At 46.3% G+C, this 72,089-nt stretch overlaps 1 pseudogene; it reads right to left on the bottom strand.

The window, feature by feature from the left end:
• Positions 1–16,147: 16,147 nt before the first annotated feature.
• LOC141075617 (uncharacterized) lies at positions 16,148–37,837 on the bottom strand (annotated as a pseudogene).
• Positions 37,838–72,089: the final 34,252 nt, after the last annotated feature.

Raw genomic sequence — 72,089 nt, 5'->3', positions numbered from 1 at the left:
GTCTACCACCACCCAGATACAAGTTTTCCCATCTGATGGCGGCAGGTCTGTAATGAAATCCATGGAGATGTGGGTCCATGGACTCTCAGGGGTGGGCAAGGACTGAAGCCAGCCGGCAGGGCGACTATGGAGGGACTTGGCGCGGGCACAGACTTCACACGCTGAAACATAGTCCTTACAGTCCTTGACCACCGTCGGCCACCAAAAGTTCCTAGTTACCAACCTGGTGGTATTATTAAGACCCGGATGGCCTGCCAGGACAGAGTCGTGCGATTCTTTTAGAACCTGCAGACGAAGGTTAGCCGGAACGAACAATTTTTTGGGGGGCGTAGTGTCAGGAACTTGCTCTGAAGACCTACGGATCTCCTCCAGAAGGTCCAAAGACACTGCTGACACGACGATTCCATTAGCCAATATTGGGACTGGTTCACAGTCCTCGGTCTGTGTGGGGCAGAAACTGCGAGAGAGGGCATCTGCCCTCACATTTTTAGTCCCGGGGCGGAAGGTGATTATAAAATCAAACCTGGAGAAAAACAAGGCCCACCTAGCCTGCCTAGGATTTAGTCTTTTAGCTGACTCTAGGTAGGTTAGGTTTTTGTGGTCTGTAATAACAGTGACCTTGTGTTTGGCACCTTCGAGGAAGTGGCGCCATTCCTCGAAGGCCCATTTGATCGCCAGTAATTCCCGATTACCGACGTCATAGTTTCCCTCCGTGGCAGAGAATTTGCGGGAGAAAAATGCACATGGGCGAAGCTGAGTGAGGGATGCAGTGCCTTGCGAGAGCACTGCTCCCACTCCGACTTCGGAGGCATCTACTTCAACAATAAAGGGGTGGTCCAAGTTTGGTTGAATCAACACCGGGTTGGCCACGAAGCACTCCTTTAGTGTAGAAAAAGCTCGGGTTGCCTCAGGATTCCAATTAGTCACGTCCGCCCCTTTTCGGGTAAGGTCCGTGAGTGGCTTGGCAATCTCAGAGAAACCCCTGATAAACTTGCGGTAATAATTCGCAAATCCCAAAAACCGCTGCAGCGCTTTCAGCGATTTGGGTTGCACCCAATCCTTAATGGGTTGAATCTTGGCAGGGTCCATGCGAAACCCCTTGCCTGAGACCATGTATCCTAAGAACTGTACCTCTTCAGCAAAAAAAACACATTTTTCTAATTTCGCATACAAGGAGTTTTTTCGCAGTCTCTGCAATACCGAACGGACGTGTTGAGCATGTGTCACAGGGTCAGCCGAATAAATCAAAATGTCATCCAGATACACGACGACATACACCCCACAAATGTCCCTGAAAATGTCATTGACAAAGTGTTGAAATACGGTAGGTGCGTTACTGAGTCCGAACGGCATTACAAGGTACTCAAAGTGACCAAGAGGTGTATTAAAGGCCGTTTTCCATTCGTCACCACTTCTTATGCAGACCAGATTATATGCCCCCCGGAGGTCAAGTTTAGTAAACCAGCGGGCTCCCAGTAGCTGATTAAACAGATCAGGAATGAGTGGGAGCGAGTACTGATTTTTTACAGTAATTGCGTTCAGCTCACGATAATCGATGCATAGTCTGAGTCCACCATCTTTTTTTTCTACAAAGAAAAACCCAGCTCCTACAGGTGAGGTGGAAGGTCTAATAAAGCCTTTACGTAGGCTGTCTGCTATGTAGTCATTCATGGCTACACGCTCCGGACCCGAGAGGTTGAATATTCTCCCCTTAGGGAGACGGGCACCAGGGACCAAGTCTATAGGACAGTCGTACTCTCTATGAGGAGATAGTTTCTCAGACTCCACTATGGAGAAGACATCTTCATAATCTCCGAATGCATATGGAATGGAGGGGTTTTTAATTTTAACTTGGTTCACTGACAGTGACATACAGCGATTCTGACACCGTGGACTCCAGCGCACGATATCACCTATGCGCCAGTCAATAATTGGATTATGCTGGTGCAACCATGGCATGCCTAACACAACTGGATCTGATAAATTGTGTATAACAAAAAATGACATTTGTTCGTTATGTAATGTCCCCACTGACATAGAAATTTCGGCAGTAATGAATTCCACGCCTCCCTGGTCTATAGATGTACCATTAATTGTAATAGTTTGAATAGGCGCTTTAAGCTTTAGCAGAGGTACACCCAGACTCTTAGCAAATAAAAAATCCATAAGGTTGCCGGCAGCACCACAATCCACATAAGCCTTTGCACACAGACGTTTCTTAGCAAAAGAAAGGGAAACTGGTAACAACAGTTTGGCCGCTTTTGCGGGCAATACCTGACCCCCAGCGCTGTCCATGGGGCGATGCTCCAGGAATGTGGATTTCCAACAGCCAGCATTTTCTTTGAAGCTTCCAGGCTGCAGCATGCTTGGGCCTGAGAGTAACCTTCCAGGCTGTGCAATGTAACAGGTGTTTGGGCCAGGAATCAGCTCAGTCAGGAGGAAGAAAAAAAAAAAGGTGAGGAAAACTGCTTTTATATGTGTTAAGTATAGACACAAGAGCAGTTTTATTTTTTTGGGGCCGGATATAATGTGACGTCTGCCTGCGGTCTGGACTGCAGCCAGACAGCACCCCGAGAAACACTGATACCCTTTACCCCTATACAGGGATCTGGATTTATAGCAGAGCCCAGGAGGCGCTGTCTGAATAGGAGCAATGACCAGAGCAGGACGGTCGCCAGAAAGGTGTTCCAATACAGGACACAGAGGCAATGATATCCGAGACTAAACCAGTCAGGCAGAAATGGTACAAAAACAGTAGACAGTAGCAGAGTCAGATTCCAGGCCGAAGCCAGAGTCATAAACCAGGAGGGCAGCAGAGGTACAGAATCGTTAGGCAGAAGCAGAGTCAGAATCCAGGCCGAAGTCAGAGTCATAAACCAGGAGGGCAGCAGAAGTACAGAATCGTTAGGCAAAAGCAGAGTCAGAATCCAGGCCGAAGTCAGAGTCATAAACCAGGAGAGTCGCAGAGGTACAGAATCGTTAGGCAGAAGCAGAGTCAGAAGTCCAGGCAAAAGTCAGAGTCAGTCAACAGCAATTCACACAGTAACACGCAGGGGAACCAAGAATATATCCGGCGGCTTGCAAGCCCAGTCCAAAGGTATTTGAGGGATCAGGTCATCCCTCACAGGCTCCCGGGCTGATGATGTCATCAGGACCGCCCCCAGGACCAGACCTGATGACGATGCACCAACCCCTTCATGACTGACAGAGGAGCGGAGTCTGTGTCCACTAGACGCCTGCGCAGAAGCCCTTTCACTGTTGCCACCATTACTCGGGCGCGAGCCACGGCGCCTCACAGTGGCTGAGGGCGGAACAGCAGGCCCTGAATTCGACGATGACATGTCAGTCCGGCGCCTCCTGGTAGCCGAGGCCTGGACAGCAGGCCCCGAGCCCGAGGGCGGCGTGACAGTCCGTCGCCTCCTAGTGGCTGAGGGCGGAACAGCAGACCCCGAGTCTGACGGTGACGTGACACAGAGCCACCAGACTACTACCCCTAATATCCCTCATCATCCCATCAGCCAGAGCCACCGGACTACTACCCCTAATATCCCACATCATCCCATCATTCAGAGCCACCGGACTACTACCCCTAATATCTCACATCATCCCGTCAGCCAGAGCCACCGGACTACTACCCCTAATATCCCACATCATCCCGTCAGCCAGAGCCACCGGACTACTACCCCTAATATCCCTCATCATCCCGTCAGCCAGAGCTACCGGACTACTACCACTAATATCTCTCATCATCCCGTCAGCCAGAGCCACCAGACTACTACCCCTAATATCCCTCATCATCTCGTCAGCCAGAGCCACCGGACTACTACCCCTAATATCCCACATCATCCCGTCAGCCAGAGCCACCGGACTACTCCCACTAATATCCCACATCATCTCGTCAGTCAGAGCCACCGGACTACTACCCCTAATATCCCTCATCATCTCGTCAGCCAGAGCCACCAGACTACTACCCCTAATATCCCTCATCATCTCGTCAGCCAGAGCCACCGGACTACTCCCCCTAATATCCCACATCATCTCGTCAGCCAGAGCCACCGGACTACTCCCCCTAATATCCCTCATCATCCCGTCAGCCAGAGCCACCAGACTACTACCCCTAATATCCCTCATCATCTCGTCAGCCAGAGCCACCGGACTACTCCCCCTAATATCCCACATCATCCCATCAGCCAGAGCCACCGGACTACTCCCACTAATATCCCACATCATCTCGTCAGTCAGAGCCACCGGACTACTACCCCTAATATCCCACATCATCCCGTCAGCCAGAGCCACCGGACTACTACCCCTAATATCCCACATCATCTCATCAGCCAGAGCCACCGGAATACTACCACTAATATCCCACATCATCCCGTCAGCCAGAGCCACCGGACTACTACCCCTAATATCCCACATCATCCCATCAGCCAGAGCCACCAGACTACTACCCCTAATATCCCTCATCATCCCGTCAGCCAGAGCCACCGGACTACTACCACTAATATCCCACATCATCCCATCAGCCAGAGCCACCGGAATACTACCACTAATATCCCACATCATCCCGTCAGCCAGAACCACCGGACTACTACCCCTAATTTTCCACATCATCTCGTCAGCCAGAGCCACCGGACTACTACCACTAATATCCCACATCATCCCGTCAGCCAGAGCCACCAGACTACTACCCCTAATATCCCTCATCATCTCGTCAGCCAGAGCCACCGGACTACTCCCCCTAATATCCCACATCATCCCATCAGCCAGAGCCACCGGACTACTCCCACTAATATCCCACATCATCTCGTCAGTCAGAGCCACCGGACTACTACCCCTAATATCCCACATCATCCCGTCAGCCAGAGCCACCGGACTACTACCCCTAATATCCCACATCATCTCATCAGCCAGAGCCACCGGAATACTACCACTAATATCCCACATCATCCCGTCAGCCAGAGCCACCGGACTACTACCCCTAATATCCCACATCATCCCATCAGCCAGAGCCACCAGACTACTACCCCTAATATCCCTCATCATCCCGTCAGCCAGAGCCACCGGACTACTACCACTAATATCCCACATCATCCCATCAGCCAGAGCCACCGGAATACTACCACTAATATCCCACATCATCCCGTCAGCCAGAACCACCGGACTACTACCCCTAATTTTCCACATCATCTCGTCAGCCAGAGCCACCGGACTACTACCACTAATATCCCACATCATCCCGTCAGCCAGAGCCACCGGACTACTACCCCTAATATCCCACATCACCCCAGCAGCCAGAGCCACCGGATTACTACCCCTAATATCACCCATCATCCCGTCAACCAGAGCCACCGGACTACTACCCCTAATATCCCACATCATCCCGTCAGCCACCGGACTACTACCCCTAATATCCCACATCATCCCGTCAGCCAGAGCCACCGGACTACCCCTAATATCCCACATCATCCCATCAGCCAGAGCCACCGGAATACTACCACTAATATCCCACATCATCCCGTCAGCCAGAGCCACCGGACTACTACCCCTAATATCCCACATCATCCCGTCAGCCAGAGCCACCGGACTACTACCACTAATATCCCACATCATCCCATCAGCCAGAGCCACCGGACTGCTACCACTAATATCCCACATCATCCCATCAGCCAGAGCCACCGGACTACTACCCCTAATATCCCACATCATCTCGTCAGCCAGAGCCACCGGACTACTACCTCTAATATCCCACATCATCCCGTCAGCCAGAGCCACCGGACTACTGCTCCTAATATCCCACATCATCCCATCAGCCAGAGCCACCGGACTACTACCACTAATATCCCACATCATCCCGTCACAGCCACTGGACTACTACCCCTAATATCCCACATCATCTCGTCAGCCAGAGCCACCGGACTACTACCCCTAATATCACCCATCATCCCGTCAACCAGAGCCACCGGACTACTACCCCTAATATCCCACATCATCCCGTCAGCCACCGGACTACTACCCCTAATATCCCACATCATCCCGTCAGCCAGAGCCACCGGACTACTACCCCTAATATCCCACATCATCCCATCAGCCAGAGCCACCGGACTGCTACCACTAATATCCCACATCATCCCGTCAGCCAGAGCCACCGGACTACTACCCCTAATATCCCACATCATCCCGTCAGCCAGAGCCACCGGACTGCTACCACTAATATCCCACATCATCCCATCAGCCAGAGCCACCGGACTACTACCCCTAATATCCCACATCATCTCGTCAGCCAGAGCCACCGGACTACTACCTCTAATATCCCACATCATCCCGTCAGCCAGAGCCACCGGACTACTGCTCCTAATATCCCACATCATCCCATCAGCCAGAGCCACCGGACTACTACCACTAATATCCCACATCATCCCGTCACAGCCACTGGACTACTACCCCTAATATCCCACATCATCCCATCAGCCAGAGCCACCGGACTGCTACCACTAATATCCCACATCATCCCGTCAGCCAGAGCCACCGGACTACTACCCCTAATATCCCACATCATCCCGTCAGCCAGAGCCACCGGACTGCTACCACTAATGTCCCACATCATCCCATCAGCCAGAGCCACCGGACTACTACCCCTAATATCCCACATCATCCCATCAGCCAGAGCCACCGGACTGCTACCACTAATATCCCACATCATCCCATCAGCCAGAGCCACCGGACTACTACCCCTAATATCCCACATCATCTCGTCAGCCAGAGCCACCGGACTACTACCCCTAATATCCCACATCATCCCGTCAGCCAGAGCCACCGGACTACTGCTCCTAATATCCCACATCATCCCATCAGCCAGAGCCACCGGACTACTACCCCTAATATCCCACATCATCCCGTCAGCCAGAGCCACCGGACTACTACCCCTAATATCCCACATCATCCCATCAGCCAGAGCCACCGGACTACTCCCACTAATATCCCACATCATCTCGTCAGTCAGAGCCACCGGACTACTACCCCTAATATCCCACATCATCCCGTCAGCCAGAGCCACCGGACTACTACCCCTAATATCCCACATCATCTCATCAGCCAGAGCCACCGGAATACTACCACTAATATCCCACATCATCCCGTCAGCCAGAGCCACCGGACTACTACCCCTAATATCCCACATCATCCCATCAGCCAGAGCCACCAGACTACTACCCCTAATATCCCTCATCATCCCGTCAGCCAGAGCCACCGGACTACTACCACTAATATCCCACATCATCCCATCAGCCAGAGCCACCGGAATACTACCACTAATATCCCACATCATCCCGTCAGCCAGAACCACCGGACTACTACCCCTAATTTTCCACATCATCTCGTCAGCCAGAGCCACCGGACTACTACCACTAATATCCCACATCATCCCGTCAGCCAGAGCCACCAGACTACTACCCCTAATATCCCTCATCATCTCGTCAGCCAGAGCCACCGGACTACTCCCCCTAATATCCCACATCATCCCATCAGCCAGAGCCACCGGACTACTCCCACTAATATCCCACATCATCTCGTCAGTCAGAGCCACCGGACTACTACCCCTAATATCCCACATCATCCCGTCAGCCAGAGCCACCGGACTACTACCCCTAATATCCCACATCATCTCATCAGCCAGAGCCACCGGAATACTACCACTAATATCCCACATCATCCCGTCAGCCAGAGCCACCGGACTACTACCCCTAATATCCCACATCATCCCATCAGCCAGAGCCACCAGACTACTACCCCTAATATCCCTCATCATCCCGTCAGCCAGAGCCACCGGACTACTACCACTAATATCCCACATCATCCCATCAGCCAGAGCCACCGGAATACTACCACTAATATCCCACATCATCCCGTCAGCCAGAACCACCGGACTACTACCCCTAATTTTCCACATCATCTCGTCAGCCAGAGCCACCGGACTACTACCACTAATATCCCACATCATCCCGTCAGCCAGAGCCACCGGACTACTACCCCTAATATCCCACATCACCCCAGCAGCCAGAGCCACCGGATTACTACCCCTAATATCACCCATCATCCCGTCAACCAGAGCCACCGGACTACTACCCCTAATATCCCACATCATCCCGTCAGCCACCGGACTACTACCCCTAATATCCCACATCATCCCGTCAGCCAGAGCCACCGGACTACCCCTAATATCCCACATCATCCCATCAGCCAGAGCCACCGGAATACTACCACTAATATCCCACATCATCCCGTCAGCCAGAGCCACCGGACTACTACCCCTAATATCCCACATCATCCCGTCAGCCAGAGCCACCGGACTACTACCACTAATATCCCACATCATCCCATCAGCCAGAGCCACCGGACTGCTACCACTAATATCCCACATCATCCCATCAGCCAGAGCCACCGGACTACTACCCCTAATATCCCACATCATCTCGTCAGCCAGAGCCACCGGACTACTACCTCTAATATCCCACATCATCCCGTCAGCCAGAGCCACCGGACTACTGCTCCTAATATCCCACATCATCCCATCAGCCAGAGCCACCGGACTACTACCACTAATATCCCACATCATCCCGTCACAGCCACTGGACTACTACCCCTAATATCCCACATCATCTCGTCAGCCAGAGCCACCGGACTACTACCCCTAATATCACCCATCATCCCGTCAACCAGAGCCACCGGACTACTACCCCTAATATCCCACATCATCCCGTCAGCCACCGGACTACTACCCCTAATATCCCACATCATCCCGTCAGCCAGAGCCACCGGACTACTACCCCTAATATCCCACATCATCCCATCAGCCAGAGCCACCGGACTGCTACCACTAATATCCCACATCATCCCGTCAGCCAGAGCCACCGGACTACTACCCCTAATATCCCACATCATCCCGTCAGCCAGAGCCACCGGACTGCTACCACTAATATCCCACATCATCCCATCAGCCAGAGCCACCGGACTACTACCCCTAATATCCCACATCATCTCGTCAGCCAGAGCCACCGGACTACTACCTCTAATATCCCACATCATCCCGTCAGCCAGAGCCACCGGACTACTGCTCCTAATATCCCACATCATCCCATCAGCCAGAGCCACCGGACTACTACCACTAATATCCCACATCATCCCGTCACAGCCACTGGACTACTACCCCTAATATCCCACATCATCCCATCAGCCAGAGCCACCGGACTGCTACCACTAATATCCCACATCATCCCGTCAGCCAGAGCCACCGGACTACTACCCCTAATATCCCACATCATCCCGTCAGCCAGAGCCACCGGACTGCTACCACTAATGTCCCACATCATCCCATCAGCCAGAGCCACCGGACTACTACCCCTAATATCCCACATCATCCCATCAGCCAGAGCCACCGGACTGCTACCACTAATATCCCACATCATCCCATCAGCCAGAGCCACCGGACTACTACCCCTAATATCCCACATCATCTCGTCAGCCAGAGCCACCGGACTACTACCCCTAATATCCCACATCATCCCGTCAGCCAGAGCCACCGGACTACTGCTCCTAATATCCCACATCATCCCATCAGCCAGAGCCACCGGACTACTACCCCTAATCAGCCAGAGCCACCGGACTACTACCCCTAATATCCCACATCATCCCGTCACAGCCACTGGACTACTACCCCTAATATCCCACATCATCTCGTCAGTCAGAGCCACCGGACTACTACCCCTAATATCCCACATCATCCCATCAGCCAGAGCCACCGGACTGCTACCCCTAATTTCCCACATCATCTCGTCAGCCAGAGCCACCGGACTACTACCCCTAATATCCCACATCATCCCATCAGCCAGAGCCACCGGACTGCTACCACTAATATCCCACATCATCCCGTCAGCCAGAGCCACCGGACTACTACCCCTAATATCCCACATCATCCCGTCAGCCAGAGCCACCGGACTACCCCTAATATCCCACATCATCTCGTCAGTCAGAGCCACCGGACTACTACCCCTAATATCTCACATCATCTCGTCAGCCAGAGCCACCGGACTACTACCCCTAATATCCCACATCATCCCGTCAGCCAGAGCCACCGGACTACCCCTAATATCCCACATCATCTCGTCAGTCAGAGCCACCGGACTACTACCCCTAATATCTCACATCATCTCGTCAGCCAGAGCCACCGGACTACTACCCCTAATATCTCACATCATCTCGTCAGCCTGTGGTCAGAGCCAGAGCTCTGAGTGGTACGATCCTAACTTCCATACTGTGGATCCCTTTAAGAGAGGCCTGGCGTCAGAACCATAGCGCTGAGTGGATTTGCCCTGACTTGCATACTAATGATCCCTTTAATAGAACCCTGGGGTCAGAATCAGAGCGCTGAGGGATTTGCCCTAACTTCCGTACAGGAGATCCCTTTAAGAAAGGCCTGGAGTCAGTACCAAAACGCTGAGTGGATTTGCCCTAACTTCCATACCAATGATCCATGGGAGGGGGGGATTCATTTATGTCATGTGCTCTGTGCTCCTGTGTGGGGGGCAGACAATGGCTGGAGCTTATGTTCCCGTGGATGCTAGATTTCTCCCACCATGTCAGTGTCTGCTGAGGTGTTGTCAAGTGGAAAAACTTGCTGATAGCAACCAATCACAGCTCAGCTTCTTTTTAACAGCTCTGGTGAAATGAAAGATGCTTCGTGATTGGTTGGTGATACACACACACACATAGATATGTTCAGTTTTATATATATAGATAAGATAAATCCATACATAGATATATGTAACCGGATTGTAGATCTATCACTGGATATCCGTGTATAAGGGGAATAGATCCTGTGCACTTATAGATGAATAGTTTATATAATGAGAGGACACAGAGCAAAGGGTATAAATAGTGAGAGAATAAAGAGCTGACAGCGCATTACATCCCTGGAGTACAGATAGGAGATATAAAGTGCAGCCAGTGCTATATGGGATATCCCAGGAATACAGCACAGCCCATATAGTGTAAAGGAGGAACCATCCTAACAAGAGATGGGGATTACAGATCCTACAGGCGACATGCCGGGAGTGTACAGAGAAAGATGGCAGAGTCACCACTATTCCCTCTTACGGGCTGTTAAATATTAATAATCCGTTAATTTCATATAAGACTCAGTTCTGTACATTGCTTTAGCTGACACGACATAGGCTATTTTTGTAAGTTTGGCTCATGGTACAGGACAACTCCATATATACCTGGATCACGTGCTTCAAGAGACGTATATAATTCATGGCTAACTGTAGCGGTCGCTCGTTCCTTCCCTCACCAACATGAGACACAGACGCAAGATGTCATCTCTGCACGGACATAACTGAACAGCTGGTATGTTAATCCAACTCACATCCAGAGAAGCTACGCACTACAGGACACATGTCTTTTCAGAGTTCCAGGAAAGAAGGTGACAAGCTTTTGCTATGAACTAATGGACAATCTCTCTTTCACCTATTTTTATGTTTTTCTGTAATAATCTTTTCTTTGATGGAAGAATCCAAATAAACCTACTACATTTTTATCTGGTAACTAGTCCTAAGTATTTTACAAGAATACGCATTATTTTACACAGATACTGATATTTAACAGTAATTTTGTTGAGGGAACGATAGTCAATACAAGGCCTTAATGACACATCTTTCTTAGCCACGAAAAAAAACCCAGCACCTAAGGGTGAAGAGGATGGTCTAATATGACCCTTCTCCAACGACTCCTTAATATAGGATCGCATAGCCTCGTGCTTGGGTACAGATAAATTGAAGAGCCGACCCTTGGGAAATTTACACCCAGGGCTCAGCTCAATTGCACAGTCATAACTTCTATGAGGAGGCAAAGACGCAGACTCATTCTCACTAAATACATCATAAAAGTCCGCCAAATAGTCAGGAACATCATGCGACTGGGGAGAGGTGGAGAAAACAGGAGCATCACTAAGGGCACACCGACAACCCCAACTCACCACAGACACAGATTTCCAATCCAAAACTGGATTATGGATTTGCAACCAGGGAAACCCCAGAACAATGGTATCATGCAAATTATGCAACACCAAAAATCTGCAATTCTCTTGATGGTCTGGGGCGACACGCATTACCACCTGGGTCCAAAACTGAGGTTTATTCTGCGCCAAAGGAGTAGTATCAATACCCCTCAAAGGGATAGGCGCCCGCAGAGGTGTGTTATGAATGAGTCACCGAAGGAGGAAAAAACAAAAATACAAGCTAAGTCCAGAAAACCAGAGAGGTTGGTAGCTATCGGATTGCAGACCCCTGATCCTATCCACAACAACTAACAGTAGCCGTGGGGGGTTCCTACGATGCCCTAGACCCCTCGATCACAGCCGGAGAACTAAATAGGCCTAAAGAAAGGGGAAATCTAAACTGCCCCAGAGCAGACCCCAAAGCAATAGGCAGCCCCCAACATATAATGACGGTGAAGCAAGATGAAAACACTAACACAGATATAAAGATAGATTGAGCAAACGATGGGGCCCAAGCTAACTAAAAAGGACAGGAAAGAAAAGCTGCTGTCTGCAATCCGTAAAAAACCCTACCAAAAAATGTCCCAACCGTCTGATAGGAAAAACAGGCCCTGAAGTCGCTAGGACTTCAAAAAGACTATTTCAGCCCTCAGGTAAATTCTGAAGACAGAGCAAAGAGACAAACTGATCAGAGACAAAAATCGAACTCGGCACACCCCCGACCGGGGATGGCTGAACTCCAAAAAACAAGGAAAACAAAACTAATAAGTTAAATAGCAGAGCAAAAACTTATCTTTGGGAAGCAGGAATCAGACTGGTCTCCAAGAATCCAGCAGAGAAATCACCAGCGACTTAGAAGGGCGTCGGCTGCCTTATATCCAGTCAGAATTTCCTGTTACCCAGTCATCATCTACCAGATCAGGTGTTTGGTAATCAGCCTCACTACCTTCCTTCACCAGAAGAGGGAGTTCATCAGACATCGACAGTGAAGGGGAAAATGAACTCACAACAGTGGGGCATCCAAAATAACCCCCCTGCGATAAAGTTCTAGGGCAAGATTAGCTTGCTGTATATTTTTGTCACATGGTGCCAGTGGCGGGATAACTAAGATAAGCCCCCACTGTGCCTGTGATAGCCGTGTGCTGGCAGTGCGTCGCATCACTCTGCCTGCTGACATATTGGTGTCAGCGGTGGGATTGTCACATGTTGGTGGCAGCGGTGGGATCATGACAATTTCCATTTTCCCGTTAGGGCTAAGGCTGAGATTAGGGTTAGGGGTGTGTTGGGGTTAGGGTTGGAGTTAGAATTGGGGGTTTCAACTGTTTAGGCACATCAGATGCTCTCCAAACAACATGGCGTCTGATCTCAATTCCAGCCAAAAAAGTCAAATGGCGCTGCTTCCCCTCCGAGCTCTTCCTTGCGCCCAAATAGTGGTTTACCCCCACATTTGGGGTATCAGCGTACTCACGACAAATTGCACAATAACTTTTGGGGTCCTGTTACTTTTGGGAAAATAACAATTGGGGGTGAAAAGATCATTTTTGTGGAAAAAATATTTTTTAATTGTACGGCTGTACATTATAAACTTATGTGAAGCCCTTGGGGGTTCAAAGTCCTCACCACATATCTAGATAAGTTCCTTGTGGGTGTCTAGTTTCCAAAATAGGGTCACTTGTGGGGAGTTTCCACTGTTTAGGCACATAAGGGGCTTTCCAAACTTGATATGGCATCCGATATGAATTCCAGCCAATTTTGCAGAGAAAAAGTCAAACGGCGCTGCTTCCCTTCCGAGCTCTGCCATGAGCCAAAAGAGTGGTTCCCCCCCACATATCAGGTATCAGCTTACTCAGAACAAATTGCAAAATAACTTTTCCAGTTCAATTTCTACTGTTACCTTTGGTAAAATAAAAAAATTGAACCTGAAGCAATTTTTTTTGTGAAAAAAGTTAAATGTTCATTTTTTTAAGCATTTAAAAAATTCCTGTGAAGCACCTGAAAGGTTAATAAATTTCTTGAATCTGGTTTTGAGCACCTTGAGGGGTGCAATTTTTAGAATGGTGTCACTTTTAGGTATTTTCTATCATATAGACCCTCAAAGTGACTTAAAATGTGATGTGGTCCGTAAAAATAAAATGGTGTGAAAATGAGAAATCGCTGGTCAACTTTTAACCCTTATAACTTCCTAACAAAAAAAAATTTGGTTCCCAAATTGTGTTGATGTAAAGTAAACATGTGGGAAATATTACTTAAGTTTTTTGAGTGCCGTATCTCTGTGATTAAAGAGCATAAAAATTCAAAGTTGGAAAATTGCGAAATTATCAAAATTTTCGTCAAATTTCTGTTTTTTTCACAAATAAACGCAAGTTATATGAATGAAATTTTACCACTAACATGAAGTACAATATGTCACGAGAAAACAATGTCAGAATCACCGGGATCCATGGAAGCATTCCACAGTTATTACCTCATAAAGGGACAGTGGTCAGAATTGTAAAAATTGGCCCGGGCATTAACATGCAAACCACCCTTGGGAGTAAAGAGGTTAAAGCAAAAAATGTGGTCAATTCTGTACTTAGTATCCCTTATCCTGGTATATATGGTCGTCTCACCCCCCATCCTGATACACAAGGCCCCCTCATCCCTATCCTGGTATGCATGGATCCCTCATCCTTATCCTGGCAGGAATGATCGCTCTCATCCCTATATTAATATGCAGGGCCCCCATCTCGTCCTGGTATGATTGGCCCCCATCTCGTCCTGGTATGCATGGCCCCATCCCATTTGCCCCCACCCCCATCCTAGTATGCATGGCACCATCAGAAAACTTTAAAAAATAAAATTACACTTACCTACCTGGCGCTCCCTCGCTGCATCCTGCTCCGGTGTCAGCAACTGCTTTATGCTTGTAAGCAGCACATGGCAGGGACGTCATGCGTTGCTCACAAGCAGAGCACAGCTGCCGGAGTACTTACCGGGACTGTTCATTGGAGATCGGGGTGACTATTCATTGCTCTTCAGTAGCGCGCAGTGTCAGCCCCCGGCTTCCTGCTGCTGTCAGCGGTCACGTGTGCCGCTACTTAAGAGAAATAAATATTCATTGGATTCATCATTCATTCATCAGGAGACTATTTAATACTGAACTATATTCAAGCGGGACTAGACGAAGAAAACCCTAAAATCATGTATCATGTTATCCGAAACAGTCAGAAAACTAGCCCCATATTGGGTGACCCCCAGACGTCAGACTATTTACTGTGTAAGTTTATAAGCCACTCCAGTGTCAGGAATAGATAGTATGTGATAATACCGTATATACCACTCAGGGAACACTTACCTTTCAGAGATAATTTCCATATTCATACTAAATAATGGCACAGATCTCCCAGACATTATGACTGCACATATCCCTAGTCTTTATACCGATATTGCACTCGTTCCCTGACAGACCGCAGCATGGCCATTAGTTAGAAGCTGCTAATGATCTTTGGAGCAGGTAAGTTTTCCCTGAGTGGTACATATTGGGCCGTCTGAAGACTGAGTTTAGTCTAGGACAATTTGTCTGCACTACTAATTAACAGCAGTTACATTACCAAACTAGGGCAGTCCCTATAGGAGAAAACACAAGAATTATACTGTATTTTCACATACTATCTATTCCTGACACTGGAGGGGCTTATAAACTTACACAGTATATAGTCTGAGGTCTGGGATCTGCCAATATGGGTCTAGTTTTCTGACTGTTTCGGATAACATGACACATGATTTTAGTTTTTTTGTCTAGTCTCACTTGAATATAGGTCAATATTAAAAAATAGTCTCCCAATGAGTCACCTTTGGTGAGGACGATGAAACCCATAGAAATGAGAGGCTTGGAGAGTGAGTGTGTATACGTCACCTCTACCTATATACTGAGATGTGGGGTACATGTTTTTTCTATTAGTCACCTATTAACTAATCTTCAGGGGGTGAATTTTGGGTACAGTTTTACATTTGGAATTAATAAAGCTTAGTTTTATCCTTTTGTCAGCAAACATGAGGAATGACAAGAGACAACCCATTTAAGAAGATTCAATTTTGGTTAAAACTATTCCAACACTATGAACATAAAAAAGACTTCTCCCCTATGTGACGTCTCTGATGTTTATTCACAGTTGATTTCCAAGTAAAATATTTCCCACATGAAGAAAATGAAAATGGCTTCTCCTCTGTGTGAGGTATCTGATGTCTAACAAGAAGCGCTTTCCGGTTAAAACATTTCTCACATTCTGAACAGGAAAAAGGCTTCTCCCCTGTGTGCGTTCTTTGATGGCGATCAAGATCTATTTTCCATTTAAAACATTTCCCACATTCTGAACATCAAACAGGCTTCTCTCCTGTGTGAGTTCTTTGGTGCTTAACAAAATTCCCTTTATGGTTAAAACATTTCCCACATTCTGAACATGAAAAAGGCTTCTCTCCTGTGTGAGTTCTTTGGTGTTCATCAAGATTCCCTTTTTGGTTAAAACATTTCCCACATTCTGAACATGAAAAAGGCTTCTCTCCTGTGTGAGTTCTTTGGTGATTAACCAATTGTGAATTCCAGTTAAAACATTTCCCACATTCTGAACAGGAAAAAGGCTTCTCCCCTGCGTGAGTTCTCTGGTGACTAATAAGATGACATTTCTGGTTAAAAGTTTTCCCACATTCTGAACATGAAAAAGGTTTCTCCCCTGTATGAGTTCTTTGGTGATTAACCAATTGTGATTTCAGGTTAAAACATTTCCCACATTCTGAACAAGAAAAAGGCTTCTCCCCTGTGTGAGTTCTATGGTGATTAACCAAATCTGATTTCCGATTAAAACATTTCCCACATTCTGAACAGGAAAAAAGCTTCTCCCCCATGTGAATGCTCTGATGTCTAACAAGAATCGCTTTCTGGCTAAAACATTTCCCACATTCAGAACACGAAAAAGGTTTCTCCCCTGTGTGTGTTCTCTGGTGATTAACAAAATGTGATTTATGTGCAAAACATTTCCCACATTCTGAACAGGAAAAAGGCTTCTCCCCTGTGTGAGTTCTATGGTGATAAACCAAATCTGATTTCTGGTTAAAACATTTCCCACATTCTGAACAGGAAAAAGGCTTCTCCCCTGTGTGAGTTCTATGGTGATAAACCAATTGTGATTTCCAGTGAAAACATTTCCCACATTCTGAACAGGAAAAAGGCTTCTCCCCTGTGTGAGTTCTCTGGTGTGTAACAAAATGAGATTTCTTGTTAAAACATTTCCCACATTCTGAACATGAAAATGACTTCTTTGCTTTAGGAGCAGTTTGTTTTTTATTGCCTCTTTTGTGACTTTGATTTTCCTTAGTAGTCAGTAATGAATCAGAAGATGGGACCTGTTTCATAGGATCAGATGACAGATCTTTGCTGTGAATGGATGATGGTATATCTGGAGTACTGGCATTCACTTCAGTTGTATCTGGTAGGATCTCAAGATCATCAGATTTAAAACTTGAAGATGTCAGCTGTCCCTCTGATCTCCTGGTACAGTCATCTGCTAAGATAAAAAACAATTGTTATTTTTTAATAAAATATCCTTGAGTTTTATATTTTTGAACATTTCTACTTAAACTGTCCATAAAAATAGCAAGCTATGTAAAAAACTTTAATTATTTACCAAGACAATGACAGTTCACCATCTAATAGAAAACCTTGTTGGATGAACCAGTAGTGTGTGGTGTTCAACTATTTGTTCATTCTGCCTCCCAAATATCAAATAAAAAGAAACCAATCAATGTTATGTAGGCAAAAATAATACCAATTCTCATCTCAGAAAAAACAAGTCCCCACTCAGGTCCATCATTTGTCAATAGAAAAACAGATAAGGCAGGATAGAGTTAATGCTATAGTTAGGGTTACTGTTAGGCTAAAGTTAGGATTAGGATAAAGAATTAGGCTTTTCTCAATTGTCTCCCCAATAATTGGGTCATGTCACATCAGTCATGTCAGAGTTCTCTTTTTCCGGAAAAAAATAAATAAATAAAAACGAATAAAATGACCCGTCAGTATTATAGTGCAGAGGAGGCTTATACACTTTTATGTTCTGACAGTGAAGAAAGTGCAGTGTCAGATGGCGATGTGGATTACGAGGCCTTTAGTAGCAGCGACAGTGATAGCTCAGAAATGAGCAGTGATTCTGGTCCATCCTCACACACAAGGACCAGTACAACAAGAAGGACAAATAGCGCTTCTGGAGAAATGTCTCCAACTCAGGGAACAATGCCCAGTACTAGCGCTGTCCCTAGTGCTCGTGAATTGGCGCACACCGATGTCCAAGGGGCTTTGCCTCTTGATGTAGCATTTCCCAGATGGGAGGCTTCGGATTCGGCTACTCCATTCATCCCTAATTTTAATGCCATTCCTGGTATAAATGTGGAGGTGGAAAATTTTGGACCAATTATTTTTTTAATTTGTTTCTGACTGATAGCTTGCTAGAGCATATTGTCCTACAAATTTATATGTGTCCCAATTCATCAGCCAGAATCCACGATCCTATTATGCTAGGTCACATTTATGGAACCAACTAATGTCCTAGAAATGCAAACATTTTTAGGACTTACATTCGCTATGGGGCTTGTTAAAAAACGAGCATTCAGTCCTATTGGTCCAACAGCCCTGTTCAAGCCACGCCCTACTTATCTGGAGACATCTGGAAAAATGGTTTGGGAGCTGATCTCCATTTCTACAAAAAGGCTACAATCTGTATGTTGACAACTACTACACCAGCATACCTCTATTTAAAAGTCTGGTTGAACATAACATAGGGGCTTGTGGGACCATTCACAAAAACCGTCAGGGGTTTCCACAATCATTGCTCAGCAAAGAGTTCTGAAAGGCGCAGTCAGGGTCTTTACACAATGGAGAGCTGCTTGTCCTTAAGTATAAGGATAAAAAAGATATTTTTATCCTGAGCTCGATCCACACAGATGCCACAAGGGCCACTGCAGACCAACAGGGATCCACTACTCCAAAACCTGTGTCTGTCATTGACTACAACAAATATATGGAGGTGTGGACCTTGCAGATCAGGTTCTACAGCCATACCAGGAATCAAGAAAATCATATATCTGGTATAAAAAGTTAGTCATGTATTTGTTTCAGGTGGCCACATATAATTCTTTTGTGTTATACAAAAAAGCCGGAAATGCAGACACTTTCCTTGATTATCAGGAAAAGGTCACTGAAAATCTTGTTTTTGATAATTTTGTCCCCGCCAATCCTTTAGAATGTGAAGATGTCTGAAGACTCACTGAGCGACATTTTATTGCACTCATCCCAGTAGCTGAAACAAGAAAGAACCCCCAGAGAAGATGTCGTGTATGTTCCTAGAGAGGAATGAGGCATGATCCCCGCTATTATTACCCACAATGCCCATCACTGCCAGCCTTATGCCTCCATGACGGCTTTACAATCTTCCACACAGAACCACGGTTTTGAACTGTTTTGACATTCAAGCATTTGGTTTATTTAGTGACAGACACATTTGAGTAGAGCGGACTTAACAATTTCCGGGGGTAGGTGGGGGGAGGTCTCCAGAGACACAAGCTGGGCACAATATGTTATTGTGAGGCTTAGAAAAAAAACTACATCCAGCAAAATGTCACCTTCGATGGCGGCAACTGCGCTGTAGCATCTATAAGTAAGAGATAGAGGCTACTGCGCAGGCGCCGCCATCGCCGTGTCATTTTGCTGTCTGTAATTTTTTTTCTAAGCCTCACAATAGCCACAATATTATAGGCATTATCACCAATAATATCAATGCTATTATATACATTATGTAATAATGGGGCAGGTCAGTGAGGGGTCAGCGACCTGTCATAAGCCAATACAGATGAATATGTAATCAGCACACTTCATAAAGCCCCGCCCACAGCCCCACCCACAGCCCCGCCCCAGAGCACGAGAATCTCATTAACTTCAAACTACAAATACAGATTAAACAACAGTAAACCAGAGTCGCCCTCATTTATGGTAGAACATTGGAGCTACTATGGATCCTGACCAGAAGATTAGAGAAAATAATATTGCTCCCCATTTCAGGAGAGATTGTGCAGTAATCTGAATTCCTTAGGTTGGAAAACAATGTAATTTATGATGTGGAGTGAATCCATGACACCAGGGCTGGAGCCAACACACCTCCTGCAGGCGGGAATAAATGTATATTACAGCCATCAGCCACGCACAGCTTAGAGATCTATCAGGGCACAGGTGGAATGTTTGTCCTGGAGATTATCACAATCCTCCTTGAAGTTAGTTGGTTTTAATACAAATTGAAAAGTCAGGATAAAGGGAAACTCTGCTGTTATTGGACAGAAATTCACACTTGGCCTCACTGCACATTTACTGGTGTCGCTCATAAAAGGGAAGATTGGCCAGAAAGACTGGACCTGGTCTTGTAGGGACCATGAGACATTCAGCAGCACAGAAGGGAGAGAAGATTCATCCGATAAGATCTCAGGGATCTAGGAAGCCAACAGCATCATTACCCTCCGCTTTCTCTTACAGGCCCAGCATAAGATTTTTCTCCAAGTGATTTTCTATCTTGTCAGCACATTCTACGTACGCTGTCATTTGGCTTTATAGTTACAGATCTGGGCAGGTAACGGTCAGCGTCTCCTAATGTGAAGGAGAGAATGGCTAATGAAATCAATTATTAAACCTTATATAAGTCAGTTCACAGCTCCAGTCGTCACAACCCACCTAACTACAATCTTTAATCTCTCCCTCTCCTCGGGCATTTTCCAATCCTCCTTCAAACACGCCATCGTTACTCCATTACTAAAGAAACCCGCTCTCGTCCCATCCTGCACAAACAACTACCAGTCTCCAATCTCCCCTTCATCTCTAAACTCTTGGAGCACCTAGTCTACTGCCGCCTTACCCATTACCTCTCCACTCACTCCCACCTAGACCCTTCACAGTCCAGCTTCCGCCGCTTACATTCGACTGAAACTGTACTCATCAAAGTGACCAATGACCTTCTGACAGCAAAATGTAACGGTGACCACTCTCTGCTCATTCTTCTCGACCTGTCTGCAGCTTTCGACACTGTTGACCACCATCTCCTACTCTCTATGCTCCAGTCACTAGGCATTAAGGACACTGCTCTCTCCTGGTTCTCTTCCTATCTCTCTGACCACACCTTCAGTGTTTTGTTCTCTGGTGCCACGTCATCTCCTCTTCCTCTAGAATCCGCCCTTTTCTCACAATGGAAACAACAAAAACCCTCACTGTAGCAGTGATCCACTCCCGCCTGGATTACTGCAATGCTCTATTAATTGGCCTCCCCGTCACTTGACTATCCCCTCTCCAGTCCATACTTAATGCAGCAGCCAGGGTCATCTATCTTACTAATCGGCACTCGGACGCGTTCGCTCTTCGCCAGTCCTTACATTGGCTGCCCATTCATTATAGTATCCAATTCAAAGTACTTGTTCTCACCCACAAAGCTCTCCACAGTGCGGCACCCCCCTACATCTCCTCCCTTATTTCTGTCCATCGGCCTAACCGACCGCTGCGCTCTGCAAACGACTTTCGACTAACCTCTGCACTAATCCTTAACCTCCCACTCCCGACTCCAAGACTTCTCCCGCGCTGCTCCTATCCTCTGGAATGCTCTACCCCAAGAAATTAGGACTATCCACAATTTGCATAGTTTCAGGCGTTTCCTCAAAACACATTTGTTCAGAGCGGCCTATTACGTTCATTAATCAAAGTCATTCTATGTGTAAGTGTGCGTGTGTAGCCCATTCACTATCTCCATCCATCTCTCACTCCCTCAAGAAGGCTGGACCTTCATTGTAAATACACACCTGTACTCTGTATCTCCCCCACCTCATTGTAGATTGTAAGCTCTCACCAGCAGGGTCGTCCTATTTTGCTTTAATTATTGTATTGTTAACGTAACTTATGACTTGTGTTTTGAAAGTGATAAACTGTAAAGCGCTGCGGAATATGTTGGCGCTATATAAATAAAGATTATTATTATTATTACATATGGTGTACCAAGATGGCGTCTATGTCGTCAGACAACACCCTGGAAGGAATCCTTGGAATGCAGAAGCTGAGATACTGGATACCATATATGGAAGTGAAGCTGAAATGGACCTATCATAGACTGACACTGGCTACTCAGAAGATTGTGTGACACCCATTTCCTGTTTCTTTGTCTTGAGAATAAACTTCAGTTGTGTGCAAGCCTTTGCTGAGAAAGGAGTAGACATCTAACTCTGTGTTCGCTGTGACTGTGAATGCACACTCAGCCTATATTGGGTCAGGTACAAGCAATCATATAGATCTCGCCTTAAGGGATCACCCTCACACTAATACCAGGGGGTAGGTGGATCCTCCAGGTTGTACGTTCTATAGAAAAGGGCTTTCAATGCCCAAAGTCATTTGAACAGTTTTGGGTGGAGGAGAATGTTGTGGTCTAGAGGCAAAATGGTGATCATGGTAATACGGCCGGACTACACCACCGATAAAGCAGCCACAGCCGGTGACTGAGAGGAATCTGTGACTTCTCTGCATTCAGTGGTTACTACTCACCCGGGTAGTCATATGTGGGAATCTCCTCTTTACACCACTCATCACCCCTCACATATGTCTCTGTAGTGTTAATATGGGTCAGATCTTCACCCTGAAACAAATATTGTAAAAGTCACAGACAGATGGAGAAGTCCCATCTATGATCAGCTCTAATCCTGCCATCTCCACCGTTCTCATTACACAAGTATAAAACATATAATACTGGTGGATAAAACAAGACTGAGCACAAGACCTTCACAGCCGTCTACACATCATAGGGGAGATCTCCTGACACCTTCTCTCCATCTACCTGATGATCCTGAGGAGCACTGGGATCTTCTTGTTTACAGTCCTGTGGAAGAAGAGGACGGGGACATCTCTCTGGTGTTGTCCTCTTACTGGATAGATCTGGAGGAAACACATACAGGGACTGAATTCATTCTCTACATACAGATAATTATAGGCCGTGTGTATTTAGTCCTGTCTATTACCTGGTGATGTGAGGTGCTGGGGAACCTCCATTATGACGTTCTTGTACAGATCTTTGTGTCCTTCTAAATACTCCCACTCCTCCATGGAGAAATAGACAGCGACATCCTGACACCTTATAGGAACCTGACACATACAATGATACCGTCATCCCCCCGATCCCTTCATAGTGTTACTGTATAATGTCCCAGCATTCCCAGCAGTGTCACCTCTCCAGTCAGCAGCTCCATCATCTTGTAGATGAGTTCTAGGATCTTCTGGTCATTGATGTCCTCATGGATCAGGGGGTGACGTGGAGGCCCCGTGATTGGGCTCAGGGGTCTTCCCCATCCCTCAGACACAGGGTCCTGACAGCGATCACTAGAGGTCTTCTTCACCACTGTGTAATCCTGGTAATGGAGAGACACAATAATAAATCTCACTACAGACATTCCCAGAGTCCTCACCTCTCCAGTTCGGTCCATCTGTTATTCCCATAGATAAGAATGATGTAATGTGACGTCATCAGAATCTCTCACCTCTCCAGTGAGACGGAAGAGGATCTCTAGGGTGAGGTGTAACATCCTCTCCGCCATCTTGTCTCTGTCCATATCCATCCTTGATGGGTAAATCAGGAAAATTCTCTTCTGTAGAAGATCTTCACTGTGAGGATCCGATATTGTAGACACCTGAATGAGAAGATGATCCGATGTAACATCATAAGAATCCTGTGTAATAATACAATTACTGGAGATAATAAGGGAAACATATGAGGAGATTTATTATCTTACAGGGTTTAGTTTTCTTCCCCGACATCTACTAATAAAACCTATATATTTAGGCCACAGACAACAAGCAGTTTCCTCCTCGGAGTCGGCAGCTGAACACGTTCCTCATAGACTCATCTTCCATAACGCTAATTCTCGTCTCATTACCGACACTGGAATCGGCATTAGCAATACTGCAGGAGAGATTCATTACACGCGACATGAGAAATAACTCCTTCATGATGAGGACGACATCTTCATCTTCTACTGCGGCTCTAGAAACAGATTTGGCCAGAGTCGGTCACTGCCTCCATCCCCACCGGCCGTCTATATGAAGGTTTCCCGTCTTCCCCGCACTGGAATCTTCCATCACGTTAGATCTCAGCTCTGAGTCACACACAGAAGTTTGAGGTTTTTAGAAAAGATTTTTAGTTTCCAAAAACACAACGGACAGAAATGATCTGATCCCAAAGTCTCCATGTACAGTGATTTATGGGGATTATTTCTGGCCTTAGGCTTTCCTATATTACAAGAAAAACTCCAGAAAAAGCCGATATTAAAATGTTTCTAAAGAAAATTGGCTCCAACAATTCTTATATGCAAAAAGCAGAAGACACATTTTATAATTTTTAACATGTTAAATATTTATTAAAAATAAATTAATCTTTTTGTGCCCCAGAACATAGATGTACACCGCAGGGACGGCACAGATGAGGCTGCAACAAAAACCCTGACAGTTTAACCACTTGCTGCTGTGAAAAGCAAACATGGCATCTAAGAAGGTGTGACAGAGTTTGGCTGAATGCCCCCCGCCCCCAAGTACTCGATAGTATGGGGCGGCCTAGTTACTCCGATACTTACATGTCTAATAATGGGGTCTGGGCTGCAATGTATGAAGGTCTATTAGGCCGGGCCAGAGGCAGCGTCCAATAAGTTACCTTATAACGCCCCCATACACAGTAGACTAAAGTTCCATGAAAGCACTGATTTCGGGGGGTTTGGCCGACCATATAATGTATTTGGGGGCCTCCCGACAGATGATGTCAGGGCAGAGAAGGATCTGACATCCTGAATTTCAGAGGATAATCCGTTTGTTCTTCCTGTTTATAATCCTCCGCTAGAGGAGTCTGGAGGTGACTCTCTCATACAGACCACAGGAAAGCTGGAATATTTGTGTGTATGGGGGAGTCGGGAGAGATCGCCGTCTGCCAAATGACCGTTCAGCCAACTCTGATCTCATGTGTATGGGGCCGTTAGTATTACACTGACAGGCAGTGATGATACACGGCACTACAGTAGTACAGGGCATCACCGGAGCCATCAGAGGCTTGTATGTTGTATGATCGCACTGATCAGAGGGGTTTAAAAAAGGTTTAAAGTGAAAAAAAAATATCAGTTTCAGCAACAAGAAATATCCATCACTATATGGAAAGCAGAGTCACTGCACAATGTTAGTTACGTCACGTCCATAACTACTTTATTATACTCTATTATCCTGTACACAGTGGAGTAGATAGAAATCACAGATCACACAGCAATAGCTGGAATTGGACCCTCCAATGTAAAGAAAAAAAATCTCTCTATCTATATACACTGTTCAAAAAAATAAAGGAAACACTTAAACAACAGAATATACCTCCAAGTAAATCAAACTTCTGTGAAATCAAACTGTCCACTTAGGAAGCAACACTGATTGACAATCAATTTCACATGCTGTTGTGCAAATGGAATAGACAACAGATGGAAATTATTGGCAATTATCAGGACACCCTCAATAAAGGAGTGGTTCTGCAGGTGGGGACCTCAGACCACATCTCAGTACCAATGCTTTCTGGCTGATGTTTTGGTCACTTTTGAATGTTGGTTGTGCTTTCATACTCGTAGTAGCATGAGACAGACTCTAAAACCGACACAAGTGGCTCAGGTAGTGCACCTTATCCAGGATGGCACATCAATGCGAGCTGTGGCAAGAAGGTTTGCTGTGTCTGTCAGCGCAGTGTCCAGAGGCTGGAGGCGCTACCAGGAGACAGGCCAGTACACCAGGAGATGTGGAGGGGGCCGTATGAGGGCAACAACCCAGCAGCAGGACCACTACCTCCACCTTTGTGCAAGGAGGAAGAGGAGGATCACTGCCAGAGCCCTGCAAAATGATCTTCAGCAGGCCACAAATGTTCATGTGTCTGCACAAACGGTTAGAAACTGACTCCATTAGGATGGTCTGAGTGCCCAACATCCACAGATGGGGGTTGTGCTCACAGCCCAACACCGTACAGGGCACTTGGCATTTGCCAGAGAACACCAGGATTGGCAAATTTGCCACTGGTGCCCTGTGCTCTTCACAGATAAAAGCAGGTTCACACTGAGCATATGTGACAGACATGACAGAGTCTGGAGATGCCATGGAGAGTGATCTGCTGCTTGCAACATCGTTTAGCATGACCGGTTTGGCAGTGGGTCAGTAATGGTGTGGAGTGGCATTTCTTTGGAGGATCACACGATGTTGGGCTTTGAGCACAACCCCCATGCAGACAAAATTGTGCCTGTTATTATTGGGTCACCAAGGAGGAAAACAAAACCAAGCTAAGTCACAGAAAACCAGAGAGGTTGGTAACTAAGCGGATTGCAGACCCCTGATCCTAACCACACAACTAGAAGTAGCCGCGGAGCGTACCTACGATGATTCTAGATGCCTCGTCACAGCCGGAGGACTAATTAAGCCTAAAGCAAGACAAGGGGAAATCTAAACTGCCCCAGAGCAGACCCCAAAGGAATAGACAGCCCCCACACATGTATTGATGGTGAGACAAGATGAAAGCACAAACACAGGTAGGAAAATAGACTGAGCAAACGATGGGGCCAAAACTAACTAGACAGGACAGGAAAGGAAAGATACTGTCTGCAATCACGCCAAAAAAACATGCAAAAATGTCCAACACTTCTGATAGCAAAAAACCTTGAAGTCATTAGACTTCTCCCACTATATCAGCATATTCTGAGAACAGAGCAAAAAAAAGGCCAATCTAATAAGGGACAAAAAGCAAACTGGCACATGCAGTGACATAGGAATGGAAATTCAGCACAGCCCCAGCCGGGGCTGGCTAACCACACAAAAACTGAATAGACCAAACCAAATCAAGTGTGAACAATAGCAGAGAACACTTAGCTTGAGAAGGCAGGAACTGAACTGGAAACTAGAACCTCAGGAGGCAGGAAAAATTCACCAGCATGGGAAGAGGGAGTCGGCTGTCTTAAATCCAGTCTGAGACTCCAGATGTCCAATCCTCATCCTCATTATCAGGTGGCAGGTCTCTGTTAATTAGATCAGCTTCATTACCTCCTGCCACTAGCAGAGGGAGCCCGGAAAGAGAACTCACGACTCCTCTGTCAACACAACCAGCTCCTTCACCAGAAACCAGAGGCAGACCAGAAAATAAGTTCACAACATGTGCCTTTACCTGTAGATAAATTCCCAGTGGGGGCAATTTCCAAAATGCAATAACTTAAGTGGGGAATTCAGCTCTTTTTGCAGTTAAGGGATCTGTATATGGAGTCTACAAACTACAGTGGGGAAAATAAGTATTTGTTACGCTGCGAATTTTGGGGCTAAAGTCACTTTTTTGTGAGAAAAAAAGTAAAATTGTCATTTTTTCTTTTCACATTGCTTAAATTCCTGTCACACTACCCGAATTCAGATATTGTCCTGTCAGAAAGGAGAATACAGGGAGAGAAAGGGTTAATAGGACTCACAGGAGGAACCGGCCCAGAAAGCAGAAGATCCAGGAGTGTCCGCCACATATATGACTGCTCTGTGCACAGGACCTGTGATGAGGTCACAGGAGGGGAGGAGTCAGGGGTCACATGATCAGGGGCCTCAGTGTGTGCAGGACTCAGTGTGCTGGAGCGCTCCCGATAATCAGCTGCGTGTGTCGCGCTGTGTGATAGTCACAGCACCTGCATGGAGGGCGACACATGCAGCTGATTATCGGGAGCGCTCCAGGGATCCGGGGTCCCGATGCAGCTATTCGGTAAGCGATATTAGCCAATAACAACTTCTCCGACGATATTCGCTCATCTCTAGTAATAACAGCTCAAAGACATTCACCGAACTTTTCATTAAGTTTAATAGCGAGACCCTATTAAATATTGAGCACCAGCGGGATGAAGCATTGACAGCGGCATGTAAAAGTGTGGGCGCCCCTGGTCGAAATGACTGTTATTGTGAGCAGTAGTAAGATGAAGATGAAATGATCTCTAAAAGGCCAAACCTCTAAGATGACACAAAGCCTTTGCATTTTAGGCAAAAATACTAATAAAAAATACATATATAGACATTTTTACACTTTCATAATTGCTAAAAAGGAAAAAGGGGCGATGCAAAACCTTGGGCACCCTTGGAGATTTGTGTACTGAGATAATTTTGACCAAGATTTCACACCTTAATTAGCTTGTTAGGGTTATGGTGAGATCACATGGTGACCAGGAGCTACAGTCTGAAGAAAGGGCTAAAAAGCCTTCACTAGACCCCTGTACAGCTGTATAATGAGGCCCAGGCTTTATAGTGAAGGGACAAGAGTGAGGGCCTGTGCCCAGGAGCTACAGTCTGAGGAAAGGGCTAAAAAGCCTTCACTAGACCTCTGTACAGCTGTATAATGAGGCTCAGGCTTTATAGTGAAGGGACAGGAGTGAGGGGCTGATCTCAGAAGCTACAGTCTGAGGAAAGGGCAAAAAAGCCTTCACTAGACCTCTGTACAGCTGTATAATGAGGCCCAGGCTTTATAGTGAAGGGACAGAAATGAGGGCCTGTGCCCAGGATCTACAGACTGAGGAAAGGGCTAAAAGCCTTCACTAGACCCCTGTACAGCTGTATAATGAGGTCCAGGTGTGGCGCCCCTGAGGCTCAGTCGCCACAGAGGTACTGCACCTTCTCCTAAGGTGTAGTGCCCCACTGCCTAGGTAAGTTGGGAACTCCTTTCCACACTACACACCTGCATCCCACACACAGGATAGTTCAGCACTGATCACATTGCGGCTCATGCTTAGAGGGTAGCAGAGCACCTCTGGTGATTCCTTGCTTCTTAACACGAGATGTGCTGGGAGGTGGGTGGAGTGGAGATCCATATAAAAGAGTGGGAAGGTTTAGAATTGCAGGTCAGTCTGACAGGAGGTCAGGCGAGAGGAGTTCAGTTCTGAAGTTAGTTTTGAGTTCAGTTTGAGTTCAGTTTAGAAAGAGTGCTGCAGCTGCCTCAGTGATCTGAGCCAGCTGGCACGGGAAAGAGAAGAGAAGGAGAAAGACGTAGAACTGCAACCTAAGCATCCATAAGAGAGAGAAGGAACAGCGCAGAACGAAGTAGTAGGAGAACAGAGAGGAGTTGTGGGTTGGAAGAGGAACCCTGCCTATAGGTTCTCAGCGCAAGGCCGGGGCCCGGTCCCCGAGGTTGTATGGACACTTATGGTTCTGCAGCAGACACCGGTGGAGTAGTTGGCTGTAAATGCACTACTCCCATTTAAGACTTGGGACACAACAGCAACACGGATAGAGAGCCGGGATCCAGGAGGTCCCTGATCAGGCTACAGTTGTCTGTCATACAAGTAAGGTTCTAGGAACATCTGACAGGAGGAACTTCAGAGTAACCACTGTACTGGAGTTCTTCACACTAAAAGGTGCAATAGAGGAGTCGTTCAGGAAAGGCACATGTTGGCGGAGTGTTGGAGAGGAGAACCCTGACTTGCCCGGGAGGTTGATTGAGTCTCTACCCCAGAGGACACGGCACGGAGGCAGGCACCAGTGGTTACCAAGAACTGTGAGTAAAGCTTTGAAACATCAAGTCCTGGTGTCCTCCATTCATTCGCCGCTAACACCTTCAGCACTGCTAAATCTGGGTACCAGCATCTATACCATTCTGCGCCTCTCCTCATCCATTGCACCTACACTGCCCTGGGACTACAGCTCCACCTGTGGGGAGCTACACCATCTTTGCTGCACCACACCATCAGTCTCAGTGGATCGGCACGCAGCATTGGCTCAAAATCTTACTTGCCAAACACCACGGGTGGCGTCACAAACTATCCATACAAACTATAATATTAACATCACCGCCATTGATATTGGGCGCCCAGGGCCACGGACCGGGTCACTGTTGCTGTGACACATCCCCCTGACACCGGCCCGGTACCGGGTACCCCGCTGCCCTGGGTGTGAGGGCGACCCACAGACTTTATAGTGAAGGGACAGGAGTGAGGCTTGTTCCCAGGAGCTACAGTCTGAGGAAAGGGCTAAAAAGCCTTCTCTAGACCCCTGTACAGCTGTATACTGAGGCCCAGGCTTTATAGTGAAGGGACAGGAGTGAGGGGCTGAACCTAGAAGCTACAGTCTGAGGAAAGGGCTAAAAAGCCTTCACTAGACCCCTGTACAGCTGTATAATGAGGCCCAGGCTTTATAATGAAGGGACAGGAGGGAGGGTGTTGTGAGTTAATTTTCCCCTTCTTCACTGAGGTCTGGGGAACTCCCTATTCTGGTAAAGGAAGGTAATGAGCCTGATTATCAGGCACCTGAGTCTAATGAGGATGACTGGCTGAGTGGAGTCACTGACTGGATATAAGGCTGCCGACGCCCTCCTGCCCTGCGGGTGATTTCTCTGTGGACTCCTAGGACACCAGTCTGATTCCTGCTTCCCTAAAGCTAAGTTTCTGCTTTGCCTGTTTGCATTTATGTTTTGTGTTTGTTTTCCTTGCTTTTTTGGATTCTGCCATTCCCTGCTGGGATGAGCTGAATCTACTTTTGCCTGTTGCTCTGTCTTCAGAATATTCCTGAGTACTGACATAGCTTTTTGAAGCCTAGCGTCTTCAGGGTCTTTTTCACTGTCAGTCTGGTGGCTCTTATTTTCATAGGGTTTTTTACGGCTTGCAGACAGCAGCCTTCCTGTCCTTTCCTATCTAGGTAGTTTTGGGCCCCGTCTTTGCTCAGTCTATCTTTCTGTCTGTGTTGGTGTTTTCATCTTGCTTCACCGTCATTATATGTTGGGGGCTGCCTACTGCTTTGGGGTCTGCTCTGGGGCAGTTTAGATTTCCCCTTTCTTTCTTTAGGCCTATTTATTTCTCCAGCTGTGATCGAGGGGTCTAGGGCATCGTAGGAAACCCCCACGGCTACTGCTAGTTGTTGTGATAGGATCAGGGGTCTGCAATCCGATAGCTGCCAACCTCTCTGGTTTTCTGGACTTAGCTAGAATTTCTGTTTTTTGCCTCCTACGGTGACACAATCATAACAGGAGGGCCTGTTCCCAGGAGCTACAGACTGAGGAAAGGGCTAAAAAGCCTTCACTAGACCCCTGTAGAGCTGTATAATGAGGCCCAGGCTTTATAGTGAAGGGACAGGAGTGAGGGCCTGTGCCCAGGAACTACAGTCTGAGGAAAGGGCTAAAAAGCCTTCACTAGACCCCTGTAGAGCTGTATAATGAGGCCCAGGCTTTATAGTGAAGGGACAGGAGTGAGGGTCTGTTCCCAGGAGCTACAGTCTGAGGAAAGGACTAAAAAGCCTTCGCTAGACCCCTGTACAGCTGTATAATGAGGCCCAGGGTTTATAGTGAAGGGACAGGAGTGAGGGCCTGTTCCCAGAAGCTACAGTCTGAGAAAAGGGCTAAAAAGCCTTCACTAGACCCCTGTACAGCTGTATAATGAGGCCCAGGCTTTATAGTGAAGGGACAGGAGTGAGGGCCTGTGCCCAGGAGCTACAGACTGAGGAAAGGGCTAAAAAGCCTTCACTAGACCCCTGTACAGCTGTATAATGAGGCCGAGGCTTTATAGTGAAGGGACAGGAGTGAGGGCCTGTTCCCAGGAGCTACAGTCTGAGGAAAGGGCTAAAAAGCCTTCACTAGACCCCTGTACAGCTGTATAATGAGGCCCAGGCTTTATAGTGAAGGGACAGGAGTGAGGGCCTGTGCCCAAGAGCTACAGTCTGAGGAAAGGGCTAAAAAGCCTTCACTAGACCCCTGTACAGCTGTATAATGAGGCCCAGGCTTTATAGTGAAGGGACAGGAGGGAGAAAAGTGGGGAAAGGAGCCAGAAGAGCCGGACTGCCCATCACTAACCTGCAGAGCCGCACTCCACATATATGGCTGCTCTGTACACAGGACCTGTGATGAGGTCACAGGAGGGGAGGAGTCAGGGGTCACATGATATCCGGAGTGAAGACGCTCCATGGAGCCTTCTCCTCAGTGACATTCCCGCCATTATTTGCCCCTCACTACTGGCACAATTACCCTGCGCCGCCTTCTCTACACAGTGTTATGTGTGGAATGTAACGTGTGATTTCTCTGGAGGGAAATAGACCCCACACAGGAGGGAATTATCACCGGTTACCGGCCGTCTACTATATGGCGGCATATGATTGTGCTATCGACTCCACACCAGGAGCTAAAATGCCCAAATCTCGGTTATTTCCCCCCTTCCAGAGTCCGGCTGAGGCCGGGGTCACACTTGGGAGAAACTCGCCCGAGTCTCGCACCTCAGGGCCCTTGTGGATTAGCCTCTGTAGGGGAAACGACACTGGCTGTCAGGGACAGGGGGCCCCGACATAAATCCAATATTCGTTGTAAGAAAACCCAACCTGATGCCGCCATTCGGGGTAACCAATGCTCCGGCAGTCTGTGACAATGTCAGTAATTATACTTTTCCTCACTGATTGGTAGATTTGTGGTAATTTTCCTGGATGATATAGTGAGTTACTCCCGTCCTCTGGAGGAGCATGCTGAGCATGTCAGACAGGTTCTCCAGGTTCTACGTGACAACTATGTATTTGGTATCCTGGAGAAATGACAATTTGTGGTCCAGCAGGTCCAGTTCTCAGGACATTTGGCTTCTGCATTGGGGTCTCAGATGGACCCCGTTACGGTCCCAGCAGTCCCTTCATTGGTTTTATCCAAGTAACCTGAAAGTGTTACAGAGATTTCTTGTAGTCGAGATACTGAGGAACAAACAAGCGAAAAATAGAGTCTTACCTGATAACCAGATATATTGAGAGTAGGGGAGTATTACACTCACCTGATGGAGCGGCACCTTTACACCATGCTCAATGCATAAATCAGCTGCTGCAGGACCCGGGGCCAAAGACCGAGCAGAAGAGCTCATCCGGGTATAATGTGTCTGTACCTGCGCTGCTGATGGAGACGATCGGAGATGGAGATTTTCATTAAAAACGTTTATTCAAATAGGTTTTCAAAGTCATCGCGTTTCACAGTCACGCAGGACGTCTTCCTCAGGACGAAACCTGATAGCGGATAAACATGTGAAGCCTGGAACGTTTTATATGCAGTCTTTATAATATTAATAACAATAATCTTTTTATTTATATAGCGCCAACATATTCCGCAGCGCTTTACAGTTTGCACACATTATCATCGCTGTCCCCGATGGGGCTCACAATCTAAATTCCCTATCAGTATGTCTCTGGAATGAAAAAACGCCAACAAAGCACAAAATGTCAAAGTTCATGAGAAAGTCCGTCACACAAAGATAAATTATAGATCATGAGAAAACAGAACACACTTACATACAATAATTATATTATAAAGCGCCTATGAATGAAGTGAGGTCACCTAAAAGAGTGAATAAAGATATACTGTATCTTTCGGACTATAAGCCGCACTAGACTATAAGACGCACCCCAAATTTTCAGAAGGATAATAGGGCAAAAGTTAATGTGTCAAATGGGGGTCTGTCCCACAGTCTGAATTCAGTAAACCCGGGGGGGATCGGCAGCGCTGGTGGAGCCGGGTCACAGGAGGTGTGCGGTGATCCGGCGATGATCTGACTGATCCCAGGCTGGTGCAGCAGGAGCCTCTGTAACATCTGTAATCTCACTGAGGCCATTTGGAGTAAGGGGGTTTAGTTTATAAATCCAGAAGATTTCTTCCTGATGTAGTTGTCCAATGCGATTCTGATCCTGTGGGGGAATCTCCTCTGTGGGGAATATTCTCAGTTGTGTAGAATCTTTCTTGTGTTTGATGGTGCAGTGACGTGAAAGCCCATGTTGGAGAAAACCCTATGGAGTATTGGAACGGTGTGAGTTCAGCCTTTTGTGGAGGGGTTGGGTCGTCCTTCCCACATATAATTTCTGGTATGAGCATATAATCACGTATGTAACATAACTGGTGGAACATGACATGGGAGTTTTGATCGGGAAATTTCACCAGTAGAAATAAGGGTGAATTCAGAGAGACCATGGCAGATCGAGTCACAACAGAGGCAAGTTTTCAGATTGCATGTAATGATTTTATTCGGGAGACAGGTGATTTTTAGCAAATCTTCCTTCTTCTCTTTTATGTTTGCTGGTGCTAGGACATTGTTCAATGATGGAGGTCTTCAAAATATCAAAAACGGATTGCTGGGTAATGATTTTCCCACCCCAGTTGTCTGACATGCTCATGATGCTCCTGCAGAGGACGTGAGTAACTCAATATATCATCCAGGTAAACTACCGCAAATCTACCCATCGGGGAGAAAAAAAATGACATTTTCAAAGACTGCCGGAGCATTGTTTAATCTGAATGGCATCACCAAATTTTCAATATGCCCCTCCGGTGTATTGAATGCGGCCTTCCATTCATCACCATTGTGTATACGTATAAGAGTAATCATAAGGAATTGAAAGAATTGTCACCCAGATCCTTCTTACAATTTTATTCCATGGTGAAACATGACATCAAACCATATTAGAGTGCAGCGTGCAGGTAGCAGGGAGCTATACAGAGGAGAGAGCCTGATGGACTACGGCCGTTTCGCACTTGCTTAGCACTTCTACCAGTCCATGCTTGTCAGGGGGTTACACCACTTCATTTTAACAAGGGTTAGGGAATGGTTAACTGAGAAGTGCAAAACATTTACAGTGAGTACAGTGAGATGATTAATATAAAAATGTAAAGAACTATAACATAGATCACAGCCACACAGACATATTCAATGTATCACTGAGCCAAGGGGAACTTGTGCATCACAATCCACAATCCATGCTGCTTCTCTTGTTAGTAGTAATCTATTCTGGTCACCGCCTTGTACAGGATAATCAGCGGGCTCAATTCCTGCAGATCTCAGCACATTGGGGTCCGCATTATGGACCTCTCTTATATCATTAATGTCACAGATCCTTTCCCTGTGTAACTGAATGGAAATGTTCTCTGAGCCTGATGTGCCGCGGTCTAATAGTCTGGGCAGTATAATAATTGTCCTGGGCAGTATATGACATAAAGCGCTTGCTCTGTGCGGCCCGTGATTAGTTTCTCTACCGTCATCGCCCCGATCCTCAGATTTCTCCTGTAAGATGGAGATGACAGAAGGAGCGATCCCCACAATGGAAATGGCCTCTTGGACGTCTTCCATGTAACCAGGTGACTTTATTGTTCTTCTCCTGGAATCTTTCCTGTAGCGATAAGTCATCTAAGTCACCGCTTCTTCTAGAAGCAATCGAGGGTTGTTCTTTGCTGCTACGGCTAAATCTTTATCTCCTCACAAATGCCAATTCCTGTTTATTGCTGATTTTATTACATTCATATTGGGATTAGGTGTAAAAGTAACAATAAACCTTTTATTATCTCGTCCTTTTTCTGCTCTTCCTCCTGGATCTTGTAACTAGACCCACATGGGTTCCTCCATCGCTCTAGCACAGTGTAATAATGTTGGCGGATAACCTCTGTGTAATAAGTCGTCTGTCAGGTCATTCGCTTGTATGAAACCTTCTTCTCTACTATTCATTGTTCTCAGCCTCAGATACCGGCTGTATGGTCGGCCTCTGTTAGTATGTTCCAGGTGCGCATTATTAGAATGGAGGGACATATTGATGGCTGCAGGTTTTTATAGGTGCTGGTTATTATTCTACCATCCACTATTTTATTATTCACATCTGAGACATCTAAGTTATTCTGTCCAAATTGTGAATAAATCTCATATTAACCTTATTCTCCTCGATCAAAGGGAAGAGTTTCTCTGCTACTTTTAAACAATCGTCTCTTTTAATAATAATAATAAAAAATAATAATAAAAAATAAAAAAATTCTATAGCGCCGACATATTCCGCAGCACTTTACATTTCGGACGGGACTTGTACAGACAATAGACATTACAGCATAACAATAATCACATAGATCATAACAGATACCAAGAGGAGTGAGGGCCCTGCTCGCAAGCTTACAGTCTATGAGGAAAGAGGGAGACACGAGAGGTGGGTGGTAGCAGTTGCCCTGATTGTATGGACCAGCCATAATGTTAAGTGTGTAACAGTACAGACACAGAGGGCTGATGGAGGCATAAAGCATGTGGGAACATGATGCGGGGAACCTGGTTATGGTAAAACTTTTGGCTGTGCCACATAGGGATAGATTAGTTTAATGAGTTGAGGCGATAGGCCAGTCTGAATAAATGCGTTTTCAGGGCACGCTTAAAATTGTGGGGATTGGGGACTAATCGTATTGACCTGGGAAGTGCATTCCAAAGAATTGGCGCAGCACGTGTAAAGTCTTGGAGACGGGAGTGGGAGGTTCTGACTATTGAGGATACTAACCTCAGGTCATCAGCAGAACGGAGGGCGCGGGTAGGGTGGTATACTGAAACAAGGGAGGAGATGTAGGGTGGTGCTGAGCCATGGAGGGCTTTGTGGGTGAGGGTAATAAGTTTGTACTGGATTCTGGAGTGGATGGGTAGCCAGTGTAATGACTGGCACAATGTAGAGGCATTGGTGTAACGAATGGGGAGGAATATGATCCTGGCTGCAGCATTCAAGACAGATTGGAGAGGGAGTGTTTGGTAAGAGGGAGACAGATTAGAAGGGAGTTACAATAGTCGAGACGAGAATGAATAAGAGAAACAGTAAGAGTTTTTGCAGAGTCAAAAGTAAGAAAAGGTCAAATTCTAGAAATGTTTTTGTGGTGCAGATGACAAAAGCGAGCCAGTGATCGAATGTAGGGGGTGAATCAAAGCTCGGAGTCAAGTATGACCCCAAGACAGCGGGCATGTTGCTTGGGAGTAATAGTGGAACCACACACAGAAATGGCAATGTCGGGTATAGGTACATTAGTAGCGGGAGGAAACACAAGGAGTTCAGTCTTTGACAGGTTCAGTTTCAGATATAGTGAGGACATGATATTGGACGCAGCGTTTAGACAATCGCTGGTGTTTTCTCGAAAGGCTGGCGTGATGTCAGGAGAAGAAGCGTATAATTGGGTGTCATCCGCATAGAGATGGTACTGGAAACCAAATCTACTGATTGTTTGACCAATAGGGGCAGTGTACAAGGAGAAGAGGAGGGGGCCTAGAACTGATCCTTGAGGAACCCCAACAGTAAGGGGAAGGTGAGAGGAGGAGGAACCGGCAAAAGATACAGTAAAGGAGCAGTCAGAGAGAGCGGTCTTTTCTATCTGAAATTTTAAAAAAGTTCTTAGTTGTTCTGGAACACCCTCTCAGGGCTGTGCGGTTACTCGGTGCCGGGCCAGCGTCTACCCGGTCAATGGCCCCGAGTGTCCATGTAAGGCCCTGTGCACACAGTGCAGATTCGGTGCAGTTCTGCAGCAGATTTGGCCCTGCAGAACTGCATGTGATGTACAGTACCATTTAAGGCTATGTAAAACAAAAAACGCTCTGCACATGCTGCAGGTTTTTCCATGCAGATTTGGTGCGGAATAAGGCTAAGTGCACACGTACTTTTTTGCCCTGCGGATTTTTCCGCCCAGAATTGAAGAAATCCGCAGGTCAAATGATTTGGAGAATGGAGCAGGTGGAAAACCGCACAAAAGAAGTCACATGCTGCATATTTTGAACCACAAGAAAACCTCGCGGAAAAATCCGCAGTGTCTGCACAGCGTTTTTTTTTCAATTGATTTACATTGTACTGTACATCACACTGCGGATCTGCTGGATATCTGCATCATCTGCACATGGCCTAAAAGAAGCAGCATGTCGCTTCTTCTGTGCGGTTTTATTGCAGTTTTCCACCTGCTCCATTATAGAAATCTGCACTAAAACTGCAGGTAAAACTGCAGGTAAAACTGCAGGTAAAACGCAGGCCATTTTACCGGCAGATTTAGCAAAATCTGCGGGGAAAATTCCACAGCAGAATCCGCACCGTGTGCACATAGCCTAAAAATAAGAAGTGATAACCAGCACAGCAGAGTCCTGCCCACACTGAGGCTCCTGATCATGTGACCCCTGACTCCTCCCCTCCTGTGACCTCATCACAGGTCCTGTGTGCACAGAGCAGCTGTAGAAATCTCCGGCCTCGGGGGTCTCACCAGACTTCGCTCTTTTCTTGCAGGGACCGCAGTGGATTTCATCCTGGATCCATAGAGCTGAATAGAGGAGCGATGTTCCTTCACTCTGATGGGAATTGATGGTGACGTTTGTCCAACGTCCACGTTACCGAGTAAATCCCCCCAGGACTGCAGCCGGTAAAGACCCCGATATCCACAGATGTCCCCTCTAATTGGGGGAAAGGGATAGAAAAGCCTCTTATCCCGAGGGGAAACCCTGTACATGGAGACATCGGCCTCAGATCTCTCCTGTCCTGTTCTTCCAGAAAAGCCTCAAACTTCTGTGTGTGACTCAGAGCTGAGATCTAACGGGAGAGAAGATTCCAGTGCGGGGAAGACGGGAAACCTTCATATAGACGGCCGGTGGGGATGGAGGCAGTGACCGACTCTGGCCAAATCTGTCTCTAGAGCCGCAGTAGAAGGTGAAGATGTCGTCCTCATCATGAAGGAGTTATTTCTCATGTCGCGTGTAATGAATATCTCCTGCAGTATTGCTAATGCCGATTCCAGTGTCGGTAATGAGACGAGAATTAGCGTTATGGAAGATGAGTCTATGAGGAACGTGTTCAGCTGCCGACTCCGAGGGAGAAACTGCTTGTTGTCTGTGGCCTAAATATATAGGTTTTATTAGTAGATGTCAGGGGAGAAAACTAAACCCTGTAAGATAATAAATCTCCTCATATGTTTCCCTTATTATCTCCAGTAATTGTATTATTACACAGGATTCTTATGATGTTACATCGGATCATCTTCTTCTCATTCAGGTCTCTACAATATCGGATCCTCTCAGTGAAGATCTTCTACAGAAGAGAATTTTCCTGATTTACCCATCAAGGATGGATATGGACAGAGACAAGATGGCGGAGAGGATGTTACACCTCACCCTAGAGATCCTCTTCCGTCTCACTGGAGAGGTGAGAGATTCTGATGACGTCACATTACATCATTCTTATCTATGGGAATAACAGATGGACAGAACTGGAGAGGTGAGGACTCTGGAAATGTCTGTAGTGAGATTTATTAATGTGTCTCTCCATAACCAGGATTACAAAGTGGTGAAGAAGACCTCTAGTGATCGCTGTCAGGACCCTGTGTCTGAGGGATGTGGAAGACCCCTGAGCCCAATCATGGGGCCTCCACCTCACCCCCTGATCCATGAGGACATCAATGACCAGAAGATCCTAGAACTCCTCTACAAGATGATTGAGCTGCTGACTGGAGAGGTGACACTGCTGGGAATGCTGGGACATTATACAGTAACGCTATGAAGGGATCGGGGGATGATGGTATCATTGTATGTGTCAGGTTCCTTTAAGGTGTCAGGATGTCGCTGTCTATTTCTCCATGGAGGAGTGGGAGTATTTAGAAGGAAACAGAGACCTCTACAAGGACGTCATAATGGAGGTTCCCCAGCCCCTCACATCACCAGGTAATAGACAGGACTAAATACACACGGCCTATAATTATCTGTATGTAGAGAATGAATTCAGTCCCTGTATGTGTTTCCTCCAGATCTATCCAGTAAGAGGACAACACCAGAGAGATGTCCCCGTCCTCTTCTTCCACAGGACTGTAACCAAGAAGATCCCAGTGCTCCTCAGGATCATCAGGTAGATGGAGAGAAGGTGTCAGGAGATCTCCCCTATGATGTGTAGACGGCTGTGAAGGTCTTGTGCTCAGTCTTGTTTTATCCACCAGTATTATCTGTTTTATACTTGTGTAATGAGAACGGTGGAGATGGCAGGATTAGAGCTGATCATAGATGGGACTTCTCCATCTGTCTGTGACTCACAATATTTGTTTCAGGGTGAAGATCTGACCCATATTAACACTACAGAGACATATGTGAGGGGTGATGAGCGGTGTAAAGAGGAGATTCCCACATATGACTACCCAGGTGAGTAGTAACCACTGAATACAGAGAAGTCACAGATTCCTCTCAGTCACCAGCTGTGGCTGCTTTATCGGTGGTGTAGTCCGGCCGTATTACCATGATCACTATTTTGCCTCTAGGCCAGGGTTCCCCAACTCCAGTCCTCAAGGCCCACCAACAGATCATGTTTTCAGGATTTCCCTTGTATTGTACAGGTGATGCAATTATCACCTGGGCAATACTAAGGAAATCCTGAACACATGACCTGTTGGTGGGCCTTGAGGACTGGAGTTGGGGAACTCTGCTCTAGGCCACAACATTCTCCTCCACCCAAAACTGTTCAAATGACTTTGGGCATTGAAAGCCCTTTTCTATAGAACTTGTCACCTAGAAGATCCACCTACCCCCTGGGATTAGGAGACGCTGACCGTTACCTGCCCAGATCTGTAACTATAAAGCCAAATGACAGCGTACGTAGAATGTGCTGACAAGTTAGAAAATCACTTGAAGAAAAGTATTATGCTGGGCCTGTAAGAGAAAGCGGAGGGTAAAGATGCTGTTGGCTTCCTAGATCCCTGAGATCTTATCGGCTGAATCTTCTCTCCCTTCTGTGCTGCTGAATGTCTCATGGTCCGGTAGTAATGGCCCGGATTGGGGGGTGGTCCACTGCTTACCGTGACCAGACGACACAGACACCAGACGGAGGCAGATTTTGGTTGCAATAGGTCCGAGTTTATTGGCCGTCCTCCGGACGACCATAGCTATACACCGCAGCTGCTTTACAGCTCTCCATATTCAGGCCCGGGTACCTTCACCTTCCTTCTGTCGTAGTGACGTTCCGCGCGGATCTTTCACTGGGGCTGCCCTAGGCCTATCTACCGCCAGCGCTTCACCAGTCCGAGGTCGTCATCCTCATCTGTCCTGCGGTTCTTTGTGTCAGGGCCACCCCCCTGACTGTCTCTTCCTGTCAGTCCCCTGGTCGAGCTCTCCACCATCGTCAGTCCTCCGTACTGAGTCTTCTCCTCCTGAGCTCCTCCCGGGACTAGCCTAGCCTGGAACCCTGTCCTGTCCTATTTATCCCCTTGCTCGGGAATTTCCCTCCTGGGTTCCTATCTCCCCGCCCCCATGACTAAATGGTTTCTAAAGCCCTAAGCTGCTGTCAAGTCCTGAACTACGCTCCCCCCTGCCATCTTGTGGTCAAATCTAGGTATTGCACTCCTATCTTCCCCAGCTGTTTCCCTTCTGTCATTGCCATTATCCGTCTATAGTGCACAAACCGTCCCTTCTTCCTTCAGTCATGTCTGTCCGTCAAGTCACCTTCCCCACACTCCCCCTTCCTTTGTGTATTGTCATCCCCGACAATCGTACTCCCTACCTACGTTGTCCTGAAGCTTGTCCACCGTCTGTTGTCGGACCGGTTGTTGGGTCAAACCCGCCACACGCGGGGGGGACTGAACCAAACCGGGAGCACCATGCTCCGAGCAGCCTACTGCTACCCGCCGGCGCGCACGCCACGTGACAACTTCTTTCAGGTTGGCGAGGTCCACCTGGACTACTCTACGGCGTGTACCTCCCACTGCTCTCCCCTTCTGTTACCCTCTACTGTCCGGAACACCATGACCGAGGCCTTTTGCCTACCAGGCCATCGCTAGTGCCCGCCCATCCTTTTGGGGTGTCCGTGGTGTCGGGGACCTGACTGACGGACGACTGTCTGGCTCAATATCTTCCATCTCTTTGTCCATCAAATTAAAAAGAGTCATGGTCGGCGGTTTTATCCTACCCTGTACCCTGGACCTGTTACACATTTTTATACATACTACACATTAAGTGTAGTATGTAGAAGAAGCAAGCGGGCGAAACGCGCGTTGGGGCGCGGGGTCAGCACTGCGGGCTGCAATCACCTCTTTTCCCTTTAGTAAGTACACCTCTCTTAAATCATTGGCACTTATGCGATTTGCAATATATTTATTGCGGTATAACTTTATTACATATGGTCAATTATAGGAAAAAGGGCACTTTAGTAATTTAATGCCGTTGGCAAGTAATAATAAGACTTTTTGGGCCCTCTCTCCATATGTAAATTGACCTGTTTATTATTCTACTTTATATATGGTATGCTCAAGGGAATTTTATGAACATCTTTTGAGGTTTTTGTGTTCCTGCATTGTGCCATTCCCCTGGGGTATGTTTGTTTGCAATAAATACAGGTAGCATTTTATGTATTTTAATAGGCTAAATAAAATTATTTGTTATCCATTTATGGTTCTCTTCATTAGGAGTCAGTCTAAACACTGTCTTCTTGGTTTATGTACATTGTTAAGGAAGTGCCATTGCAGCATTGGTGGACTTTTTTGGGTTAATACTACACATTAAATCAACTTGTTAGCATACCGTTACCTCTACTTTAACCCCTTCACTACCAAGGGTGGTTTGCGCGTTAACTCCCGGGCCAATTTTTACAATTCTGACCACTGTCCCTTTATGAGGTAATAACTCTGGAACGCTTCAATGATTCTAGGCGATTCTGACATTGTTTTCTCATGACATATTTTACTTCATGTTAGTGGTAAAATTTCTTTGCTATAACTTGCGTTTATTTATGAAAAAAACGGAAATATAGCGAAAATTTTGCGATTTTCATACTTTAAATTTTTATGCCCTTAAACCAGAGAGTTACGTGACACAAAATAGTTAATAAATAACATTTCCCACGTGTCTAGTTTACATTAGCACAATTTTGGAACTAAAATTTTTTTTTGTCAGGAACTTATAAGGGTTAACAGTTGACCAGCTATTTCTCATTTTTACAACAAAATTTACAAAACCATTTTTTTTAGAGACCACCTCACATTTGAAGTCACTTTGAGGGGTCTATATGGCAGAAAATACCCAAAAGTGACACCATTCTAAAAACTGCACCCCTCAAGCTACTCAAAACTACATTCAAGAAGATTATTAACCCTTCAGGCGCTTCACAGGAGCAAAAGCAACATGGAAGGAAAAAATTAACATTTAACTTTTTAGTCACAAAAATTATTAGTTAGCAACAAGTTTTTTAATTTTCCCAAGGGTAACAGGAGAAATTGGACCACAAAAGTTGTTGTCCAATTTGTCCTGATTATGCTGGTACCCTATATGTGGGGGGACCACTGTTTGGGCCCACGGCAGGGCTCGGAAGGGAAGCAGCGCCATTTGACTTTTTCAACCTAAAATTGGCTGGAATTCAGATTGGACGCCATGTTGCATTTGACGACCCCCCAATGTGCCCAAACAGTGGAAACCCCCCACAAGTGACCCCATTTTGGAAACTAGACCCCCTAAGGAACTTATCTAGATGTGTGGTGAGCACCTTGAACTCCCTAGGACTTCACAGGAGTTTATATTGCCCGGGTGTGAAAATAAAAAATCATATTTTTCCACAAACATGATCGTTTAGTCCCCAATTTTTTATTCTCCCAAAGGTAGCAGGAGAAATTGGACCCCATAAGTTGTTGTCCAATTTGTCCTGTGTACGCTGATACCCTATATGTGTGGGGAGGACCACTGTTTGGGCGCACAGCAGGGCTCGGAAGGAAAGCAGCACCATTTGACTTTTTCAACCTAAAATTGGCTGGAATTGAGATTGGACGCCATGTTGCGTTTTGACGAGCCCCCAATGTGCCCAAACAGTGGAAACTCCCCACAAGTGACCCCATTTTGGAAACTAGACCCCCTAAGAAACTTATCTAGATGTGTGGTGAGCACCTTGAACCCCCTAGGGCTTCACAGGAGTTTATAACGCCCGGGCGTGAAAATAAAAAATCATATTTTTTCCACAAACATGATCGTTTAGTCCCCAATTTTTTATTCTCCCAAAGGTAGCAGGGGAAATTGGACCCCATAAGTTGTTGTCCAATTTGCCCAAACAGTGGAAACCCCCCACAAGTGACCCCATTTTGGAAACTAGACCCCCTAAGGAACTTATCTAGATATGTGAGAACTTTGAACCCCCAAGTGTTTCACTAAAGTTTATACTGCCCAGGCGTGAAAATAAAAAATCCTATTTTGTACCCACAAAAATGATTGTTTAGTCACCAATTTTTAATTTTCCAGAGCGTAACAGGAGAAATTAGACCCCAAAAGTTGTCCAATTTGTCCTGAGTACGCTGGTACCCCATATGTGGTAGAAAACTACTGTTTGGGCACACGTTGGGGCTCAGAAGGGAAGTAGTGACGCTTTGGAATGCAGACTTTGATGGAATGGTCTGCGGGCGTCATGTTCCATTTGAAGAGCCCCTGATATGGTTAAACAGTAGAAACCCCCCTCAAGTGACCCTATTTTGGAAACTAGACCCCCTAAGGAACTTATCTAGATATGTGGTGAGAACTTGAACCCCCAAGTGTTTCACTAAAGTTTATACTGCCCAGGCGTGAAAATAAAAAATCCTATTTTCAGGTCACCACCTGACAGCACGATGGAGGAGGTCCTTCTTATCCACATTGGGACAGGAAACCACGAGAGCTCAAAAGGACCCTCCCCTCGCCATCATTCAGTATTTTTCCTGTCCCACTGAGGATAGGAACGACGGGAGAAATCCGACCATTCCGAGCAGATGGTGAGGATCGGGGGGCCCAGCCTTTCCCTTCCCGGCTCAAGAATTCTGCAGGCTGACACCCACCTGAGGGACCCTCAGCAGACCCAGCGTAGCGCTGCTCCTGGGAGCCGGAGTCGCTTCCCCTGAGGTGGCTCTCGACTCCAGGCGTCGCCTCTGATGTCCCTCTGCCGGGCCGCCTCTACAGAGCCGCATCTAGTAAGCGGTCCCGACACCATATCACCGCCGCAGGGCATCTTTGCAGACCACCGAGGCATCGGAGCCACAGGTGAGGGGGCTGGCTTGGGGGGGACCGCGCCGCTCCGGGCAGCAGCGTCACAGGCCCTGGCGCCACTTCTGGGTCGCGGGGTCCACGTCACTTCCGGTCTCTCCGGCTGGCCGGATTGCTTCCTGGGGCCGCGTCACTTCCGGGGGACGGGCCCGGGTGTCTGCAGTACTTCCGGGTGGCGGTTCAGTCACGGCGATTCAAACTGAACCGCGCGCTCCCGGAGCTGGAAGCCGACAGGCGACGCCCCTCCAGGAGGAATCGGAGCAGGTCGGACATCGCGCGCACCAATTCAGGTGCACTGACTAGCGGCAGGTGGGCCCACACAGCCGTTCCTGCACAGAGATGGAGGATCAGGCGAGAACCGAGACGGGGTCTGATGGCCAGGGTCACGTGAGTACCTCAGCAAAGGTTACTGCAGGACCCTAAGTAGGCAGATCCCACAGGACACATATTCTGTGTATTTTAGGGGACCCCAGCAGAGAAGAAGGAGTCTATGAAAAAGGAGAAAAAGTGCCCAATCTGTGCCAAAAAACTAAAGGACACATGGCATAAGCCCTTATGTGACGCATGCACCAAACGCATAGTGGGGGATGAGCAAGCCACTATCATGGCTAACATGAGATCCATTATAAGGTAAGAGGTACAGGCTTCAGTATCAGGCCTGAGATGCCCCCAAACTCCACAGCCGATCCCCCAGGTATCCGGTAAAAGGCCAAGGGAGTCGGACTCCTCGTTGGAGGAGGACCCGTCCGAATCAGGACTAGAAGTGGAGGAGATGAGAGAACCCACAGAGAAGGGGAAGAGATATCTCTTTTCATCCGGGGATACGGACGAACTGCTGGGTGCAGTAAGACACACTATGCAGATTGAGGAACCCCCAGAGACTCTATCGGTACAGGACGAGATGTTTGGGCGGCTGCGATCGCAAACCTCAATGGTATTCCCAGTAAATACGCATATACGAGCGATGATCCTGGAGGAATGGGAAGAGGCGGAGAAGAGACTCACGGTCCCTAGAGACTTTAAACTGCGCCTACCATTCGACCGAGAGGAGGTCAAGGTCTGGGAGGAAATCCCAAAAATAGATATCCCAGTTGCAAAGGTGTCTAAAAAGACAGTCATTCCCTTTGAGGACTCTTCCAATCTGAATGAGCCCATGGACCGGAAGGCAGACGGCCTCTTAAAGAGAGCCTGGGAAAGTTTGGCCGCGGTCATACGGGCTAATATAGCAGCAGCGTCTGTAGTGCGTTCAATGCACCTGTGGATAGATGACTTAGAAGAGCACCTTACAGATAGAACCCCAAGGGAGGCTATTCTAAAATCCCTTCCCCTGTTAAAATTAGCCACCGGGTTTCTAGCTGATGCCTCAGCGGAGACCGTCAGATTTACGGCCAGGAATCAGTCCCTGACTAATGCGGCCAGGAGAGCCATCTGGCTAAAAAGCTGGTCGGGGGATATACAATCCAAAAATAAGCTCTGCTCAATCACATTTTTGGGAGGCAAGGTGTTCGGGCCTGTGCTCGATGATATTTTCGAGAAAGCCTCTGACGAGAAAAAAGGTTTCCCAGAAGAGAAACGTAAAAAATATCAGCCCTTTCGTAGGCCCCGTTTTAACCAAAGAACGGACTACAGAGGGAAGGGGAAAACTGGAAGATGGAGCTACCCCAAAGGGGGAGAGAGCAGGGGCAGGAATAGGGACTCCATCTTCTCCGGGTCAAACTCCCGAAGGAAATTACGCCACCAGAGTAGGGGGGCGATTGCTCGGGTTCCTAGGAGAGTGGCAGCAAATTTCCAGCAGCCCCTGGGTGCTACAGGTGATCTCGCAGGGGTACAGGATAGAGTTCGACTCCCTCCCTCCAGGCCGATTTCTGATAACCAGCTCCCACCTCCATTCTGCCTCCCCCATGTGGCGGGACATTCAGGACCTCCTGACAACGGCTGCAGTCATCCCAGTACCCGCGCGAGAGGAAGGCAGAGGGCACTACTCGAGCCTTTTCTCAATAAAGAAGCCGTCAGGAGAATCCAGAACTATAATAAATCTCAAACCCCTAAACAGGTGGCTAAGATACAAAAGATTCAAGATGGAATCAATAAAATCTACAATTCCCCTCCTAGGGAAGGGGGTGGTAATGTGTACTCTAGATTTAAAGAGTGCATATTACCATGTCCCCATCCATCCAGACCATCAAAAGTATCTCAGGTTTGCAGTGAGGAAAGGGGGCAGGATCTACCATTATCAGTTCCGCTGCCTCCCCTTCGGTCTAGCATCAGCCCCAAGGGTCTTTACGAAGCTGATGGCAGAGGTAGTGGCCTACCTAAGAATCAGAAATATCACGGTGGTCCCTTACCTAGACGATTTCCTCATCATAGCAGATTCAGTGGCCCGGCTCAGGCTCGACTGTCAGTCTTTGATTTCCATGCTGCAGAGCTTGGGCTGGATTATAAACTGGCAAAAATCAGATCTAATGCCCAAGCCAAGAATAAAATTCCTGGGAGTAATATTAGACTCAGAAGAAAGAATGTCTTACCTTCCAGAGGGAAAACAGACCAGCATGAAGGAAAGGATTCGCCAGTTCGCAAGACAGCGGGTCTCTATCAGGGAGGCCATGAAAATTCTAGGCCTGATGACATCCTGTATTCCCTGCGTCAGGTGGAGCCAGTTCCACTCTCGAGATCTACAACGGGCAGTTCTATCTTCCTGGGACAGAAGACAAAGCTCGTTGGACAGAAAGATCCGATTGTCTCACCGGGTCAGAAATTCCCTTTTCTGGTGGACTGTTCCAAAGAATCTACGCACCGGTGTCTCATGGATCCAATTCCCGGAGGTCATAATTACCACAGACGCAAGCCAGCAGGGTTGGGGCGGACATGTCCAAGGAAGATACTACCAGTGACGATGGGGTCGAGAGGACAGCAAGGAGTCCTCCAACTTCAGGGAGCTTCATGCGGTATGGAAAGTATTATCGTCGGCCCAGTCACTGGTGAGAAACAGGCATGTCAAAGTACTATCAGACAATACCACGACAGTAGCTTTCCTCCGTCACCGAGGCGGTCCAAGACACCCAGGACTACAGCACCTAGCCGAACAGATCTTCAGATGGGCAGAAAAGAACACCATTTCGATCTCAGCAGTGCACCTAGAGGACGACAAAAACCAGGTGGCAGACTTTCTCAGCAGGAGAAGAGTAGTCGCAACGGAATGGGAGCTGAACAGCGAGGTATTCGACAGCCTATGCAGCCGGTGGGGAACGCCGGAGATAGACCTGTTCGCAGTCAAGCAGAACACAAAGCTCAGGAACTTCTACTCTCTGAACCCTCTAGGGAACTCGGCAGGAATCGACGCTCTGTCCCAATCATGGAGCAGGGGCCTGTTATACGCCTTCCCGCCTCTCGCTCTCATACCGCGGACTCGCAGGAAGATCAACGAAGACAAAGCCAGAGTCATACTAATAGTGCCATTCTGGCCAAAGAGGAGTTGGTTCCTCTTGCTCAGGAAGATGGCAGAAGAAGAACCCATTCTTCTTCCAGAAAGAAGGGACCTCCTCCGCCAGGGCCCGGTTTGGCACCAGAAGCCAGAGGCACTTCAATTGTCGGCCTGGATCCTGAGCGGCAGGTCTTAAGATCAAGAGGCCTATCAGACAACGTCATCTCTACCCTGCAGGCGAGTAGAAAATCGGTAACCGCCGCAATATACAACAAGATCTGGAAAAGATTCTGCAGCTTCTGTGGAGAGACGACAGTTGAGACTGACTGCCCCAATATCCCAAAGATTCTGGACTTCTTGCAGGCAGGGTTCAAAAAGGGTCTTAGACCCAGAACGCTAAGAGTACAGATCGCGGCCCTTAGTGTGTTCTATGACTGCTCCCTATCAGCACACCCCTGGGTAGCCCGTTTCTCCAGGGCGGTTCAGAGGCTGAAGCCCTTAATAAGGAAGTCGGTTCCCCCTGGGACCTTAACCTAGTCCTCAATGCGCTATGTAAGCACCCATTCCAGCTAGTGGCAGACATAGGGATTGGTAATCTCTCGATCAGAACAGCATTTCTGGTAGCGATCACGTCAGCAAAGAGGCTAGGAGAACTTCAGGCCCTGTCTATCCAGGACCCGTATCTTCAGGTGTTTGACGATAGATTAATCTTAAGACTTGACCTGGCTTTCCTTCCAAAGGTGGTCTCAGATTCAAGCATGAATCAAGAGGTAGTACTCCCTTCATTCTGTCAGTTCCCTAAGAATAAAAAAGAGAGCGCCTACCATAGCCTAGACGTCAGGGAGTCGGTTCTCAGGTACCTAGACGCAACCAGACCTTGGAGAAAGGATAATAATCTCTTCATTCAGTACAGTGGTCCGAATAAAGGGAGGAAAGCAGCTAAATCCACAATCGCAAGATGGATTAAGTCCACAATTAGTCTAGCCTATAGCACACAGGGGCAGAATCCCCCAGGGAACCTTAAAGCCCACTCAACCAGGGCCATGGCCACGTCATGGGCAGAGAGGGGGGGAGCCTCGGCGGAACAAATCTGTAGGGCCGCATACTGGTCCAGTCTGAGTACCATCTCTAGACACTATAAATTAGATGTGGTATCCGCACAATTGGCATTTGGCAGAAAGGTACTCCATGCAGTAGTCCCACCCTAGGATCATTCTTCTTTGGTACTACTCCATCGTGCTGTCAGGTGGTGACCTGGAAAATGGTAATTAGACCTACCGGTAATTGTGTTTCCAGGAATCCATCCTGACAGCACTGTTAGTTCCCTCCCTAAGATATTCATCCGTACTATTGTGATGTAACATGTGTATGTGGAAATTTGTTGAATAAAAACCTTCTTGCATCTATCCAGATGTGTTACTTTGAGAAATCACTGAAGGATGGCGAGGGGAGGGTCCTTTTGAGCTCTCGTGGTTTCCTGTCCCAATGTGGATAAGAAGGACGTCCTCCATCGTGCTGTCAGGATGGATTCCTGGAAACACAATTACCGGTAGGTCTAATTACCGTTTTTGTGCCCACAAAAATGATCGTTTAGTCCCCAATTTTTAATTTTCCCAAGCGTAACAGGAGAAATTGGACCCCAAAAGTTGTTGTCCAATTTGTCCTGAGTACGCTGGTACCCCATATGTGGGAAAAAACTGTTTAGGCACACGTCGGGGATCGGAAGGGAGTGACGTTTTGGAATGCAGACTTAGATGGAATGGTCTGCGGGCGTCATTTTCCATTTGCAGAGCCCCTGATGTGACTAAACAGTAAAAAAAAACCCACAAGTGACACTTTTTTGGAAACTAGACCCCCAAGGAACTTATCTAGATGTGCACCAACTAATCTAATGTTTCCGGTAAAGTAATTTAGTAGTTCATTGAGGTGTGGTACTTTTTGAAGCAATCCTTCATACACAGGCCAGGTTTTTCGGGGCAGGTGACGCATTGATAAATGGTGTCCTTGCGTATTCCGTTTTTGTAACACACTCGGCACCTTTTTTGCGATTTACCTCTTTTTCCAGTTTGCGGGACCTCCCCCGGGAAATGCTGACCTGGTACAATACGAGCACCTTCAGTTCCAGAAGTACTGGGGCCCTCTCCTTCCAGAGTGCCCAACATCAGGGCCTTAACCACTACCTCCTGGAACTCAAGGTACGACGTATCACTGGGGCATGCACATTGTGACAATAGGAATGCGTTGAGCATTGCCAATTGGACGATGTGCACGGCCAGCTTTTTGTACCACGGCTTGGCCTTTCTCAAAGCATTGTACGGTTGGAGGAGTTGATCGGAGCGATCAACGCCCCCCATGTTTTTATTGTACCCCAGCACACATTCAGGTTTGCGGACCTGTGTAGAGGTACCCCGTACAGTGCTGAGGGCGCTGCCATCACTGTGTATGGTGGTCAAGAGATGGACATCCCTCTTGTCCTTGTACTTGACCACCAGCAGGTGGTCGCTACATTGGGCCCTGCTCTCACCTTTTCGGAGCATCTGCCCAAGTAGTGTCTTCAGGAGGCCTCTCTGATTTTTGCGGACAGTACCGCAAACTGCGGTACCTCACGCAAAGAGGGCTTTGTAGAGTGGGACACTGGTATAAAAGTTATCAGTGTAGAGGTGATAACCTTTATCCAGCAGTGGGTGCACCAAATCCCACACAATTTTCCCACTCATTCCCAGGTCAGGAGGACACTCAGGGGGTTCAATCCTGGTGTCCTTTCCTTTGTACACTCTAAACCTTTGGGTGTACCCTGAGGTACTCTCACACAGCTTATAGAGTTTGATTCCGTACCTGGCCCTCTTACTGGGCAGGTATTGACGGAATCTGAGCCTGCCCTTAAAATGGACCAAGGACTCATCCACGCAGATGTTCCTTTGGGGCACGTACACTTCAGCAAACTTTTTGTTGAAGTGTTCGATGACAGGCCGAACTTTGAACAGACGGTCAAAGTTGGGGTCATCTCGTGCGGGACACTGTGCATTATCGTTATAATGCAGAAACTTGTGGATGGCCTGAAAACGCATCCGGACCATGACCATTCGGAACACTGGAGTGTTGTATAAAATATCAACAGTCCAATATTTCTGAATTTCAGGCTTCTTCAGGATACCCATGTGGAGGACCCGGCCCCAAAACTGCGTCATTTTAACTGCATCCAGGAGGGGGTATGGGGGGATGAAGATAGATTGGGGGGGTGAAGATAGATTGGGCAGGGGATAAGGGATCAATTAACACTTACAGTTGTAGTTTTCTTTCTTCTTTCTTCTGCAGGGATTGTGATGCTACAAGCTGTGGCACCACAATACCCAGCACAGGAGCTCTTGCTGCATCCAACCTCTCTGCAGGAATCCTCAGCTAGAGTGAGGACCCCTGCAGACAGGTCGGACAGGTCAGGGGCAGGTCACAGCGGTCACGTCGCTGCTGTGACCTGTCATTGGTGGGATCGAATGATTACATCGATCCCACCAATCCCTGCTCTGCCTGGTGACCATGGTAACTGCCTAGGATTGGAGCTCACAGCTCCGTTCCTAGGCAGGTCATGGCCAGGTCATCAGCAGGGCACAGAGCGGTTACAGCGTGACCGCAGCTGTGCCCTGTGGTAATCGATCGCGCCAACCACTTCCTGCAGGCCCTGCTCGGCCTTTCCTAGTCTCTGGCCTAGGATCGGTGCTATTACAGCACCGATCCGGGCTGGTTCCGGCAGGGCACAGCGGCGCTATTGCATCGCTGTGCGCTGCGATTGGCGCGATCGATTAGATCGGCGATCGCGCCACTCTGGGTGCTTTTCTCCGGTGCCTGGTGTTTCCAGGCACCGGTCCTAGGATTGAGTACATCGGTACTCGATCCTAGCCTAGGTTCCTGTTTCAGCCAATCTGATTGGCTGAAACAAAGAGAATCGCTGTGATTGGCTGTTCTGAATTGAACAGCCAATCACAGAGGGGCAGGCCAGGGTGGAGACTGCCCGGGATGCTGAGGCCATCTATCCTGAGGTTAGATGGCGTCTGCATTTTAATGCGATCACCGCGACTTAAGTCGCGATGTTGCATTAAAGGGCATGACGTAATATTCCGTCCATGGTACTTAGGGCCCAGGCCACATGGACGGAATATTACGTCCAATGAAGGAAAGGGGTTAATAACAGTATGAGGCTACTTTCACACTTGCGTTTTTTTGCTGCGCGTTTTTTTGCCCACACAAATGCATGGAAAAACGCATCATGCGTTGTGTGCGTTTTTTCGCGGGTTTTGGTGCGTTTTTTAAAAAAAAACGCATGCGTTTTTTTGCTCATACCTGCGCATTGCAATGCGCACGTATGCGCACCTATAGTCTACAATGGGTGTTTTGCTGTAAAAAAACGCATTGCGTGCGCATGCGTTTTTTGGGGGCAAGTCAGACGCACAAAAAATGCAACAGGATGCATTTTGTGCACCTGAGCGCACACTACAAAAAAATGCATGCGCATACAAACGCGTACAAACGCATGTGTATGCGCACTTAAGCGCACCCAATGTAAAATATAGGGAAAAAAAAAAGCACAAGTGTGAAACCAGCCTGAGTTACTCAACGGGAGTAACCCCTTTTCTTTGTTTCCTTTTTTTCTTTCAACACAACATTTTAAAACAGAACAGGAATACTCTCCCTTCCTTTAACGTTAGCACTTTCTCCCCTGCATCCCTGCTAGTTCAGGAGAAAACAATAAACAACAAAACATGAAAACATTTTCCTTCTCTGGAACACGAAACTGTCCTCTAGGACTGCACAACGGTGCATCGAATTCCCGGTAGTCGGGGCCATCTCCTGATAGCCGGTGTTATGCCGATAGTAGGGGGCTCCACAGTCGTGGAGCTCCCGGGATGCTGGGAGTGTCTTTGGGGGTCCCTTTTTTTACAGGGGCTTGTGGCCTTCGGGTTCGACGATCACGGCTACCGCATAATAGCCGCGGGGACAGTACTCTTTATAGTATGACACCAAGTCCCCCTCCCGCAAAGCCCGGCCGTGACGGATGGAAGTCACGTTAAGATATACCTTTTGGCCGGTTGCGATGTCTCGAATGAACCCGTATCCCTTCTCCAGGTTGGTATACACGAGCCGCCCGGTGGATCGGGAAGCCGCCATGCCCACCTCCTTTTTCGTGGAGCAGGCTCCAGATTTCCCACTCTCAAGCCTTCTTCTCTATGACCTCTGCAACCCATATGGCGGGTCCGTGGTAGGCCGTGGAGTCCGGTGGGTGGGACGCGGCTGGGTTCGAGAGCGGGGCAGAGACGGCCACAGATTACGGCGGCCCAGCAGCTGCTGGGGCCGGGCGGCAGGCAGGGGCAGCCGTGGGTCACGGTGGATAGGCCACAGAGCCCAACAAGTGGGCCGCAGCCAGCTCCGGGAGTGAAGTGGACGCGGCCGCGGGGCAGGCCGCAACCGGAGTCGCAGACGGAGCCGGAGTGGCGGCAGGCTTCGGTGGATAGGCCACCAACTCTCGGTGGAACGTGGCAGGGATGGCCACAGGTGGGTTCCGGGGACACGGGCAGAGGCGTCGCTCGGCCCAGCAGAGGCCGCAGAGCCCTCTCTCACCTTCCCCGTTGCCGTGGCCTCCGGCAGGCCACCCCGCAGCTCCTCCCGCAGCCTCCGATCTTCACCCCGCCATCCGGCAGGGCTAGCCTCCAGGCTCGTCGGTCCCGCGGGGAGGCTCCCAGGCGATGTCTTCGGCGGCTGCTCCAGCAGGGCCCGCAGTCGCTCCTCTTCAACAGATGTCTGGGGTGCTGTCAGTGGCTCCCAGGGGCAGGTCTCCCGACGAGATTTGACGCCACCGCCACTCCAGGCGTCCAAGACCGCGGCAGCTGCAACGTCGCATCTCGTCCGGTGTACAGCAGTCGAATGGCGCCAAACAGCCGCAGCCGGTCTTCCAACCTGGGCCACTCCCGCTCTTGGGTGGGGCGGTGGTTGGCTTCTCTACCCATCCTCCTGGGTCCAGCATGAGGGGGCAGATTTGATGTTACCCCAGATTGTCCAGTACAGCTGCAAACACCTGCGCCTCTTCCTGATACTGGAATATCACAGCCATTTTGTCCGGTTTTTGTACCGCCCCGGTTCTGACGACAGGCAATGATCCGGAACGAAATCTCAAATTTGTAATCCACAGGTGAGCAATTCAAGTCCTTTTAGGTATTTCTGCCACAGGTCTGCCGCTGAAGGTAGAGTATTGGCAGCGGCGATCCTGCCAACTACGCCAAATGTTGTAATGGCCTGGATTGGGGGGTGGTCCACTGCTTACCGTGACCAGATGACACAGACACCAGACGGAGGCAGATTTTGGTTGCAACAGGTCCGAGTTTATTGGCCGTCCTGATGAATGTAGCCATACACCGCAGCTCCTTTACAGCTCTCTGTATTCAGGCCCGGGTACCTTCACCTTCTGTCGTAGTGACGTTCCTCGCAGATCTTTCGCTGGGGCTGCCCTAGGCCTATCTACCGCCAGCGCTTCACCAGTCCGAAGTCGTCGTCCAATCTGTACCCCTGGGGCCTTGTCTGTCCTGCGGTTCTTTGTGTCAGGGCCACCCTCCTGACTGTCTCTTCCTGTCAGTCCCCTGGTCGAGCTCTCCACCATCGTCAGTCCTCCATACTGAGTCTTCTCCTCCTGAGCTCCTCCCGGGACTAGCCTAGCCTGGAACCCTGTCCTGTCCTATTTATCCCCTTCCTCGGGAATTTCCCTCCTGGGTTCTTATCTCCCCGCCCTCATGACTAAGTGGTTTCTAAAGCCCTAAGCTGCTGTCAAGTCCTGAACTACGCTCCCCCTGCCATCTTGTGGTCAAATCTAGGTATTGCACTCCTTTTCTATCTTCCCCAGCTGTTTCCCTTCTGTAATTGCCAATATCCGTCTATAGTGTACAAACCGTCCCTTCTTCCTTCAGTCAAGTCTGTCTGTCAAGTCACCTTCCCCACACTCCCTACAAGACCAGGTCCAGTCTTTCTGGCCAAACTTCCCTTTTATGATCAACAGTAAATGTGCAGTGAGGCCAAGTGTGAATTTCTGTCCAATAACAGCAGAGTTTCCCTTTATCCTGACTTTTCAATTTGTATTAAAACCAACTAACTTCAAGGAGGATTGTGATAATCTACAGGACAAACATTCCACCTGTGCCATGATAGATCTCTAAGCTGTGCGTGGCCGATGGCTGTAATATACATTTATTCCCGCCTGCAGGAGATGTGTTGGCTCCAGCCCTGGTTTCATGGATTCACTGCACATCATAAATTCCATTATGTTTTCCATCCTACAGAATTCAGATTACTGCACAATCTTTCCTCAAATGAGGAGAACTAATAGTTTCTCTACTCTTTTGGTCAGGACTCACAGTAGCTCAAATAGTTCACCAGAAATGAATGCAACTCTGGTTTAGTGTTCTCCCCTCATATTTACTGTACATTGTTGTTGGGGATGTAAAATAAGTTTTTACTCTGTCTTTTTCTGCCTCTTCATTCTGTATGATAGTTTGTGGTGGCATCGGCTTGTCTCACTTATGTAAGTCTGTAACTCCCTGATAGTCTTAACAAAAATCTCTCCATCGCCTCTTCCAAATGCCTAAGGGCTAAAGTTAAAGGGAACCTGTCAGCAGGATTGTGCTCAGTAACCTACAGACACTGTCAGGTCAGCGCCGTTATACTGATTACAATGATACCTGGTGATGAAATCCGTCTTGTGGTTGTTTAATCTTTATTTGTAGTTTTCAGTTAATGAGATTCTTGTGTTCTGGGGCGGGGCTGTGGGTGGGGCTGTGGGCGGGGCTTTTTGTGGTGCTCTGATTATATATTCATTTCTATTGGCTTATGACAGGTCGCTGATCCCTCACTGACCTGCCCCCATTATTACATAATGCATATAATAGCATTGATATTATTGTTGATAATGCCTATAATATTGTGACTATTGTGAGGCTTAGAAAAAAAATTACATCCAGCAAAATGTCACCAACGATGACGGCGCCTGCACAGTAGCATCTATCTCATATCAGGTGCTTCTGTGGTGTCAGATGGCAAGAAGAATAGTCAGGTAGCTGGGTCAGGAAGTACAGAATACAGAATCAGAAGACACAAGAGTAGTCAGTAAACGGGCCACGGTTACAACAGGTAATAAATACACAAGCCGCAAGCTGAGCACAGAGGACTGAACCAGAGGAGAACAGCGCTGTATCTGGCAGATTCCGGCCATGTGCTTTGCGCTTTAGTAGGGTGTGGTACTTTCCAATTGGCTGAAGTAGGGATCAGATTACTCCAGCTGGACAGCAGGAACAGATCCCAGATGAGATTGGACTCACCATATGCAGAAGCCCTAATACAGTTGTGGCCAAAAGTATTGACACCCCTGCAATTCTGTCAGATAATACTCAGTTTCTTCCTGAAAATTATTGCAAACACAAATTCTTTGGTATTATTATCTTCATTTAATTTGTCTTAAATGAAAAAACACAAAAGAGAATGAAGCAAAAAGCAAAACATTGATCATTTCACACAAAGCTCCAAAAATGGGCCAGACAAAAGTATTGGCACCCTCAGCCTTATACTTGGCTGCACAACCTTTAGCCAAAATAACTGCGACCAACCGCTTCTGGTAACCATCAATGAGATTCTTACAAAGCTCTGCTGGAATTTTAGACCATTCTTCTTTGGCAAACTGCTCCAGGTCCCTGATATTTGAAGGGTGCCTTCTCCAAACTGCCATTTTTATATCTCTCCATAGGTGTTCTATGGGATTCAGGTCTGGACTCATTGCTGGCCACCTTAGAAGTCTCCAGTGCTTTCTCTCAAACCATTTTCTAGCGCTTTTTGAAGTGTGTTTTGGGTCATTGTCCTGCTGAAAGACCCATGACCTCTGAGGGAGACCCAGCTTTCTCACACTGGGCCCTACATTATGCTGCAAAATTTGTTGGTAGTCTTCAGACTACATAATGCCATGCACACGGTCAAGCAGTCCAGTGCCAGAGGCAGCAAAGCAACCCCAAAACATCAGGGAACCTCCGCCATGTTTGACTGTAGGGACCGTGTTCTTTTCTTTGAATGCCTCTTTTTTTCTCCTGTAAATTCTATGTTGATGCCTTTGCTCAAAAAGCTCTACTTTTGTCTCATCTGACCAGAGAACATTCTTCCAAAACGTTTTAGGCTTTTTCAGGTAAGTTTTGGCAAACTCCAGCCTGGCTTTTTCATGTCTCGGGGTAAGAAGTGGGGTCTTCCTGGGTCTCGTCTCCTACCATACAGTCCCTTTTCATTCAGACGCCGATAGATAGAACGGGTTGACACTGTTGTACCCTCGGACTGCAGGGCAGCTTGAACTTGTTTGGATGTTATTCGAGGTTCTTTATCCAACAACCGCACAAACTTGCGTTGAAATCTCTTGTCAATTTTTCTTTTCCGTCCACATCTAGGGAGGTTAGCCACAGTGCCATGGGTTTTAAACGTCTTGATGACACTGCACACGGTAGACACAGGAACATTCAGGTCTTTGGAGATGGTCTTGTAGCCTTGAGATTGCTCATGCTTCTTCACAATTTGGTTTCTCAAGTCCTCAGACAGTTCTTTGGTCTTCTTTCTTTTCTCCATGCTCAATGTGGTACACACAAGGTCACAGGACAGAGGTTGAGTCAACTTTAATCCATGTCAATGGCTGCAAGTGTGATTTAGTTATTGCCAACGCCTGTTAGGTGCCACAGGTAAGTTACAGGTGCAGTTAATTACACAAATTAGAGAAGCATCACATGATTTTCCGAACAGTGCCAATACTTTTGTCCACGCTCTTTTTTATGTTTGGTGTGGAATTATATCCAATTTGGCTTTAGGACAATTATTTTTGTGTTTTTTCATTTAAGACAAATTAAATTAAGATAATAATACCAAAGAATTTGTGTTTGCAATCATTTTCAGGAAGAAACTGAGTATTATCTGACAGAATTGCAGGGGTGTCAATACTTTTGGCCACAACTGTATAACTAAATGACAGAAAACCAGAATAGTCGAAATCCCCATAAAGTGATTACATTTTATAAATTAATTCACTGAGGGTTATAATCCTTAGGAGGACTGAATATTGTGACTCCACAGCCTCTTTCCAGAAATTAACACGCAGTGGATGTTGGAGAGTGAAAATTACACATTTGTCATTTTATTACCCAGCACATAGTGCCCAGATTATGCTCCAGGAGACACACACCGCAAATTAAGTGGATTCTTCTCACTATAATATTGCTAAATACAGGGATTCTAAGGCTGGGTTCACACGTGGCGGAACTCTCGCGGAAATTACCGCGAGAGTTCCGGAATTCCAATCCGCGGGAAAATCGCATTTTAAATTCCCGCGGAAAAACTAGCATTTTGCATGCGTAATTAGCTTGCAAAATGCTAGCGTTTTCCAAGCGATCTGTAGCATTGCTTGGAGAACTGATTGACAGGTTGGTCACACTTGTCAAACATAGTGTTTGACAAGTGTGACCAACTTTTTACTACTGAGGCCGCCTATGCGGCTTCAGTAGTAAAAGATAAAATTTAAAAAATATTTTAAAAAATTAAAAATGGTGTTATTCTTACCTTCCGACGTCCCGCGCAGCCTTGCCGCCTCTCTCCACGCTCCCATTCCCAGTAATCCTTTGCGAAAATGCCCGTGATGACGTACGTTCTCGCGGGATCGCGACGCCTCGCCGTCTTCGCGATGATGTCGCGCGAATGACCGCGAGACTTCGCGATCCCACGAGAACGGACGCCATCATGGGCATTTTCGCAAAGGCTTACTGGGAACGGGAGCGTGGAGAGAGACGGGAAGGCAGCGTGGGATGTCGGAAGGTGAGAATAACAATATTTTTTATTTTAAGTTCTATTTTTTACAGGGATATGGTACCCAAAGCCCGGAGGACAGTCTCCTCTCCTCCGGACCATGGGTACCATCCGCAATTGTTCTGCTTACTTTTCGCATGGTGTGCACAGCCACATGCGGAAAGTAAGCAGAACAATGCATTCCTATGGGTGCGTGATCGCCGCGATTCCGCAAAATTAATGAGCATGCTGCGTTTTTTACCGCAAAGTGATTCTGCCGCGGTAAAAACCGCAGCATTAGCACAGCATTGCGGAATCCCATAGGAATGCATGTGATGCTTATTTTTCTTGTTTTCGCAGCAAAATCACGCGGTTAAAACCGCCACGGAAACGCGAAAAAAACGCCACGTGTGAACGCAGCCTAAATGTTGTTTGCGCACACTGCAAGACTCAGAAGTGAGAGCGGATTTTGCTGGACTGGTTTATGGAAACCTTGTTGCTTTTCAAAAGCCTTTGAGCCACTAATAGTGTGGGAACCTCTGTTTTTCCACTGACAGATGATGGACCTGAGTGGGGACTTGTTTTTTGTGAGATGAGAATTGTTATTATTTTTGCCTTCATAACGTTGATTGGTTTCTTTTTATTGGATATTTGGGAGGCAGAATGAACAAACAGTTGAACACCAGACACTATTGGTTCATCCAACAAGGTTTTCTATTAGACTGTGAAATGTCATTGTCTTGGTAAACAAGTAAAGTTTTTTACATAGCTTGCCATTTTTATGGACAGTTTAAATAGAAATGTTCAAAAATATAAAACTCAAGGATATTTTATTAAAAAATAATTATTTTTTATCTTAGCAGATAAGAGGGACAGGAGATCAGAGGGACAGCTGACATCTTCAAATTTTAAATCTGATGATCTTGAGATCCTACAAGATACAACTGAAGTGATTGCTATTACTCCAGATATACCATCATCCATTCACAGCAAAGATCTGTCATCTGATCCTATGAAACAAGTCCCATCTTCTGATTCATTACCGACTACTAAGGAAAATCAAAGTCACAAAAGAGGCATTAAAAAACAAACTGCTCCTAAAGCAAAGAAGTCATTTTCATGTTCAGAATGTGGGAAATATTTTATCCAGAAATGTAATCTTGTTATACACCAAAGAACTCACTCGGGGGAGAAGCCTTTTTCCTGTTCAGAATGTGGGAAATGTTTTAAATGGAAATCGTTTCTTGTTAGGCACCAGAGAACTCACACAGGGGAAAAGCCTTTTTCCTGTTCAGAATGTGGGAAATGTTTTAACCGGAAATCAGTTCTTGATAGCCACCAGAGAACTCATACAGAGGAGAAATCTTTTTCATGTCCAGAATGTGAGAAATGTTTTGCACAAAAATCACATTTTGTTAACCACCAGAGAACTCACACAGGGGAGAAGCCTTTTTCATGTTCAGAATGCGGGAAAGGTTTTATCCAGAAAGGAAATCTTGTTAAACACCAAAGAACTCACACAGGTGAAATCTTGAAGCCTTTTTCATGTTTAAAATGTGGGAAATATTTTAAACAGAAATCAGACCTTGTTATTCACCAGAGAATTCACACAGGAACAAAACCTTTTTCATGTTCAGAATGTGATAAATGTTTTGCACAGAAATCAAATTTTGTTACCCACCAGAGAACTCACACAGGGGAGAAGCCTTTTTCCTGTTCAGAATGTGGGAAATGTTTTAACCGGAAATTGATTCTGGTTAAGCACCAAAGAACCCACACAGCGAAGAAGCCTTTTTCCTGTTCAGAACGTGGGAAATGTTTCAAATGTAAATCGTTTCTTGTTAAGCACCAGAGAACTCACACAGGGGAGAAGCCTTTTTCCTGTTCAGAATGTGGGAAATGTTTTAACCGGAAATTGGTTCTTGACAGCCACCAGAGAACTCACACAGAGAAATCTTTTTCATGTACAGAATGTCAGAAATGTTTTGCACATAAATCACATTTTGTTAACCATCAGAGAGTTCACACAGGGGAGAAGCCTTTTTCCTGTTCAGAATGTGGGAAATGTTTTACCCGGAAATCAGTTCGTGATAGACACCAGAGAACCCACACTGGGGAGAAACCTTTTTCCTGTTCAGAATGTGGGAAATGTTTTAACCGGAAATCGGTTCTTGATAGCCACCAAAGAACCCACACAGGGGAGAAGCCTTTTTCATGTTCAAAATGTGGGAAATGTTTTAAATGGAAAAAAAATCTTGATAGGCACCAGAGATCCCACACAGGTGAGAAGCTTTTTTCTTGTTCAAAATGTGGGAAATATTTTAACCGGAAGGCGCTTCTTGATCACCATCAGAGCAGTCACACAGAGGAGAAGCCTTTTTCATTTTTTTAATGTGGGAAATATTTTACCTTGAAATCAACTGTTAATAAACATCAGAGGCATCACATAGGGGAGAAGTCTTTTTTATGTTCATAATGTTGGAATCGTTTTAACCAAAATTGGATTTTCTTGAAAAGGTTGTCTCTTGTGATTCCTCATGTTTGCTGACAAAAGGATAAAACTAAACTTTATTAACTCAAAATATAAAACTATACCCATAATTCACCCCCTGAAGGTCAGTCAGAAGATGACTAATAGAAAAAACATGTACCCCACGTTTCAATATATAGGGTGATTATATAGCAATTTGGCTATGGACATTCTTAATGATGTTGATACTTATAGGAAAGTAGCAAATTACCCTACTAGTGTTTGTAAAAATGTATTGGAATCTTTAGTAATGGAGGAAGAAAATTTAGGGGTAATTAATAAAAAACTAAAACTTTTTTGAATATTTTCCTGTCACCCTGGTGTTTTACAGTCTCCCGAAAATGCACAAACAAATTTTTCCCCCTCCATTATGTCCAATTATATCGAGTATAGGATCACTTAACAAAAAGTTTAAGTGTTTGGATTGACAGACATCTACAAACCCTAGTTTCCCGCACACCTGGCTATTTAAAGAATAGTACTTCAGTGTTAAATCAACTAAAAACTTTTGAATGGTCAGAGTGTAATTGTTTTGTGTCTTGTGACATAATGAATTTATCCTCATGTATTCCTCATGAACAGGCTATAACAGCAATTACATACCATCTAAATAAGTATAGCTCCTACAGTGATTCACTGAAGGAATTTATTATTAGAGGCACAGCATATCTTGTAAAGTATAATTTCTTTATGTTTAATTCTGAATTCTATTTTCAAGTAACTGGAGCCCCGATGGGATCGCGATTCTCACCATCCCTAGCAATTTTGTTTGTTGCTTGTTGGGAGGAGTTTTTTATTTTTTCAGAATCAAATGTTTTTGCAGGCTGCATTGAGTGGTACGGCCGCTATGTGGACGATCTCCTACTCACATGGAGGGGTGATGTGGCGACCGTGCCACTCTTTGTGCAATATCTTAAGAAAAACTCCATCAATTTGTGGTTTACTTTTTCGTTTTCAAACAATAAAATGGATTTTTTGGATCTGACCCTTTTAGGTGATTGTGATAGGAAGTGCATACATAGCACTATTTTCCGTAAACCAGTCAGTGGTAACACTTTATTAAGAGCTGATAGTCGTCACCTGTAAAATATCAGTATTTCAATAATAAAAAATATGGATGCAGAGTCTAGCTAGCCAGCTCTGTTTAGTGGGTGAGTGCGTTATTCTGAGGACTTTGGCTCATACATCTGCTCCCTGCTTGTCAGAACTATAGGGCATTTGTCAGAACTGTCAATATGTGGCTATTTGGAGGTTGTAAATGGCTCCAAAGGTCAAAGGCCATAAGCTTAAGTTTTTCAAGCGTAATGCATGAATACCTAATATGCATATTCCATAAGATACTAGCGTTCTAATATGGTAGAAGCTACGAACATAGCGGCAGATAACCATATGTGGTTATGAGACAGGAAAAATAGACACTAATGCAAGTCTATGGGTCAAAATAGTATAAAAGCCGACCTAACTCCTGTACAGGGAGATCTCCCATATCTGGAGAATCTCCAACACGGACCACATCATGCCTCAAGACCATATGTAAGAACAATGAATGCTTGTTTTCTCTTCTTTTAATCTAATACTTATTTCTGTGTGCTATGAACTCACTTTTCTTCATTTTTGTAATCACTTTTTGAATGAACATTAAACAAGATTTAATTTTATCCACACAATTCAACATTGTTTTCCTTTTTATCCTCACCCTGCTCTTACTTAAGGAAAAAAATAAGAAAGAGATATTTTTTCTTCATTTTGGCGAGCCAAGGCCAGGCTGATCTTTGTGCTATATTTATACTCCTTCGTTTGTACAAGGGGAGAACTCTGCTAAAAACATCTGCTGTACAAAGCCTCAGGAATTCCACTATTTCACGTCACAAGGATCAGACAGAATCTACAGACTACGAGAGAGGATCCGTGTCTTCGACCATGGAAAGCTGCATGGGTCCCATCCAGATGGAGGGCTGAGGATTTCAGTAAAGACACAGAAGATCATCCATTGGATCAACCCAGGAGAGGAAAAGACGCTTGAAGTGGCTGGTTTTGCCACGAAACGCGTAGGCTTATTAAAGAAGTTTTTTATTATATGGACTGCCGAAGGTGCGCTTTTTTCTGGTCAGCGCGGTTTATTCAGCCCGGCTCTTTATTCCACTTTGGATTTGTTTCATTTACTACCAGCGGGATACCAGCGACGACCGGACCTTTATGAGTGATTCCCAGTTTGTTGTGACTCACACAACTTCAGCAGGTGAGTCTAACTGATTGGGCTTGCTTGCTATTGTGGTTCTTCAAGACAATACACCCTATGTGCACTTTCCATTTTTGTTTTTTCTTGATATTGTCAGAACATATTGAACAATTGGAGGATCAGATTGATACTCGGACAGAGTTATTGTCCAAATTACGACAAGACATAAAAAGGGTTTCTGCTAACACAAGATCAGCAGGTAAACAGGAGGACAGTGATGCTGCCTCATCATTTGTACCAGACACACAAGATCCAGATGTTTCAGTAGAGGAATTAGAGGCAGTAGAATTACAACGGAAAAAATTACATGACAGAGCAGCACGCATTAATCTGAAAATACACGATCAGTTAATGAAAATTGTAAAAGACATTCCAAATTACAGCGATCAGATGGACGCCTTTTATAATGCGGACATTTTTTAATCAAACACAGACAAATTCAATCTTAATGATGAACAAAAAAATAAGATATTCAAAGTATGGCTACCTTCAGATATGGGAAAAAGATTACAGACCACTCCCAGATTAACCCCTTTACCCCCAAGGGTGGTTTGCACTTTCATGATTGGGCCAATTTTTACCATCCTGACCACTGTCCCTTTATGAGGTAATAACTCTGAAATGCTTCCATGGATCCCGGTGATTCTGACATTGTTTTCTCGTGACATATTGTACTTCATGTTAGTGGTAAAATTTAATTCATATAACTTGCGTTTATTTGTGAAAAAAATGGAAATTTGGTGAAAATTTTGAAAATGTCGCTATTTTCCAACTTTGAATTTTTATGCCCTTAAATCACAGAGATACAGCACACAAAAGCTTAATATGTAACATTTCCCATATGTTTACTTTACATCAGCACAATTTTGGAACCAAAATTTTTTTTTGTTAGGAAGTTATAAGGGTTAAAAGTTGACCAGCGATTTCTCATTTTTGCAACACCATTTTATTTTTACGGACCACATCACATTTGAAGTCACTTTGAGGGATCTATATGATAGAAAATACCCAAAAGTGACACCATTCTAAAAACTGCCCCCCTCAAGGTGCTCAAAACCATATTCAAGAAGTTTATTAACCCTTCAGGTGCTTCACAGCAATTTTTTGAATGTTTAAAAAAAAATGAACATTTAACTTTTTTTCACAAAAAAAATTACTTCAGGTCCAATTTTTTTTATTTTACCAAGGGTAACAGGAGAAATTAGATATAAAAGTTATTGTGCAATTTGTCCTGAGTACGCTGATACCTGATATGTGGGGAGGAACCACTGTTTCGGCGCATGGCAGAGCTCAGAAGGGAAGGAGCGCTGTTTGACTTTTTCATTGCAAAATTGGCTGGAATTGATTGGACGCCATGTCACGTTTGGAGAGCCCCTGATGTACCTAAACAGTGGAAACCCCCCACAAGTGACCCCCATTTTGGAAACTAGACCCCCAAGGAACTTATCTAGATGTGTGGTGAGAACTTTGAACTCACAAGGGCTTCACAGAAATTTATAATGTACAGCCGTACAATTAAAAAATCACATTTTTTCCACAAAAATGATCTTTTCACCCTCAATTTTTATTTTTCCAAGGGTAACAGGACCCCAGAAGTTATTGTGCAATTTGTCCTGAGTACGCTGATATCCCATATGTGGGAGTAAACCACTATTTGGGCGCATGGCAGAGCTCGGAAAGGAATCAGCGCCATTTGACTTTTTGGCTGGGATTGGGATTGGACGCCATGCCGCGTTTGGAAAGCCCCTGATGTGCCTAAACAGTGGAAACCCCTGACAAATGACCCCATTTTGGAAACCAGACCCCATAAGGAACTTATCTAGATGTGTGGTGAGCACTTTGAACCCCCCAGTGCTTCACAGAAGTTTATAACACCCGGGCGTGAAAATAAAAAAATCATATTTTTTCCACAAACATGATCTTTCAGTCCCCAATTTTTTTATTTTCCCAAGGGTACCAGGAGAAATTGGACCCCAAAAGTTGTTGTCCAATTTGTTCTGAGTATGCTGATACCCCATATGTGGGAGAAAACTACTGTATGGGCACACGTCGGGGCTCGGAAGGGAAGTAGTGACATTTTGGAATGCAGACTTTGATGGAATGGTCTGCGGGTGTCATGTGCGTATGTACCTCCAGCTGTGGAGCAGACGTAAGCGGCCTCTCGTGCTCCCGGCGTCTGTGAGCTGCTCCAGGTGTACAGGACCTTTGTGATGTGAGTCAACACATGACCACGTCGGTTTCACTTGCTGGTGGTTGCGGCGGGGACCAATGGACTTTCCAACATGTTTCAAAGACTAACTGTCTTCTTCCTCCCTGAGACGCCGGGAGCACGAGAGGCCGCTCACGTCTGCTCCACAGCTGGAGGTACACTGACAGGAGGCTGCCACCGGCCGGGGCAGGCCCTGTAACTCGTCTATACCCCAGTGTACAAACCCCCCCCCTCTTTTTCCAAGAGCTGGAGCAAAAAGCGCTATTTTAACCTGCACCGCTTACTGGAGTGAAGACTTCGCATCGCATTATCTTTACAGGTACCGCTCTCTGACTTGTGCATTTACTATTGCGGCTACTCTGCACAGGCGTTCACAGGCTGCAATTTGACTTTGATTTTTTTTTTTTTTTTTAAGCTGCTATTAAGGAGAATTACCCTGCAGTATATAACCTGTTCAATGATTTCAGGTTTTTACCCTCACTCATGCCTTTTTAGTTTTTAATGATTGTTCAGGTTGGAACTAAGATTGCCACCAGAATCTATAGATATTCTTTTTCCCTTAAGCACTTCTTCTGAGGTCTTACAATTGACTATTACTAATTGCTATTTTCTCGCTATTATCCAGCTACATAAAGAGCACTTATAAGAGGTTTGTTTTTTTTTACAACCACCCAATTTAGATTTCCCTCTTCTTTGAGTGTTCCAAGCGCACACTAATATTAGTAGTTAAATACTTTTTTTATTTTATTATTTTTCCCTAACTAAGGGGGTGATAACGGGGGGTTTGATTTACTATTTATGGCGGTTTTTATGTTTGGCAGCTGTCGCACGCTAAAAGATGCTTTTTATTGTAAAAATAGTTTTTGCATCACCACATTTTGAGACCTATAACTTTTCCATAATTTGACCCATTGAGTCATGTGAGGTCTTAATTTTTGCGGGACGAGTTGACGTTTTTATTGGTACCATTTTCAGGCACGTGACATTTTTGATCGCTTTTTATTCCGATTTTTGGGATGCAGAATGAACAAAAACAAAAACCAGCATTTCAAGAATTTTTTTTGGGGGGTGCTTTTACACCGTTCCACGTGCAGTAAAATTGATAAAGCGGTTTTATTCTTCGGGTCAGTACGATTACAGCGATACCTCATTTATGTCTTTTTTATGTTTTTGGCGCTTTTATGCAATGAAAACAATTTTATATAAAAAATAATTATTTTTGCATCGCTTTATTCTGCGAGCTATAACTTTTTTATTTTTTCACTGATGACTAGTGTTGAGCATTCCGATACTGCAAATATCGGGCATCGGCCGATATTCGCGGTAACGAAATTCCGATACTGAGTTCCGATACTTTTTGCATATCGAATACCGGAATCGGAAGTTCCCATAATGCTATGAGGCAGTTTGATTTGATTCAGCCAATGAGGAATCCTAAGAAGTGTGGGCACATCCTGTTAGGTATGTAGGCATGTTAACTAATGGCATGGCTGTGATTGGCTGCTGAAATGATGTCATGATGCACTATAAAAGCTGCCGCCATTTTGGGTTCACTCTGCTGTGAATTCAGTTAGGGACAGGACGCTGCTGTTCTGAGGGACAGTTAGAGATAGCGATTTGCTATACTGTGCTTTACCCAGGCTACTTTAGCAACAGCTGTGTGAAGCTTTCTTTTGCCTTGCAGTGCTGTTCACAGCTGTCTGCAAGGTCTGTGTGTGTGAGTGCAGCTCACGCTGCAGTGTGTTCTGCAGCCACCTCTGGTTGTAGTCCGCTCAGCGTGCGTCACTGCCTCATACATAGTCCTTTTTTTGTTTTATTGCTGCTCATTTTTCCTGATTTCTCCTATTAGTGTGCTTCCATCCATATCCATCTACATTGGTTGCAAACACTATATAGGAGTAGACAGCGGAGCCTTTCAGTGCTAGTGCCCAGTTCTCTGCACTGTTCACGGCTGTCTGTGAGGTCTCTGTGTGAGTGCAGCTCACGCTGTAGTGTGTTCTGCAGTCACCTCTGGTTGTAGTCCGCTTAGTGTGCGTCACTGCCTCATACATAGTCCTTTTTTGCTGTAGTGCTGCTTATTTTTCCTGAATTTCTCCTATTAGTGTGCTTCCATCCGTATCCAGCTAGATTGGTTGCAAACACTATATAGGAGTAGATAGAGGAGCCTTTTTGCTGGCTTGTGCCCTGCGGCCCCAGCCAGATTAGTATTAGCCTATTTTTTGGAGCCTCATCTATTGCATTGTAGGTTACCTTCCTGCATTGTAATAGCTCCAAAAAGTTTGTGATACTATCGCTTTCACATCTTTGGTCACATCCTTTTTGAAAAAAAAAACACGTAAATAAAGTTCACTAAACACTCCACTTGACAGTTGTTTAGGCCACATTAGCTCATATTAAAGTGTAGTCCGCACACTTTATAATATTAGTGTTTCTTATACCTGTTAGCAGCTGTTCAGGAATAAGCACACTAAGCCCCTCCCTTGTATTTTTCTGCCTTTCTTTATCAGTCTACCAAGATGAAGAAGGCAGGGAGTAAGGCACGTGGGCGTGGAGTTTCAGCAGGGAGAGGACGTGGGGATTCTGTGCCTGCTGCGGGCACCAATGACTCAGCATCCCCCAGTTTTACCAGGGAACAGTCCTTTATGCGCAGCTTTGTAGGACCTCGCCGTACCCCACTGCTGCGGGATGAACAAATTGAAGCCGTTGTCGGATGGATGGCAGCTAACGCATCGACTTCAATTACTTCCACATCCTCTCAGGGCCAGGCACTGAAGAGCAACCATCTGTCTCTTCACCACCTGCCAAATTGCCCAGGCAGTCAGAGAGCCCTGGATAGGAGACATCTCTACTTCTCTTCTCTGAATCTCTTGGCTTGGAAACAGGGGGCCAGCCAAGCAGCATTCTAGAATGTGAAGAAGAGGGAGTATTGTTATGAGCTCATTTTCTCGTTCACCTTTGGTGTCCGATGAACTCCCTCTGCTGATGAAAGGAGGTGGTGAAACTGATTTGGATGGGAGAGACCTGTCACCTGAACAGGTGGCTTGCGATTGGACATCTGGAATCTCTGAGTGGATATAAGGCAGCCGACGCCCTGTAGGGTTGCTGGTGATTTCTCCTGCTCTGAGGTCTGGCCTCCAGTCCAGTTCCTGCCTTCTAAAGCTAAGTTTTGCTCTGCTATTGTTCCATGAGATTTTGTCTGATTTACTTAGTTTTTTGTTCAGCCAGCCCCGGCTGAGGCTATGCTGAATTTCCATTTTTGTCCCTGATCGGTTTAATTTCTTTTGCTCTGTCCTCAGAATATATCGGAGTGCTGATATAGGGATTTTGAAGTCTAGCAACTTCAGGGCCGTTTTTCCTATCAGACGTGTTGGGACATTTTTGGTAGGGCTTTTGCGGATTGCAGCCAGCATCTTTTCTGTCCTGTCCTATCTAGTTAGTTGGGCCCCATCGTTTGCTCTGCCTATCTTTCTGTCTGTGTTTGTGTTTTCATCTTTTTTCACCAACAATACATGTTGGGGGCTGTCTATTGCTTTGGGGTCTGCTCTGGGGCAGTTTAGATTTCCCCTTTCTTTCTTTAGGCTTATTTAGCTCTCCGGCTGTGACGAGGTGTCTAGGACCACCGTAGGCACGCTCCACGGCTACTGTTAGTTGATGTGAACAGGATCCGGGGTCTGCAATCCGCTAGCTACCAACCTCTCCGGTTTTCTGGACTTAGCTTGCCTTTTTGTTTTTTCCTCCTCCGGTGACTCATTCATAACAGTCTCCCCTGTTATGAATGGGTCACTGAGGAGGAAAACAAGACTAAGCTAAGTCACAGAAAACCAGAGCGTTTGGTAACTAAGCAGATTGCAGACCCCTGATCCTATCTACACAACTAGCAGTAGCCCTGGAGCGTACCTACGATGATTCTTGATGCCTCGTCACAGCCGGAGGACTAAATAAGCCTAAAGCAAGAAAGGGGAAATCTAAACTGCCCCAGAGCAGACCCCAAAGGAATAGACAGCCCCCACACATGTATTGATGGTGAGACAAGATGAAAGCACAAACACAGGTAGGAAAATAGACTGAGCAAATGATGGGGCCCACACTAACTAGAAAGGACAGGAAAGGAAAGATACTGTCTGCAATCAAGCCAAAAAAACACTGCAAAAATGTCCATCACTTCTGACAGCAAAAAAAACCCTGAAGTCACTAGACTTCTCACACTATTTCAGCACTCTGGCATATTCTGAGAACAGAGCAAAAAGAGGCCAATCTAATAAGGGACAAAAAGCAAACTGGCACATACAGTGACATAAGAATGGAAATTCAGCACAGCCCCAGCCGGGGCTGGCTGACCACACAAAAAACTGAATAGACCAAACCAAAACAAATGTGAACATTAGCAGAGAACACTTAGCTTGAGAAGGCAGGAACTGAACTGGAAACCAAGACCTCAGGAGGCAGGAAAAAATCACCAGCATGGGAATAGGGAGTCGGCTGTCTTAAATCCAGTCCGAGACTCCAGATGTCCTATCCTCATTATCAGGTGGCATGTCTCTGTTAATTAGATCACCTTCATTACCTCCTGCCACCACCAGAGGGAGCCCGGAAAGAGAACTCACAACTCCTCTGTCAGCACAACCAGCTCCCTCACCAGAGGCAGACCACAAAATGAGTTCACAACACTCCCCCTTCCACTGACCCACTGGGATAATAGCTGCTGTGACTTCAGATCTTCCAGGGTCACTACACCAGCTGTGGCACCCACACACACAGGGGGTGATGACAAGCGTAGGAAAATGACTGTCCATACAAGGCCAGTTGATCAGAGGATCACAACCTGGCTTCATCTTCCAGGGTCGCTACCACACCTGTGGCCCGCACACAAAGAGGAGGTAACAATAAGTGCTGGAAGATGACAGTCCATTGAGTCCATACAAGGTACAAGGCCAGTTGATCCGAGGATCACAACCTGGCTTCTCCAAATGTAGCCATGGTTCAGTGATGGTCAATGGAGCAGATCTGTATTCTTCCAACCAAGGCTGAAAACCCCTAGGATGTTTCCTATAGAATGATAGATCCGTGTCCCTTGTGATGATGTTGTGGCTGCTGTCCTGTCTCTTGTCCTTTGGATGTATAGATGTCTTGGCAGACTCTCTCTGGCTGTTTCTCTCAGTCTCTTTATACAGAGGCCTGTAACCTATTTTTAGACTTAACAAGTGTCCCTCACTCAGTATTTACATGAAGGGTAAGAATGCAGATGAGATTATTATAGCATTATTTGATTATTTAAACTATTTACATAGTTTTTCCCTCTCTGCTTTAGAAGTCAACAAACTGGCTCCATAACCCAATGCATAATTAGCATATCAGCAAACATCAGTAGTGATTTAAGAATAAGCACACAATAAAAGTCAATATTCCAGGCTTACACGAACAAAAGTCTGTTTTCTTGACCAACTAGATATCAACACTTAACTTTGAAAGCCACCATACAGAAAACATTCTATTATTCTTCGTTGCTAAAAAAAATAGTTGTCTGGTTAATTAACATACAATGCTGTATGTCTTCACAATGCCAAAAGTAAAAAAAAGTTTTTAAAAATATAAAAAAATGTAAAAGTTCAAGTCACCCCTCTTTCGCTCCTTTCAAAATAAAACAAAAAAAAATCAAACATACACATATTTGTTATAGCCGCGTTCAGAATCTCCCGATCTATCAATATAAAAAAAGAATTAACCTGATCGCTAAATGGCGTAACGAGAAAAAATGTCAAAACGGCAGAATTACTTTTTTTGGTCGCTGCAACATTACATTAAAATGCAATAAAGGGCGATCAAAAGATCCTATCTGCACCAAAATGGTTTCCATTAAAAACCTCAGCTCGGCACACAAAAAATAATCCCAAACCCAACCCAAGATCATGAAAAATGGAGACGTGACGGGTATCGGAAAATGGTGCAATTCTTTTACACTTTACCTAATAGAGAGGAGTT

The sequence above is a fragment of the Dendrobates tinctorius genome, unplaced genomic scaffold (assembly GCF_039654945.1).
Source record: "Dendrobates tinctorius isolate UK_male_01 unplaced genomic scaffold, ASM3965494v1 ptg000366l, whole genome shotgun sequence".
Taxonomy (NCBI): Eukaryota; Metazoa; Chordata; class Amphibia; order Anura; family Dendrobatidae; genus Dendrobates; species Dendrobates tinctorius.
This window is presented reverse-complemented; position numbering and strand designations above follow the sequence as displayed.